The sequence below is a fragment of the Brachyhypopomus gauderio genome, chromosome 17, assembly GCF_052324685.1.
Source record: "Brachyhypopomus gauderio isolate BG-103 chromosome 17, BGAUD_0.2, whole genome shotgun sequence".
NCBI lineage: Eukaryota > Metazoa > Chordata > Actinopteri > Gymnotiformes > Hypopomidae > Brachyhypopomus > Brachyhypopomus gauderio.
Window position 1 is genome coordinate 1,516,607 of NC_135227.1, and position 72,089 is coordinate 1,588,695.

The 72,089-nt window shown below is 41.0% G+C and overlaps 4 protein-coding genes, 1 long non-coding RNA gene and 2 pseudogenes across 5 annotated transcripts; 5 read left to right on the forward strand and 2 right to left on the reverse strand.

Annotated features, from left to right (window-relative positions):
* Positions 1–34,213: 34,213 nt before the first annotated feature.
* Positions 34,214–35,299, reverse strand: LOC143481206 (uncharacterized). The gene is made up of 3 exons (XR_013121978.1): positions 34,932–35,299; positions 34,798–34,838; positions 34,214–34,581 (listed from the first exon to the last, which is right to left on the reverse strand). It is a non-coding gene; the product is annotated as an uncharacterized LOC143481206 (long non-coding RNA).
* A 1,605-nt stretch (positions 35,300–36,904) lies between these two features.
* LOC143480719 (dynein regulatory complex protein 8-like) lies at positions 36,905–41,282 on the reverse strand (annotated as a pseudogene).
* Positions 41,283–42,791: 1,509 nt separating this feature from the next.
* Positions 42,792–43,567, forward strand: LOC143480925 (histone H4). Its single transcript, XM_076978795.1, has one exon. The coding sequence runs from the start codon at positions 42,792–42,794 to the stop codon at positions 43,101–43,103; it is 312 nt and encodes a 103-aa protein (XP_076834910.1). The 3' UTR covers positions 43,104–43,567.
* A 595-nt stretch (positions 43,568–44,162) lies between these two features.
* LOC143480854 (histone H2B 1/2) lies at positions 44,163–44,584 on the forward strand. Its single transcript, XM_076978712.1, has one exon. The coding sequence runs from the start codon at positions 44,193–44,195 to the stop codon at positions 44,565–44,567; it is 375 nt and encodes a 124-aa protein (XP_076834827.1). The 5' UTR covers positions 44,163–44,192; the 3' UTR covers positions 44,568–44,584.
* Positions 44,585–48,274: 3,690 nt separating this feature from the next.
* On the forward strand, positions 48,275–49,247 carry LOC143480593 (histone H1 pseudogene; annotated as a pseudogene).
* Positions 49,248–49,922: 675 nt separating this feature from the next.
* Positions 49,923–50,445, forward strand: LOC143480607 (histone H2A-like). The gene has a single exon (XM_076978377.1). It carries the CDS (start codon positions 49,933–49,935, stop codon positions 50,317–50,319), a length of 387 nt encoding a protein of 128 aa, XP_076834492.1. The 5' UTR covers positions 49,923–49,932; the 3' UTR covers positions 50,320–50,445.
* A 253-nt stretch (positions 50,446–50,698) lies between these two features.
* Positions 50,699–52,467, forward strand: LOC143480730 (histone H3). Its single transcript, XM_076978554.1, has one exon. The coding sequence runs from the start codon at positions 50,975–50,977 to the stop codon at positions 51,383–51,385; it is 411 nt and encodes a 136-aa protein (XP_076834669.1). The 5' UTR covers positions 50,699–50,974; the 3' UTR covers positions 51,386–52,467.
* The last annotated feature ends 19,622 nt before the right edge of the window (positions 52,468–72,089 follow it).

Below are 72,089 nucleotides of genomic sequence, written 5' to 3' on the forward strand. Positions count from 1 at the left end.
CGCGAACGATTCGTTGAAATGAACGAATCATTTGAGAGAACGTACTGAATCGATTCACTTCCTCAGCTGATTCGTTCCTTTTTCAGTTCAGTAGTTGAGCTCAGCAGCGACCGTGCAGGCCGGCAGGGGGAACTGCTGTGTGGCCTGTGAATCACTGATTCACCCGTGAATCTAGAGGCGGAGACATTCATTGTGAGGGAACTGCGCATGCTCAGTGATTCGTTCACTGTACTGAGGGATCTCGTTCACTCTCTGATTCGTTCACTGTACTGAGAGCTCTCGTTCACACTCTGATTCGTTCACTGAACTGAGGGCTCTCGTTCACTCTCTGATTCGTTCACTGTACTGAGAGCTCTCGTTCACACTCTGATTCGTTCACTGAACTGAGGGCTCTCGTTCACTCTCTGATTCGTTCACTGAACTGAGGGCTCTCGTTCACTCTCTGATTCGTTCACTCAACTGAGGGCTCTTGTTCACTCTCTGATTCGTTCATGAACTGAGGACTCTCGTTCATTCTCTGATTCGTTCACTGTACTGTGGGCTCTCGTTCATTCTCTGATTCGTTCACTGAACATACTGTCACCCAGAGAACTGTTGCTAAGGACGTGATTTACGTTTACACTGCCACTCACTCACATTTTCTTTTTGATTGCATATTTAAGTTGATATTTTCTTCTGAATGTACAGTTTTTATCTTAATTTTATATTTATTTTGCACTCAGTTGTAGGTTAGTACATACTTATTTTTTGTATTAAGTTACAGTGATCCCACGCCACTTCACGCTTCAGTTTTTGCGAATTCACTCTTTCACGGGTTTTTATAAGATATTAATGGGGAAAAATAATTCGTGGGTCTTCACTTTTTCACCGGTTGTCTGCGGAATTCGATCTGCTGAAAAAAAATATATTTTATGATTTTTTACATGACAAAATCCCAAAATGTATAAAAATATATTATAAGTATTAATTCTAACAATTAACAAGGAATCTTATAAATAATAAAATAGTACGAATTACAGGAAATAGTGCATATTTACTCTCGGAAACGAGAACCAGCATCACTTGCCTGAGACTCTACTCGCCTACATGAGATTGTATAGAATAGAATAGAATAGAATAGAATAGAATAGAATAGAATAGAATAGGTACTTTATTAATCCCGAAGGAAAATAAGTATGCAACACAACTGCTCGCTGGACAAGCACACATGCACAGAACAGTGTGGGAATGGTTATTAAGTGAATGGGAAAAGTTTATGTAAAGGTGTGGGGAGGGTTTATAAAGCCTTAATATAGTGTATAAAAACTTAAATAAATATACCATTTCTACTTCGTGGATTGCAGGTAGTTCTGGAATCTCCAGAATGTGATAAAGTACCGGGAGTACCTGGAGTGCAGTGTCCTGTGCTTTTCTGAGACCTGGCTGTGTACTGACTGTCCGTACTCTAACGTGTCGGTGCCCGGCTTTCGGATCGTGAGGGCCGACATGAAAAATGGTGCCATCCGCAACATCTTACTATTAAGGAGAGTCATTGTTGTTCAAACGCTGAACTTTTAGCAGTCAGTTCACGTCCGTACTACCTGCCGAGGGAATTCACCGCCACCATCTTTGTTATTGTTTACATTCCACCAATTGCGGATGCGGAGGTAGCGTGTGACGTTATACTCTCATGTATCGCAAGACTTCAGACTCTGTATCCAAATGCTCTTCAATCATGACTTCAATCACGTCACACTCTCCACCACCTTACCAAAGTTTTACCAGTTTGTAAAGTGTGCAACAAGGGAGAATAAAGTCCTGGATCTTCTGTATGCAAATGTGAAAAATGCATACAGCTCATCTGCACTTCCCCCACTTGGTAGGTCCGATCACAATTTGGTCCTGCTGACCCCCACATACCGACCAGTGGTCTTAAGACGGCCTGTGACAGTAAAGACCATCAGGAGGTGGACTCCAGAGGCAGAGGGGGCTCTGCAATTCTGCTTTGAGACCACAGACTGGGGAGTTTTGTATGAGTCAGCTGGAGAGGACATTAACAATGTGACGAACCACATCACTGACTACATCAACTTCTGTACTGACACCATTGTTCCAGTCAGGCGGGTGCATTGTTTTCCCAACAACAAAGCATGGATCACCAGTGACATGAAAGAACTTTTAAATAAAAAGAAGCAGGCTTTCAAGCTGAGAGACAAAGATCTTCTTAGGAGTGTGCAAAAGCAGCTGAAGGTGAGACTGAGGGTGAACAAGGAGACATACAAAAGGAAGCTGGAAGGCCAACTACAGCAGAACAATGCCAAGGAAGTCTGGTCAGGAATGAAGATGATCATGGGCTTCAGTTCACAACAACAAGCTGCTGGGGGTAGTCTGGACACAGCCAATGAGCTAAATGCTTTCTTCAATAGATTTAGCACACCCACACCCATCACCAGCAGCACCCTGTTCACACCCTTGTCACCTCAACAGCTTTCTCATTCCTTTTCGCACCCCACCACTTCACAGCCGTTGTCTGAAGCCAGGCAAAGCTGCAGGCCCTCATGGAATTGTCCCAAGAGTCCTGAAGGTCTGTGCCTCTCAGCTGTGTGAGATCCTCCAGCAGGTGTTGGGGAAATCATCATGTCTGGTTCCTGTTCCAAAAAAAGTCTCAGACTTCCACTCTCAATGACTACAGACCAGTGGCTCTCACATCTCATGTCATGAAGGTCCTTGAAAGACTTGTTCTGACATATCTCTGACCTCAGGTCAGCCCTTTCCTGGACCAGAGGTGGGTAGGAACGCGTTACATTTACTCCGTTACATTTACTCAAGTAGCTTTTTGGACAAAAATGTACTTGTAGGAGTAGTTTTAATATGAAAGACTTCTACTTTTACTTGAGTAAATATGTGGTGAGAAAAACGCGACTTTTACTCCATTACAATCGGATTTGCACCGCGCGCTACCGTTACTTTCGTTTTGTAAATAATTCGTCTTTTCAGCGAGAAAAGACTGACCAACGTCTCGTCACCCGAGTATGAGTGACCAATCAAATGAAGCCGGTCAATCACGTGATCACATATGCAAACTTTCTCCACCGTAGCAAGAAAGTGACAGAAAAACCTACCGAACATCCCTGACCTCACATACAGCCAATGTTTACATTACAAATGTGTAAAAGGACAGTTATATAATGCGCTGCAGGGTTGCCAAGTTTTCAAGATCACTTTTAGTGAGATTTAAACTGGGGTAGGGGGTGGGGGTTTGGGTAGTGAACGTAAATTGTTGACGGGGGGGGGGGGTATAAAATGGACACAAATTAGTATTATATTGCGATCGATCGATCGCCAGTGGTTGGCACCAGAGCGAACTAGTAACTCATTGAATCATAGATGTGGATCAGAGGTAAATAAACTAGATTTTTTCCGGCGTGAGAAATCACATGTGTGGCGTGTAAGCGTGTGAAGACAGTCAAATGCGTGTCTCACGCTCAATGCGTGAGAGTTTGCAACCTTGGCGCTGCCAATTGTGTCTGCAAACGTGTGGACATTTCAGCCTACAAGAACTCAACATCAAATATGAGGAAACACGGTGCGATAAGTTTGCTGTATGTATAATTTTGTGTAATGCTATATCTCTGAGGCATAACGTTTGTATGATGTAATTATTAAATGTATAACGCAGTGCAATACTAAAAACCAGTTCTCACACTGATTGTACACACTAGCAATATAGGTTTATAGATTAAGTCTGCTACAAATTGATTGAGTTGGTGTCAAGTTGTAGCTACACGTATTGGCTGACAGTCTTAGTCAGTTAGTGCCTTTGTGGAACACATTAAAGTTACACAGGCCTAATAATTAGGAACAAACAAAAATACACATTATTTATAATAAATAATTTATATATATATATATATATATATATATATATATATATATATATATATATATATATATATATATATATATATAATATTTATTTATAATAAATTATTTTTATCATTAAAAGTCATTGTTTCCCGTAATTCAATTTCCCATTATGTAATTTACTGACACGAGACAGTACTCATGCATTTACTCACTACTTGAGTAGCTTTTACTCAAAGTACTTTTTTACTTTTACTCAAGTAAATTTTTGGGATGCATACTTTTACTTTTACTTGAGTAACATTTGGTTCAAGTAACTGTACTTTTACTTGAGTAAAATTGTTGAATACTCTACCCACCTCTGTCCTGGACCCTCCGAAGTTTGCTTACCAGCAGAAGATTTGAGTGGATGATGCTGTGATCTACTTACTGCAGAAGGCTCACTATCATCTTGACCAGACCAACACATCTGTGAGAGCCACCTTTTTGACTTTTTCGTCTCAAGTGCTTTTAACACTATTCAACCCATCATACTGAAGGAAAAACTGATTAAGATGATGGTGGATAAGCCCATGATCCACTGGTTCCGGGACTACCTGTCTGCTAGACCCCAGTATGTGAGAACCGGAACCTGCCAGTCTTATCGTCTGGTCAGCAACATCGGTGCCCACAGGGAACTGTGCTCTCCCCCTTCCTTTTCACCCTGTACACCACTGACTTCCAGTACAGGTCTGACCTCTGTCACCTTCAGAAATTTTCTGACGACGTAGTGGTGGTTGGGTGCATCAAGGATGAACAGGAAGGAGAATACAGATACCTCATGGACAGATTTGTTGGGTGGTGTAAAAGGAACCACTTGATCATCGATGTGACCAAAACCAAGGAGATGGTGGTGGACTTCAGAAGGAAGAGATCCACAATCTGCCCTGTCACCATCATGGGTCAGGATGTTGAGCTGGTGGACTCCTACAAATACCTGGGTATGCTGCTGGACAACAAACTGGACTGGAAGGCCAACACTGATGCTGTCTACAAGAAGGGGATGAGCAGACTATACTTTCTGAGACGACTGAGGTCCTTTAATGTGTGCAGCAAGTTGTTGGAGATCTTCTACCAGTCTGTTGTTGCTGGTACTATCTTCTTCGCAGCAGTCTGCTGGGGAAGCATCATCAGGGGAGGAAACACCAGGAAGCTCATCAAACTGATCAGGAAAGTCAGCTCAGTTTTGGGATGCCCACTGGTTGGTTTTGAGGAAGTGGTGGAAAAAAGGTCACTCAACAAACTCACTTCTATACTAGATAACACATCAAACCCTCTCCATGAGCTACCGGTCAGACAGAGGAGCACCTTTAGCAACAGACTCATCCAGCTCCGCTGCAACAAAGATTGGTACAGGAGATCATTCATACCAACTGCGATCACGCTGTACAACAGCTCTCCACTGTGCCAGTCGTTACTGCACGACAATGGCTTATCAGGTCCTTGTAACATACTGATCAGACAGACAAGGTTTCAAGTGCGGGTAATAGCCGCTTATTGAAACAACGATCACAGAGCAATCAAACAGGTGGGTTACTCCGTTCAGGGTGTGTTGTGCAGGAGTATTGTAATCATAGTCAGGACAGTCCAGGGTCACGCCGGTGAGACAGAAGCCAGGAGGTATAGAGGGACTAGGCAGGGAACGACGTCTAGGAGGAGAGCAGAGGTCGGTACACAGAAAGGCAGTAACACAGAAAGAACGCTTGGTATGTGGCATGGCAACAACACTTCGCAACCCGGAAGAGAGCGGAGGAAACTTAAATAGTTGTGAAGGGGGAGGGGCAATGAGTAGCAGGTGAACTGCATCTGCATGGAGATCATGTGCTATTCCTGACAGTCCTGCTCAATTGCACTCAGTCTACACCAGCTGGTCTTTATAACATTCTCCATGCACTTTGTCCTTCATCAATTTTAACTGTTAATATTACTGCTGTTACTGAGCTTAGTCACTGCGCTTAGTTAAAACACTAGTACTTACTGCACTATTACGGCATAATACTCATGCCACTACCTTGCACATCAATCTCATGTCATTAGATGTAGATCTCATGTAATCTATTACTTTCATACTGTTATATTTAATATTTTTTATTCTACTTAATCCTAGCTATATCATAGGTATATTCATTACTACTGATACTTTTATATTATTCTTGCTCTCTTTGTATCTGTGCTGCTGTAATAACTGACTTTCCCTCTGGGATTAATAAAGTTCAATCTAATCTAATCTATCTGTGACGCTGGGTGGGAGGCAAAGGATGAGACAGGAATCCAGGTCTCAGACACAACGACACGTTTAATAATACGAATAAGCGCCGTTAGCGCACGTATAACATACACACGATCACACGGAGATCGACGAGCACAGGACACTGCGCGAACGCACATTAGGTAGACAAACCACATAAGACCCACGTGATTACGAGACGAGCCACAGGTGAGACGAATCAGCACAAGACACAACTGCACCCACAGAGAATCACTAACGCAGACTAGGAGACGTAGATGACGTAAACACACGCCCAAAAGGGAGGGGCTGGGGTCCTCAACGTGACCAAGGGCACTACCCGTCCCAGGGTGCCAACAGGACTGAGTGCCCCGAACCCACATCGATGGGCGGATCCGACGCGTTCAGTCCTGCGCCTGGGAGATGACCGCCCTCGGTGGAGAGTCCGCCACGAACCGCCTAGAACACCCTCCCTGGGAAGACCGTGGAAAACACATTAGACCAGTGGTTCCCAAACCTTTTCTGCCGTGCCCCCCTTTAGTAGATGAGAATATTTTTGCGCCCCCCCTTATTGACTAGGGATTCATCGATTCACGTTTTTCACTTCCGATACCAATTCAGATATCTGAGGCTTAGTATCGGCCGATACTGATCCGATACCAATGTGATAAGAGTAAAACAGTGCTGAATTGACTTAAAACATTTTTTTTTAAACACAGACATACTGAATTACAAGTTTATTGAAAACTCTGCACCAGTATAGCACACTTAAACACACATATAAATATGTAAAAACAACACAATTTGCATTTGTTCAGTCAGTGCAATTATGAATATAACATTGAATGTAAAATTAATAATACCAAAGAACCTGAAACTTACAAAAACAATAGGTTCACAACTTTGGTCAAACATGAAAAAAATAAACTGCAAGAAACCTTTGAAATGGTTCAAGAATTTTAAATATATTTTAAAATAAATAAGGAGATGAAATAAGAGTGTAACGTTCCCATTTGGTACACGAGGTGAGCCATTGACTGATGGTTTATCCCTTTTTATTGTAGTACAATGTGGATTAACAAACCACCGTAAGAGCTGTATAAAACAAAAGAAAACTACAATAAATGTCAAAGTTTCACCAAAGCATGTTTCCTCTAGCGCAAATCATTTGGAGTAGTTAAACGTGTCCGTTATCAGTGCTATTCCTTAGCTAATAGCTAGCTCGTTGCTATGACAATTAAAACTCACTATTACTCCTTTGTACAAAGTAATTAATTTAACAAGCAAATCTAACACGAACTTAACCAATTTCTTACCTTGTGCCTCTACAAATGGGAGCGCAAACCTGAATATATTTTACACAATTGCTAATAACGCTTACTCTGTCACTCCGCAGTTCGCTCCGATCACCTGTCTCGACAAGGAGCCTCGCGCTCCGTCGCAAACACTCGTCACCAAACCCAAATTAAAAGTCTCATCACACAAGGGATAACTTCACACAACAAAATAACATTAACAAAATTAAACATTTGTCTTTTAACGTGTGGGACCAAAATAAATCTCCTCTAGGGGGTTAGTTACACTCCCACCAAATTATTAATGTTTGCAAATGTGTAACAAACACAAATAATTTTAAATGTCTCTCAACACTTGTAAACATACAATATGTGACAACACATGCAGTGGACCATAAATTGTTGCATTACACTGCATTACATTTAAACAGCTTCTAGCAATAAAACTAACTTTTGAACTGGACGTTCTACAAGACATTGTTTCTTGAAGCATTTCCCTTTACTGTTTAGTCCTTTCTCACTAAGAGATAATTTTACTCTTCTCACCAACCCATCTTTGTCAGTAACAGTCTCTGAGATTCTTCCGAGTCTCCACTGACTTCTTGGTAGTGTTTCATCTGTATCCATTACTACATCTCCAATTTGGAAATTCCTTTTGATGTTGTGCCAGCACTGTCGTGTAGCAATATTGTGGAGATACTCCTTTTTCCATCTACTCCAGAACTGTTCAGTCAGATATTGCACTTGACGCCATCTCTTTCGTCCATATAGGTCTTCTCTTTCGAATTTGCTTGGTGGAGGTAAAGCGGCAGATGACTTCATGGTGATCAAGTGATTGGGAGTGAGTGGTTCCAGACTATTAGGATCATTTAGGTTATCAACTGTGAGGGGACGGCTATTAACAATGGCCATGGCTTCGTAAAGGAAGGTTCGCAGTGATGCATCGTTGAGTCTGCCTGGAGAGAGTAGCAGAGTGGCATTTAGAACACTTCTAACAGTTCTTACTTGCCGTTCCCACACACCACCTGCGTGGCTGGAGTGAGGTGCATTCATTATGAACTCGCACTGCTTTTCTGCAAGAAATGTATTGAGTTTCTCCATATTGAGCTCTTGTGAAGCAGTATGCAGTTCATTCTTTGCCCCTACAAAGTTTGTGCCTTGATCACACCTAATTTGTAGAACTGTGCCTCTTAATGAAATAAAGCACCTCAAAGCATTAATGAATGAATCAGTTGACATGTCCTCTACCATTTCGATATGAATAGCCCGAGAAGAGAGACAAGTAAATAGCAGACCATATCTCTTATGCTCTTTTCTACCCTGCTTGGTAAAAAACGGGCCAAAGCAATCCATCCCACAGTATGAGAACGGTGGTGTGGGTTCTGTCCGTTCCTTTGGCAGATCGCTCATTCTCTGACCTTCTACTGGCCTTCTGAGCCTTCGGCATGTCACGCAGTGTCGAATGTAGGTTGCAACTGATCTGCTTAATCCAGTGATCCAATAGCCATTAGATCTAATTTCATTGACAGTAAAGCCTTTACCCTGATGTTTTACCCTTTCATGGTAATATGCAATGATCAGGTTGGTGATGTGATGTCCCTTGGGGATGACTACAGGGTGTTTGATTGGACTAGGCAAGGTGGAGAGCCGGAGTCTTCCTCCCACCTTGAGCACACCTTCTGCATCTAGAAACACATCAAGGAGATACAACTTGTGACTAGGTAGTTGACATCCCCTTTTCAGTAATTTTATCTCTTCTTGGTATGCGTGACTTTGCAATTCTCTGATGATAAATTTCTCAGCACACTGTCTTTCACTCACTGTTGAGAGGCCATTCGACTTATCCTTTTTAGCCCGTCTGAGAAGACGTGCTACTGCCTGGAGGGCCCGAGACCATGATGAAAACTTGGATAGTCTGTTTACAATACTTAGGTGTTCTGTACTGCATGTCTGAAATGTTTGGGCCTTTTTCACTTCTGGGTCTCCAAGTGTGAGTTCTAGGGTCTCCTGTGCTCGGGTTACTATTTCCTTTTCCCAAATAAAGCTGGGGCCAGTGAACCAGTTAGACAAAAGCAGATCATCTACTGTTCTTCCCCTTGAGGCATTGTCTGCTGGGTTCTCATCTGTTGAGACAGAACCATTGCTTGGGACTAGAATTGTGGCGAATTTTCTGTACTCTATTTGCTACAAACGTATGAAAGCGTCGAGCATCATTATTTATGTACCCTAAGACTACTTTGGAGTCTGTCCAAAAGAACTCCTCATCAATCGAGTAGTCTAACTCTTCCATGAGCATTTTGCTTACCATGACTGATACAACAGCTGCTGTAAGTTCCAGCCTGGGTATTGTAATAACCTTCATGGGGGAAACACGAGCCTTTCCCATGATGAGACTACAGTGAACTTCACCTTTCGCATTTTTAAGTCTCAGATAAGAGCACTGGCCATATCCATTTGTGCTGGCATCTGAAAAGTGATGCAGTTCCGTTTTAACCACCTTTCCGAATTCCGCTGGTGAATAGCATCGGGAGATGCATATCCTTTCCAGTTTAGCAAGATCTCCCTGCCATTTCTCCCACCTTGGTTTCAGCTTCTCTGGAAGTGGGTCATCCCAACCGGTGCCCTGGTGACACATCTCCTGTAAAATCAATTTTCCATTGAGGATGTATGGTGCTACAAACCCTAATGGATCGTAGATGGAAGAGACAGATGACAGAATTCCATGACGTGTTGCTGACCTGTCTGTTGGGGTGACTTTGAATGTGAAGGAATCACTTTCAATGTTCCAGTGGATTCCTAGTGCCCTCTCTAGAGTTGTACTGCTGAATGCAAGATCTGTTGCTTTGATGTCTGTAGCACGTTCTGATGACAGAATGCTTTGTAGAACAGCACGGTCATTTGATACAAATTTATGAAGGCGAAGACCACCTTTCACACACAGTTCACGTGCGTCCTTCGCCAGTTGTATGGCTCTTTCTACAGACTCAACGCTGGTGACCCCATCATCCACGTAGAAGTCCTTTGAGATGAACTGTGAACCTAAAGGATAGGCATGTCTGTAATCTTTGGCAAGCTGTTTCAGTCCGTAGTTTGCACAACCTGGTGAGGACACTGCCCCAAAAAGATGTACCTTCATTCTAAATTCCTGAGGGGGTGCATTTAAGTCTCCATTTTTCCACCATAAAAAGCGCAGAAAGTTGCGATCATTCTCCTGGACATGAAACTGATGGAACATCTTCTCTATGTCACACATTAAAGCGATCTGATGTTGTCTGAAACGAATAAGGACACCTGTCAGATTACTTGTCATGTCTGGTCCTGATAGGAGATGTTGGTTAAGGCTGCTTCCCTTGTACCTTGCAGAACAGTCAAACACCACTCGCAACCTTTTGGGCTTTTTGGGATGATAAATGCCATGATGAGGTACGTACCAATTTTCACCATAAGTCCCTTTTTCACATACCTCTTCTACATCACCCCTTTCAATGATGTCTTCCATGTAAGTAGTGTAGTCATTTTTGTAATTCTCATTAGCCATGAGTTTTCTTTTCAGGCGATTGAGCCTAATTGTAGCAAGATGTTTATTATCAGGTAAGCATGGCCTTTTTTTAAAGGGTAGAGGCATTTCATAATGTCCGTGTTCATTTCTCCTGATGTTTTCTTTCAGTTTATCTAGAAACAAAAGATCTTCTTGAGACACAGTTTTATATTGTCCCTGCGTGTCTCTGAAATCAGATTCAAGGGCTTTGATTACATCTACTGGAGTCACTGCAGGGAGCTCCTTTACCGTCACTCTATGACAATGACCAGTAGATACCTGAATATCAGCAAGAGATGCTGAACAGCCTACAATACTCCATCCTACATCTGTAAGGATAGCATAGGGCTCATTGTATTTGCCTGATATGACCTGCCTGGGTACTAGAGTTCTGGGACAATTGTAGCCAATTAAGAGACCTACTTCACAACTGAGGAGGGGAGGTATTTTGTCTACAATTGCCTTTAGATGACTCCATCGTTTGGCTGTTTCATGCGTTGGTATGTGGTCCCGATCAGCAGGTATACCATCCTTTGTATAAGTGGGAGGGAGGTTGATGAGCACTGTAGAATTGTAACCTCTTATGCAGAGGCCAGATGCTCTTTCACTTGTAAGGACCATATTTTCTCCCATCATAGTAGTGAGTTTCAGTTTGACTGGGTAAGTCTCCACCTGTAGTTCATTAATCACATCTTGCTCAATGAATGTTGTGTCACTCTGAGTATCTAACAAGGCGTACACAAGTTTCTCTGTGGATGGATTCTTGTCATACGACACCCATACTGGCACAATCATGGAAGTGCTACCTGGCTGAACTTCACTAGTCACGTTGAATGACAAGGCAGTTGTCACTTCAGTTTCTTGGTTTTCTGCAGGATTCTCTATTAATAAAGGTCTTTGCAGGTTTGCTTCCTTACGATATTTGTCATCATGGAGACAGGTAGGATGTCTCCTTTTGCACAACTCACATGTGTGACGGTAGCGACATTCTTTTACACCATGGCCAGGTCTAAGGCATCCATAACACAATTTGTTGTCCTTCACATAAGCTCTTTTATCTTCAAGAGACCCTTTAAGAAAGTCCCTGCACCTATAGAGTTGGTGATTGTCTTGGCATAACATGCAAGGGGTCCTTGACTTTCCTTTGGTTGTCCTATGATGACCCTCCATTGTAGCCTGTGTATTAAAGACACTGACCCTGTCTCCTTTTGTTGATTTTGTGTTCCTTTTGTCATGTGACTCAGATGAATGAAGAGCGAATGAGGAGGTAACTGGATTACATGCGATTGCTGCTTCCAATGACATGAATTTGGTGAACTCTTGAAAGCTGGGGAAATCTTTACCCTCTGTGAGAGATAGAGTGACCTGACGGTTCCATCGAGAAGCAAGCCATTCCGGTAGTTTCAACATCAACTTTTGGTTCTCTTCACAGTCATTTAACCTTATACTGCAGATTCGCACGCCCGGTGGCCATTTTTAACATTTTTGACATAGTTCACATTAAAACTAGATATCTCAAGTTGTACATATAGGAAAATTATCATTCATGGCTCAAACTGAAGTAGGCAGTTGGGGGAACATATTAATACACTTCAGTATCATATTCACATAATTTGGTTTATTTTAGAGCCTCTATTGCAGATGCTAATATGCCAGGAATGTCACAAATGCTGACTTGAACTTGAACATGACTGGAATGTATATTCACATAGTTATTCAAATGTGGTATCAGAAATTACAATAAATTTCGCTAGGGTCTTTTCTAACAACACAGAAAAAATGGAGCAAATCCATGCAAGCATTGAAAAGTTATTCAGCTTTATCCAAGGTATGTCAAGTGCACCACACCCATGTCTAAATATGCCACACCCGACACACACCATTAGCCAACTAAGCTAACATGCCAACAAATTCCTTACACGAAACCGAGGAGCTACGACAAACAACAATGCTGCACATATTACAGCAAGACCAGAAAATTCCAATGACTAAATTTCATGTCCAAATATGAACGTTATGATATCATATTTATGTCCAATATAGTCCGACAGCATAAGCTAGGTTACCGTAGCCAACTCCGGTAGCATCCGACACGATACAGAGTGCTGCAGCACTCAAACGCTCTAAAACTGTTTATAATCTAACGCTTAGTTAATGTTTAGTATTAGAATATATATTTTGTACAATATCGCTTATGAAAAATTATCCATTGTTACTCACAGTACGTAGAATCGCGTCGTAGCCGGTGTACCGTCTCACTTCCGGGTTGGCGAAAATTCCGAAAATTGCTCATATATTCCACACAAAGTAATCCGTTTATGTTCAAAAGTATCCACAATCCGCATAAAAACGAACAAAATAATCCATGGCTGCTTCAGTTTCGCCGAACAGTGTGTTCTGGGGAGCTTAGCTTAGGTTAGCAAAGGGTTAGCTTATGTTGCTATGCTAGCGGCCGAAATTGGAAATGAAGCGCCAGTTTCCGAGGGCTCAATTTAAAAATATACTTGACCAATCATGTCATATGAGGGCTGGTTAGCTTCGGAAGGATGTACACTATTGGTTAGAACAGCTTTCAATCACTTCTGAGGCTCCAGCTTGTCTCTGTGGGCTTATTGGTTCACCCTCCCCCCCTCCCCTTCGCACCTCGCCATGGGAGAGGTTGTAAAACCTGTCATTCAAAGTCACTACCCCACTTTAGACCAATAAAAACCACTCAAATCAAAGCAGAACCGCTGCAGCTTTGTAATGAGGGGTCAAATCAGCGTTAAGAATGCTTCTGTGACGCTTAGGGGGCAGATTTGTCGGAGTGTCTCATTCAGGAAGCGGATTTTGGAAAATTTTGCAGTGAGGTGAGCAAGCTTTTTAAGGTACTTAACCACAACGGATCTACGCTGTTAAGGTCTTAAATTAAAGCCTTATTAGTAAACGATTTTTAGGTGACAAAACATTAAGACATTTCACAACATAAATATGTTTTGTAAACGGATATGTCGGGAGACCCCCTCGCGGGGTGCACTTTTGTGGTCAACTTCAAAGCCGGATATCTCGCGATCGGCTGCACGTAGACGGCTGAAACTCGGTAGGCATGTAGATGGGATAGGAAATTTTGATTTAAGCGCTTTTGTTCGGAGATTCATTAATGTTTAATATGTTTTATATCGCCGTAAAGGAGCTGGGCCCGCCGGCGGGCCCACTAGGGGGCGCTTCTGTTAACCCTTTGATGCGCAACATATGCACACCCCCTCTAATGCACAACATGGGTCAAAAATGACCCACATTCATATTCAGTGTCATATAATGCTGGTAGGGTTTTTCTGTGTTCCTGTCTTTTGAATCTATTCTTTTTATGATTGAATATTCCAAATATTCATTATTAAATATCTTGTTTTTGATCACTGCTGATAATTATTTTCATTTGAACTTTAATACTTATTGAGCAAAAATAGTTTCTATAATAGTACATTGAATTTACACACATGGGTCAAAAATGACCCACATTCATATCCAGTGTCATATAATGCTGGTAGGGTTTTTCTGTGTTCCTGTCTTTTGAATCTATTTCTTTTATGATTGAATATTTCAAGTATTCATTAAATATCTTGTTTTTGATCACTGCTGATCATTATTTTCATTTGTACTTTAATACTTCTTGAACAAAAATAGTTTTTAAAAATGTACACACATGGGTCAAAATGACCCCTTCATCCAAATGTGATATAAAATAAAGTAACATAATCCAATAATAACTAGTTTTAAGTTGTTACTTTAGTAGTGAGTGGGGTCAAACATTTATTTGGTTTTTACCACATATTTTTCATTTTATCACACACACACAATGTCAGGTTTTCAAAGTGACCACCCAAATGCAGACATCAAAGGAAGAGGAAATGTAAACGAAGCATCTTCAAAATAACCAATAAAGGGTATAGGCAAGATCCAAAAACAGAACATGGAAGAACAAGACAAATAGGGAAACCAGGACAGGACAACAATACCTTAAGATGACTCTGACTATGATGACTATAAGATAAATACCGCAACACTTAGTGTGGAAGACTAATGATGCAACAAAGGCTGAACAGAAAACTGGACTTGAATACAAACACAGACAAGGGGACGAGGGACAGGTGAAAAGACGCTCGGGTGAGGACAGTGAGCAGAAAACAGGTGGGTGACCGGCAGATCGGTGCAGCCTCTGCAGTGTCGCGAACGCTGTAACGGACCGTTGTGGTGAAGGGTTTTTACTGGTCTACATTCCAAGTCTCACCTATGGTCATACTGTAAGCTTTGGCTAGTATGAGATCATGAATACAATGAGACAAAGAATGAGACTGTGAATACAAGTGGTTGAAATGAGTTTCCTCTGCTGGATGTTCGGGTCTCCCTTAGAGATAAGGTGAGGAGTACGGTAGTCTCGCTGCTGAGTAGTCTCGCTGCTGAGTAGTCTCGCTGCTGAGTAGTCTCGCTGCTCTGTCTTGTAGAGAGGAGCCAGTTGAGGTGGTTCAGGCATCTGGTTCACCTGCCCCCTGGGCTGGCTGGCCTTTCTGTCTTTGCACCTTTTCCTCTTTCTGTCTTCGGGAAGAGGGCAGCGAGCGCACCTCTTCCTCTGTCGTTGGCCCTCCTTGGGGATGTCTTTCTGAGGATGGGTGGTGGCTGTGGTTTGTTTTTGTAACCCACATCTTCCCACTGCCTCAAACACATGCTGTTGGAGTTTGGGTGAGACCTCCATGTACCTCTTCATATGTGGCATGACAAGATTTTTGCTCAGTTCCTTGATGAATAGGAGCCATGCAGCGTTCACCCCACCCATATCACCAGGGTGTTGTGCAGGTGAAGTTGGTGTAGACATTGAGGATGGAAACACCCACCATGTTGTACTAGAGAACCACAGGCCTCTTCAAGGTTCAACAGTTAGCTAGTAAATAATAATTACTTGTGACCTTCTTACAAGTAATGTACTCACTCTCAAGGTAACCTAAACCTAATAAAATATTACAGTATGTACAATTGTCTTTCCCAAAGATCATCAAAATATTTTCTAAAGTAATGTTAGAACAATTGAAAAAACAATACTTGTGTGATGGGAGCTGTGGTGAGTTATGAAATGGTAAATGCACGTGGGTCGTCTGTGACCCATGTGTGTAAACTTAAGGTTGAACTAACTCCGAAAAGCGTTACAAGCATAGAATTAGACTGAATAGATCTGTTTTTATGTATCGGTCACATTGTCACCGATACCCAATCTAGAATTTTTTCAGAATCGGTGCATCCCCCATATTGACACATGTGCACATGTTTTACTTCCAAGCTCCGCGCCCCCCCTGCAATAGCTCCGCGCCCCCCACTTTGGGAACCACTGCATTAGACAAACATAACGGGACGCTCACGAATACACACACAGGTACATTAACACACAGAGGCATAAACGGGAAAAGGGGGTTTGGGAGACACACGGGAAGACATACGAACACAGGAACAGACACACACGACACAGGCGCCAAGCTACACGCCAGGAGAAGGGCAAAGGGAGAGAGACCAGGAGCTGCTGGTGCTGCGGTGGGCGGTCCTCCTCCTGCCCTCGCTGCAAACCCTCCACCGGGTGCGGTGCGGCTGGCGGAGGCGCCGGGTGCAGCGCGGCTGGTGGACGCGTCAGGTGCAGCGTAGCTGAAGGACACTTCAGGCGGGCCGCATGGGAGTCCCCTGTCGGTCTCCCTCTGCTCCTCCTCCTCTCCCAGGCTCCATTTCATAGACTCTGCCGGGCTCTCACCCTGGGAGTAGTCCATGGCACTGGCCTCAGACGGTCTGGAGGACACGCCCTTCTCAGGAGTCCTCCTTCCCTTCACGGTCCCCGCGGAGAGCTCCGAGGGGGGAGGACTCTCCTCTTCCTCCTCCGTGTAGGACACCTCTTCGTCCTCCATGTAGGACTCCTCATCTTCCTCCTCTTCCTCACCGTAGTCTACGGTGGGAGCGGAGCCCACGGACGGAGGGTAGTCCTCTTCCTTTGAATCCAAGGAGACCCTCCTCCATGGTATCTGCACATTTTAAAATCTCAAATTCAATGACTTTTAAGACCTTTTTAATACCTCTCACAAGGAAAAATATTACCGGATTTGCCAACATTTCAAGATTGCTTGGAGTGAAATTTGAACATGGAGGTGGTGGCGAGTTTAAATAGTTTGGGGGGGGGGGGGGGGGTGGCGACCGTAAGTTGTTGAGGGGGGAGGGGATGTGCACGACCTCGCAAAGCGACAGCACTCGGGGACCTTGCGCAGGGGCAGAGCCACCGCGATTGCGTCATTGTCGGCACGCGGAACCTCGCACCGGTCGCGTTGCGTCATGTATAAACCAAGCTTGACGCAGCTCAGGGATTACGGCACATACAGCGGCGTGCGCAGTGCCCTAGTGCCTGTACATTTAAATTGTAATGGTCCAATGAAGGTAATTTAAAAACCAGGACACTTCCTCACTTAAAAAAAAACCCGGGACAGGACGTGAAATACGTCCCGGGAAATACAGACGTTTGGTCACACTACACAGTAGACAAATCATTTTTGGCACTTACAGTTAAACTGCAGTTAGCAGCTAGCCACAATATTTTTCATCCTCCAGCCACTTCATTGAATCGACATTTACCCATGTCTGCATCGGAGCCTTGTATTGTTGTTCCCGCCGCAGCCCTCAAATAAGAGAAGCAGATTGCTAGGCAGCTAAAGCATCGTCTGCTGTTTCCACCTGTTAGGTGACGTACTACTGCCATCTACCATGCGGAGTATACGGCCATTGCGGAAATGATAATTATTGTGTATACATCGGTAAAATAAAACAGAAAAACTGAGCAACACATTACTTACTTATTACTTGCCTCGCCTCCTAAAATTCCAGACATTTTAAGACATTTTAGGACCTTGAATATGTAAAACTAAATTTAAGACATTTAAAGACTTTTTAAGGACCCGCGGGTACCCTGCCTCCTCCCTGAATTCGCTCTCTGGGGTTGTGTCCGTGGCACAGATCACGCAAGCACCCACTCTCAGAGGTGAGAGCTCGCGGGAACGAGAGGGGTGTCACTCTCTCCACATCCTCACCACCCCCTCGCGGAGTATCTTCGCCACCTCTGGGACATTGCACTCCCGTGCTGAAGCCAGCTGGAAAGCACACACCGGGTCTCTCTCCATCTCCTCGAGCGATACTGCGGCTTCGCGGTGCGGGGGGGAGGTAGAGGCACGGTGGACCACAGACGCAGACTAGGAGACGTAGAACAACAATGACTGTTTTTTGCCAAGTTGGGGAAAACTGTGAAAGGATTTGTTCATTGTATAGTAGCAGACAATCTTGGGGCCCACAGTATTGCAGGTTTTGTGGAAAATTTTTCAGGTAAATATGTTTGCAGATTTTGTACAGCAGAAAATGCAGATATACAAACCAAAGAAGTCAGGTCAGGAGTGTTTTGCCTAAGAAGCAGTGTTCTTCATACTTCTCATCTCAAAGCTATTGAAGAAAATTCATTTCCTACTCATTTTGGTGTAAAAAGGAAATGTGTGCTGTCAGAAAATCTGTCCTATTTTAGTGTGACACAGAGTTTCCCCCCAGATATAGTTCATGATCTCTTTGAAGGAATTATCTCTGTTGAAATTGCTCTGTGTCTTACAAAGCTAATTTCTAAAAAATATTTTACATTATCTGAACTGAATGAAGCAATAGCCACATTTCCAAGTGGACTGATAAGACAAACCGTCCCCATTCTGTGCCCCTCACCTTCACAACAAAGAAAACAATCGGAGGAAATGCACATGAAAATTGGAGCCTCTTGAGATTTCTTCCTTTCTTGATCGGAACCAGAGTTCCTTTAAATGAACCAGCATGGGAGGTCCTCTGTGAATTAAAGGACTTGTTGTTGCACCTTTTCACACTGAGGAGTCTATTTCCTATCTTGACTTCAAGATATTAGAACACAGGACAGTACTTCAAGAAGTTTTTCCTGTTGGAAAAATTCTGCCTAAACATCATTACCTGGAGCACTATCCACAGTTGATACGCTAGTTTGACCCCCTTGTTGCACTATGGACTATGAGATTTGAAGCAAGTTTCTTCAAAAGAGTAATCCGTCATACAAACTGTTATAAAAATGTACTGTATTCGTTAGCTCAGAGGCATCAATTTCAGGCTGCCCATTATCTGTATCCAGGGCTCTCAAGTCTCATGCATTGAGCGTGTGACACACACATTTTACCGTCTTCACACGCTCACACGGCACACCTCCGATTTCACACGGCGAGAAAAAAAATCTAGTTTATTTACCTCCGATCCATATCTATGTCGCCCTCCACTGGCGATCGATCGCGATATACAACGTATACAACCCCCCCCGCTCAACAGCTGACGTTCGCCACATACCCCCCCGCCCCCGCTCAACAATTAACGTTTTAATTGCTTCTAAACTATTTCAATTCTTATAAAACGGGCAGATATTTTATAGTATGTGATATAACTTTGCAACAGACTATCAACTTAGATTTCAGATTTGAATTACGTTGCATTTAAAACAGATTTCTTTAAATGGTTCATTGTACATTTTGTACACCCATTCCTGGTTCTGCAGATCTACCCCCTACAGAGTTTAGCTCTAACCTTGATCTTACACATTTGATCCAGGTAATGAGGGGCTTCAGAGGCAACTGAATATCAGGTGTGTTGGATCCGATCTCTTCAAGGTGGTAGATACCCAGGGCCAGGTTTGAGTAACCCTGCTATAAGTTGTAATATTAAATGGGAAGTTCCATATTTCACATTTGAGTGAAATGTATTGATGTTTGAACACTAATTGATTTTTCAACCTCAATTACCTGATTTAATTTTTTTTTTAAGGCAGTAAAACAAAAAGCATTTGTTGTGACTACTGGATTTGCTATATTAAGAACACCTTTAGGATTTGTTTTAGGTCTGGATGCACAATATTGTCTTAAGAAAAACTGTGCTTTTTACTCTAACTTTATAAATGAACTACTTAATTCTTGTTTTGATAAAGTCTTTTAGACAGGTACAGTTTGCTCAAATGTGAAAAAAGGTTAACTTAACCTTCTGAAACAGGTTTTGCCCTTTATTGCAGGTCTTGCTTTATGATATTAGGGGAAAAAACCTTTCATTGCAATGTATTTTTTCAGTGATAATTAGGGGTGTATTCAACTAAGGATTTTCATAGTCGAATCTGATTCGTCAGCTTTTCCCTTTAGTCGACTAATAGTCGAATCGGGTTTATTTTTATTTATTTTTTATTTAGAGCACCTTAAATGGGATCCCATTCTCGTTCAGGACTTTTTTCCTCTTAAAAGTAAAAACCTAAAACACTCAGATAAATGAATAAACATGGTAGGTTGGCTTTATTCAGCTTTTATTTATTTACTTATTTATTTTTTAATGAAACGTTGTCACGTTGAGGACCCCGGCCCCTCCCTTTTGGGCGTGTGTTAACGTTGTCCACGTGCTTTGTCTGTGTCAGTGAATCTCCGTGGTTATGGTTATGTCGTGTGATAATCTGTCTCACCTGTGAATCGTCTCGTAATCACGTGGGGCTAATGTGGTTTGTCTATTTAATGTGCGTTCGCGCAGTGTCCTGTGCTCGTCGTTGTCTAGAGTCTACAGGTTTCTGTGTGAATGTTTCAGTGTTACTCGTGCGCTATTGCGCAATCTCTGTTAAAAATTTAAGTGACCAACAGAAAGCGAGGATTCTCATCCTTCGCCCTGCCCACGCGTCACAAACATTAGAGAACATTAACCGTCAGTGCGCATTGCGCATATCGAAGTGTCAGACAGGCACTGTGCAAAATGTCAAAAATATTTTAAATAAAATATGCCTGCCTGAAAATATAAAAAAATTGCCACACAACAGCAAAAAAATATAAGGAAAGGTTCAAGTAACGGGGTTTAAAAGCAAACAACAACAAATAATGTATAGGCCTACTTGCCGAGACGCGACGAGACGACACGACTGAAACGGCAAACGTTTTTTTTCGCCTTACGCGTTTTAAATTGTATGCCATGTTGGTTGTTGTCGTGTGAAATGAAAGACATTGATGACATAACTTGCACTTTACTTTGTTTGATTCATCTTTATGTTTTTCAAAATACTTTTGAAGTTTTTTAGTAGCCATTATAATCTCGGCAGATGCTGCGCGTATGCTGCGCGTATTCTGTAGCGTGTTCAGCTCCGCTCGTTTGGATTGTGCAACAGCAGGGTGTGATTTATTAATGTGTAGTAAGGAAGATGCCTATTGTTAATGCGCAAACATCATTTTTAAATATTTACTAACAGAAATTATTTTTAATTTATTTGACAAAAGGCTATATATAACGAAAACAAAAACATTTCATGTAACAACTAATGCTTAGTTGTATCCTTGGGCACCCCCATGCAGTTAGAATGGTACATTCGGCTATGACGTTCATAGTCGACTAGGGGGTATAGTCGAATCAGCGACTATTGCAGGTCACCCCTAGTGATAATTATTGCAATATAAAAAAAATACAAGACTTTTCACCAGAAAGCATTTAGTCAATATTGTATGATAATAATGCACTCGGTGTATCCAAAATTAGACCTAAATAAATTAGATGGGGCAGATATAATCTGCCTCTGTTACATATGTCATGAAAATGGAAGTGTTATAAACTTGGGTAATGATAATATAATGCTTCAGTTTTAGTTGCACAAATGTTGGGAATTTCCTAAAGTTATTTAGTGTTTTTTTTTACCTGAGAAGGAGAGGGTTGTGAATAAATTATGATTATTTCTATATAATTTGCTGTTGTCCATTTTGTACACCTAATTGTGTTTTTATTGTATTCTTAATTTTTTACTAGGTCATTTAGGAGCAAATGACATGGCAGTCAAAAGGCCAGCCAAGTTGTGAGTTATTCTCACATCCCAATGACACCAGGAAGCTAATTCTGCCTGATGGAATACCAAATACAATGGGGGAGCTTATGGATGAAGTCAGCAAACTGTGTGCGCTTAGTGGGAATTTCAGACTGCAGTACCAAGACAGAGATTTTGGAGATGCACTAGTAAACCTGACTTCTACCACTTAACTTGAGGATTTTGCAACTATCAAGGTCATCCCAATAACTGATAACTGTAGCCAAGAATTTAATATCACTGTCTGTGATGATTTAATGCCACAATCATCAGATGACACAGAGATCCTATCCTCACTCTCCAGCTCTGCTTCTACACGAACTCGGATGTGGCCAAGAGAGTTTCAAATACCAGTGTTTTCCTATGACACTGAACTTCAGTTAGAAAAGGGAAATGCGGTATATAGGTCAGACATGACCAGGTTGACACTGAGTTCAAAAACCAAGTCAAATATTCTGGAAAAGCTAGCTGAAGAAATATTCAAGTACAAAGCCTACCCAACAGATGCTGACTTCAGTGATGTTGCTGAAGCACTGATCAAGAAACATCCATGCCTCTCTGAACCAGGTTCATACAACCGCTGCTATGGGTGGAAGCAGCGGCTGAAGACAAAAATGGGCAACTACCGAACTCAGCTAAAAGGCATCGGGTGTTCTGAATTAATTGCCAATTCACTTAAGTCAAAAGCTCCAGAGGATGCATTGCCAGCAAAAAAAGTAAAGAGACCTAGGAAAGGAGAGGCCAACCACATTCCTGACATTCCAGCTGGAGAGACCATAGACACGTTGGAAAATGAGAGACTGTCACTTTTAAGTGAACTAAAGAAGCGAAACAATCACTCTGTGATAAGGGAAAAAATGGCCAAGACTTTCTCACTGCAAAGAAAGGATATTGTGGAAAAGGAACCAAAAATAGAAGAGTTAAAGGAGAGATGGCCTGCGTTGTTCACCATGGATGAAGTAAGTTTTCTAAGCAATGTGAATAAATCAATTGTGCCCTATTGTAACGTCAGGAAGAGACGGAGAGGGATCCTTATGCAAAAGCACAGTGCTCTTTATTTGGCAGATAGATACAACCAGAGAATGCGAGATGTTAATGCATAAACGGAGTTGATCTAATGCCGTTTGTTGAGAGTGGTCTATCCGGTCCGGGGTCGTAACGGGAAGGCAGAGTCCGTACGGTACCTGAGGGCTAGGCAGAAGACGGGGTCGAGGGAACAGGCAGAGGTCGGTACACAGGAGAAACAGCAGGGTATGATAACGCTCGGTATGCAACATGGTTGGCAATACTTCGCGACGAGGTGTTGTGATGACGGTGTATATGAAAGCCTGGAATGTGGGCGTGGTGATGAGGAACAGCTGAGTCCTTAATGGCTATCAGGTGACATTCCTGACACCTATGAAAAGGAAGAGCGTGAGCCAGCCACATTCAAAATGTATGTGATTGCATCTAAGCTCTCATACCATAGTTATAAGGTAACGTAGTTGATTTGCATGTTTGTTTTTAACTTTTTAAGATAAATAATGAATTTCTGAGAATTACAACTGTTCCACTGCAACCGCGGTTCCTGGCTTCTTTGGACAAGCACCACAGCAAGCTGATTGAGATAATCAGAAACAAGGGAGGAGTTGTCAGAGAGAAGACACAGAAAATACTGAAGGTTCTTGATCAGGTAGGTGCTTGTTTAGTACAACAAAGCTTGAATTATATCACACATTTTAAATAGAAGCAGTAGAGCTCATTTATTGTGTGACAAGTTTTGAAACTGGTTTGCTCAAAGCTAACTAGTAGTGGTCAACCAATTTATTTATTTATTTTTTTAAATGGTCAATGCAAGTTTTTTGGAAACGTCAGCCAAGGTTAGTACGAGTATGGGTAAAACATTATATTTATATAAATTCCATTATTCTATGCACATCTAATATACATTATCTTAGCCAGTAAGCTTGTTTGAAATTGAATTAGTACTAATTAATCAAATAGAAAAATACATTGTGCTGCAGGTCTCTGAACTTGACTGGTATTTAAAGGGAAAGCTGAGTTCAGTCTGTCAAATCACTTCATTCATGTATTACTCTAAGTGTAACACATTTCATATATTTAATGCTACCCACTAAGAGTTAGATTAGATTTGTTGTCATTTAGAGAAACTATGATGGTAACTGAGGAAATATAGGCAAACATTCATAACAGGGTATGTTTAGCATTACATGTTTTTGGGTTCTTACCTAGAGCCTTGAGGTGAGTCTGAAGAGAGAGTGTCTGCTGAAGTGCCTTACTGTGTACCTTGGGGAAGATGTGGAGTATCTGGTAAGTAGTGTTATTTGAATCACTTAAGGTTTAGAAAAGCTTCCATCGCTTACTGTCAGCAGGTCATTTATTTCCAGTCAAACCAAAAAAGTCCAATTGTAAGGCGTTTTCAGTGCCACACCTCTGAACAAAAACAGCTATACATTAGTTTTCATAAATATTAAACTGTGCTGATTAAGAACCAGTGGGGGACACGGAACTCCACAGTACATACAGGCAACAGCAAGCATACGCTAATATGCAAAATGTTTAGGACCTGAGGCCATGTATATGAGCATAGATTATTTTCACAATCCACTGGCTAACAATGATTAGGGGAGAGGGGCCCATCCCAGCTTCAGAGAGAGAGACCAATCCAACTTTCTAATAAATGTTTTCTCTTTCATCAGGTTGCTCAGAAGGAGGAAGCTGTAACAGAGCTAAAGAGGTGTGCAATGGCAGTGTTGGTCATCAGGGAGGATGAGGATTCTCTCCAGCCAGCACATGATATTGGGATTGCAATTGAAGGTGTTGCAGTCCTTAATGAGTTGCCGTCAGTTGCACATGCATGTGCCATGCTGTTTGGTCTCACATATGCTGTAAACTTGAGCTATCCAGGTGAGCTTAAATACACTTTTGATGCATTGCAGAAAATCTTCATGGAGATAGAACCAAAGAAAATGACACGCAAAGTGTGCAGTCTTAGTGCCAAGCTTTAAATATTGGATTTATCAAAGAAAGACATTTGGATATAGTTTTGTTTGTTGCATGCATTTAGATACATTTTAAGATAATGGAACAGGTCATTGTTTACATAATTCATTGTAGTGAGAAGTATTGTGGCACTGAAAATGTGAATATGCTAAATTCACAATCAGCAAAAGTGCTAACCTTTGTTAATAGATTGCACTCCTTCTGGTTCAGTTTTATCTTTTGCTTTCACTTTGTAATGTAACATTCATACGTTCTGGTCAGTTCACCAATGGATAGCCAAGTTAACAGCTCTTCACTGTTTTAGAACTTCTTAATGGCTGTTAGAATAAATCTCAAGTTTGCAAGGAGAAATGTACAGAACTGTTTCACATGTTGCACTGGTCGGTGTGTATGCTTAAGAAATATTGCAAAAGCTTAAAAGAAGAAACATTGAAAAGGCCGTAATTAATTTTATTTCATGTATTTTGTTTCTGTGTTTGATATTTAGTAGATTGTATTGGTGGCGAGCTTTACTAGCTTTAAAATTCATTTTTAAATCAATGATATTTTACTTTTGATATTTTATTATTATTTATTTTGTGTTTTTATATATTTTGGTACAGAAAAGTTGGTAAACGTGAAGACATTTGAATAAATATTATGGTCTTTTGAGGAAAAAATTCTTGTCTTTTATTTGTTGTGAGCAGGGGCGATTTTAGGATCTGGGGGGTGTTCCAAGAAGCGGGTTAAGCGAGAAAATCCCTGACCTGAAAATAACTGACCGGAGACAGTTAGCAACTTAGTTAGTCAGCAACTTATGCTCTGAAGCTAACCTGGGGTGGATTTCCCGAAACGTTCGTAGCGCCAAGTACTTCGTAACCTCGTATGAAACGTACGAGGTTAAGAAGTACTTAGCGCTACGAACGTTTCGGGAAACCCACCCCTGCTCGCTGGCAGGTTAACTTGGACCTGACCCAGAGTTACAAAAACGTCATCATGACGTGTCCTTTCCTCGAAGATCATGTGGATATTGAAACTCAGTTTATTCGCTGAGGTCTTCGTCGGGAACGCCTTATAAAACCCCGAATAGACAGGCCTACTATCGTTTTCGGATTATTTTTTTAATGAACGTTATCGTTTTCAGCACAATCCATTACTTACATCAATAACTTTATTATTATAATAACATTTCAAATATTACACATCGCGGATCAGCCCTAAATTCTCTCCAGATTATTATATATCGGTCTTCGTTTTTTGCTAGTGGAAGTTTTATTTATAGTGTAGGAGATGCGGAATCTGTCAGCAAAGCTACTGTATGTCGGTCTGTCCGAAAACTATGTCCGGCATTAAAATGACTAGTGCCCGGTTTTGTGGTGTTTCCTGGGCTTAAGCCAGTTATGGACATCAAAGAGGAATTCCACAGCATCATTGGTTTGTCTTTAATTCACACGGACAATAAAGAAATTAAGCAAAGGAGAGGCAATATATAGCGAACTTAATTCCATTTACATTTTAATGATTTCCTAGAGTGATTGGCTGTATTGATGGAACCTACATATGCTACCTATTCCAGCACCATTAGAACATGAAAATTCATCCATAGCATTAATGTACAGGTACTAACCTTTATAATCCTTAATGAATAGGCTACTTATCTTTATTGGTAACAAAAATAACGTAGCTATTGTAACTGACCGTTCTTCCCATCAAGATCATATGTGATGCTTCCCACCTCGTCACAAATGTTGAAGCCAGATGGCCAGGATCCGTGTATGATTCCACACTGTACAACAAATCTGAACAGAGTAGGCCTGCGGTAGTTTTGCTAGTTGTTCACATGCAGTGTAATACTTAAATCATTGCAAACCCTAGTGTGATTATAGGACATGACTGCCTCCTTCATGGAGACAGAGGGTATCCCTGCCTATCCTATAGGCCTACCTTATGACTCCCTATTCAGATCCTGCACCTGGACCACAGTCCCGCTACAATCAGGCCCACAGCAAAACCAGGGCAAGAATTTAAATGACCCTAGGAATCCTCGAGGCCAGGTTCCAGTGCCTGAAGGGGCTCAGAGTAACCCCTGATAGGGCGTGCCACATAATAATGGCATATGTGGTATTACACAACATTGCAACCATCCAGGAAGAGCGACAGCCTACCATCTCTGACATGCCCACAGACGAGGAACCTTACATGCATGTGGGTGACAACAGAGATGGTGGAGTTGTCAGAGACTCCATCTGCAATCACTGCTTTCCACATTAAATCATGCACCACCACCCACCCCACCATCCACCCTGTAACCTTTTAATATACATTACAGTCAAATTCACTGTTGTTTCATTATTTCATTTTTCCTGTAAATAAATATATTTTATAATATATTTTAAGAATAAGATATAGTTATGTACAGCCATACCACTTTGTACAATATTCTTATACTTCATTTTTATCTGATGCCATGTGTGTTTCACACCACTCAGATTAGACCTGGAATTAGTAAGTGTTCAATAAAAAAATATTTAAAAACTCAATACAGTATTATAAAGGTGGAGAAAATAATAATATAATCGCACCCTTCTGCTAAATATAAAAATATCATTTTCACTCACGCATTAACTCTGTTGGCAATTTTTTTGACATGCTGACTGCCTTTCTCTAGCAGCTACCGCAGTATTACATTTACGTTTAATAATATCTAAATATTCTGCATACGCAGTCATTAATACTCCTAAGCTACAGTGGTGTGAAATACGATGTTCGGCTGATTTTCGCGTTTAAGTCCATGATAAATCCTATTTATCTGCGTTCCATTAAGAATGCCTTTCATAGTTACGCGTGAACGCGCTTATGTCTGGGTCAAGCTACTCAGAGTTGAGCGACCCTGATTACTTTAACTCCGATCCGCCGTTTTGGAACCGAAAACTCTGAGTATGTCAGATCGGGGTAAGACAACTCCGAGTTCAGGGTTAAGTTTAGAATTTGTTAACCCCGCTTCTTGGAATACCCCCCTGGTCTTTAGGGGTGCCCAGCCCCCAGTGCTCAAACAGGCACAATAACAAAGTATTGCGCAGGTGCAGAGCAAGTTTTTTGCATAATATAATATTTTAAAAATGTGTTGAGCCAGGGGGTGCTGAGCAACCTCACGGTGGTGCTCTAGCACCACTAAAAAATACCCTAGCCTCGCCCCTGGTTGTGAGTAAACCAAATCAAACATTGTTTTAGATTTATCCCAAATGAAAAATCTATCCACATCAAATGTAGCTTTTGTTTATGAATATGTTGCCCTGCAACTTGATTAAGCAAGAAATTGTAGTTTGTACTGACCCCGGAAATTACCTTGAGAAAATTTATAAAATTGCATGTAACAAAATTAGAGTAATTTAATTAGTTTACTTAAAAGTAAAAACTATACTTGAATGTAATAGTAAATATAATTGTTCCTAAATTTAAAAAAATAACTTGAAACAAAGTTAATAAATGAGTATGTGGTCTTTATAATAAGTAATCCTTTTACTTTGACTGGAAGTATTTTTGAGTTTGAGTAAATAAATATTTTAGTTGATATTAAATTAAAATATAGGATTTCAACTCAATCATAAATATAATAATATTTAAGTTGGTCCAAAGTATCATTTTTTTCAGTGTACATACATTATATAATTTTATATATATATATATATATACACAAACAAATGCACAGTATATCTGTGACGGGCGGGGGTGAGCAACAAAAAGGAAGCGATCACGCCAAGTCTCAGGGAAAAAGGATGGTTTAATAGAAAGTGTGCAAACCTAAAACCCGTGCTATATCTCCAAATTAAGGATATAATGACCAGCGGTCAACTGGTACAAAGACAAGACATATATAGGCAAACAAACGACCCTCAGGTGAGACGGATCATGGGCTCCGCCCACCTGAGGGACGCACATGACGTCACCAGACAACAACAACAACAGCCGCTGTGGACGGAGGCGGCCGGTAGGGGCCTGCTTCACCGTGACAATATCAAAGAAAACAATGTACAATCACATTAGGATTATCTCTATGAATTATGAAGACATAAGCTTCATAAAAACATAAGAAACACGAGATAATCAGCTATATTTGCATTAGCACACACACTGTATGTTAATTAATCTGTTTGCCACTGATTAGTAAATACACAGTAAGCAACATTGAATGAAAAACGAAAAGGCACAATAAGAACGTTTGGCTTCAGTTGAGATTCACCAAGTACACAATTAAAATCAACTTAATGGTGTCGTCTTTAATTATGGCTAATGTTTCCCATACAACATATACCATACCAGGTTTTCAGTCAACTTTCACCTCAGCATTGGTGTGTGTGTATATATATATTCACACACACACAGTGACGCTGGAAACGAGGCATACACAGACACTTGCAGATTTCAAAGAAGTTAACTCTTTAGTGGCAGGGGAGTAATACCAAAGAGATCGAGGGCAGTCCGGGTCCGTACACTAGAAACAATCCAACCGAACAGAAGTGCCAGCGGGCAAATCGGAGAATAGCTAAACCAGGTCAAACCAGAGAATCAGAATAATAACTCTTAGTATGCTTTCAGGAATGTTGGCAATATTTCACAAGGGTCGTATAGGGAGGTCTTATATAGGAAATAGTTAACGGGCGACAGGTGTCTGATAAACCGGGAAGGCCTGCTTCCTGTGTAGTATGGTGACCTGATGGCTCCTTTTCACTGCTTTACAGGCAGATTACCCAGCTTTATGGATCGATCACATGAGGTAGAACACACACAACCAGTAATCCTAGTCTTTCAGTAATCCCAGAGTCTTTCTATGATTACAAACTCCAACAGGACTCAGACTGGAACCCTCACATGTTCACACACTCACTGTTCTGTACATTACCATCTCAGTATTATATGGCAAAACAACAATCCGATCATTTCACACAGACCCACAAAATTACTCACACATTATATATGCTTACACATCACTGCACTGCATAGGACTTTTTGTTATGAATTCTGTATTATACTGAACTGTTCCTTGATCAATCAGAGACATTGTTTTGACATTTCTTCTTATTTTTTATCATTTCTACACCTCCTGGCATCCTGACTTCTAAATTTTGTGGTGGGTTCTTAGTTCTTGATCTTGAACTTCTAGTTTGAGGTGGTTCACTGGGCATCACAACACTCCATCCATAATGAACCACATTGCAACAGTAAACTCCATAAACCTCATGCTCCAGCTTCCATTAAAGAAAAACTCAAGATGCAGCTAGCCTGAACAAAAACACCTTAGCCAAGCCCAACCACTGACACAAAAAGACAAACCCAACCACTGACATTAAACACAGCCAAACCCAACCACTGACACACTAACACAAACCCAACCACTGACACAAAAACACAAACAAACCCAACCACTGACAGAAAAAGCCCTCAGCTAAGCCAAACCACTGACACAAAAAGCCCTCAACTCAACACTGACCAGGGGCATAAACTGCTCACTCAAGCCCAAGCGCTGCTTCACTCTGAGGAAAGAAAGCTGCGCGTGCCACCTCATGCTTCAACTTCCCTCATAGGCATCAGGGGGGTATTCCAGAAAGCGGGGTTAACAAACTTTAAACTTAACCCTGAACTCTGAGTTGTCTTACCCCGATCTGACATACTCAGAGTTTTCGGTTCCAAAACGGCGGATCGGAGTTAAAGTAATCAGGGTCGCTCAACTCTGAGTAGGTTGACCCAGACAGAAGCGCGTTCACGCGTAAATATAAAAGGCATTCTTAATGGAACGCAGATAAATAGGATTTATCATGGACTTAAACGCGAAAATCAGCCGAGCATCGTATTTCACACCACTGTAGCTTAGGAGTATTAATGACTGCGTATGCAGAATATTTAGATATTATTAAACGTAAATGTAATACTGCGGTAGCTGCTAGAGAAAGGCAGTCAGCATGTCAAAGAATTGCCAACAGAGTTAATGCGTGAGTGAAAATGATATTTTTATATTTAGCAGAAGGGTGCGATTATATTATTATTTTCTCCACCTTTATAATACTGTATTGAGTTTTTAAATATTTTTTAATTGAACACTTACTGATTCCAGGTCTAATCTGAGTGGTGTGAAACACACATGGCATCAGATAAAAATGAAGTATAAGAATATAGTACAAAGTGGTATGGCTGTATATAACTATATCTTATTCTTAAAATATATTCTAAAATATATTTATTTACAAGAAAAATGAAATAATGAAACATAACAGTGAATTTGACTGTAATGTATATTAAAAGGTTACAGGGTGGATGGTGGGGTGGGGTGGGTGGTGGTGCATGATTTAATGTGGAAAGCAGTGATTGCAGATGGAGTCTCTGACAACTCCACCATCTCTGTTGTCACCCACATGCATGTAAGGTTCCTCATCTGTGGGCATGTCAAAGATGGTAGGCTGTCGCTCTTCCTGGATGGTTGCAATGTTGTGTAATACCACATATGCCATTATTATGTGGCACACCCTATCAGGGGTTACTCTGAGCCCCTTCAGGCACTGGAACCTGGCCTCGAGGATTCCTAGGGTCATTTAAATTCTTGCCCTGGTTTTGCTGTGGGCCTGATTGTAGCGGGACTGTGGTCCAGGTGCAGGATCTGAATAGGGAGTCATAAGGTAGGCCTATAGGACAGGCAGGGATACCCTCTGTCTCCATGAAGGAGGCCGTCATAGTGTCCTATATCACAACTAGGGTTTGCAATGATTTAACTATTACACTGCATTACACTGATTTAACTATTACATTGCACTACCTCAGGCCTACTCTATTCAGATTTGTTGTACAGTGTGGAATCATACACGGATCCTGGCCATCTGGCTTCAACATTTGTGATGAGGTGGGAAGCATCACATATGATCTTGATGGGGAGAACGGTCAGTTCAATTCAATTCAACTTTATTATCATTATGCTGAAACAGGGTTGTACAGCACAATGAAACACATTTAGGCTAGGCCTCAGTGCAATTACATACTACAAAATATCATAGCAGCAATTACATACAACATAGTGCAGGACAACATAGTGCAAGACGGTCATGGTGCAAGCCAGGCAATAGACATTAAAATAAGCAAGGTAAAAAAATGTAAAAATATAAGTACAGTATGTACAGTGTGTGTGAGGTAGGTAAATGGGACAGGGATAAAGTGCATGGTGCATGGTGCCAAAGGGCTGGTGGACTGGTCTCTGGACTGGTGGCAAATCTGAGATATAGTCAGGGGGAGGTAAGTCTATATATGTCCAGTTTGAGGGAAAGTGGCTGGTGGCAATAGCTACGTTAGTTTTGTTGCCATTAAAGATAAGTACATTATTCATTATATATTATAAAGGTTAGTACCTGTACATTAATGCTATGGATGGATTTTCTGTTTATGTAATCGCCTTCATGTTCTAATGGTGCTGGAATAGGTAGCATATGTAGGTTCCATCAATGCAGCCAACCACTTTAGGAAATCCTTAAAATGTAAATGGAATTAAGTTTGTTATATACTGCTTCTTCTTTGCTTAATTTCTTTATTGTCCGTGTGAATTAAAGACAAACCAACGATGCTGTGGAATTCCTCTTTGATGTCCATAACTGGCTTATGCCCAGGAAACACCACAAAACTGGGCACTAGTCATTTTAATGCCAGACATAGTTTTCGGACAGACCGACATACAGTAGCTTTGCTGACAGATCCCGCATCTTCTACACTATAAAAAAAACTTCCACTAGCAAAAAACGAAGAGCGATGTATAACAATCTGGAGAGAATTTAGGGCTGATCCGCGATGTGTAATATTTGAAATGTGACGCTTAATAATTTTATTGATGTAAGTATTGGATTGTGCTGAAAAACGATAACGTTCATTAAAAAATAATCCGAAAATGATAGTAGGCCTATGTCTATTCGGGGTTTTATAAGGCGTTCCCGACGAAGAACTCAGCGAATAAACTGAGTTTCAATATCCACATGATCTTCGAAGAAAGGACACGTCATGATGACGTGTTTGTAACTCTGGGTCAGGTCCAAGTTAACCTGCCAGCGAGCAGGTTAGCTTCAGAGCATAAGTTGCTATAGTAACTGACTCCGGTTCTCTCTAAGCTCGGTTTCTGGAACGGAAAACCTCGAGTTTCCGTGAACTCTGAGTTAACTTACCCGGGTTTTCTTGCTTAACCCGCTTCTTGGAACACCCCCCAGGTTATGTAGTAATGGATACACTGTATGCATATCACACTACAAGACGTGATAAATGTTAATGTGTGTTGTTTGGGTGTGTGTGTGTGTGTGTGTGTGCGCGCGCGTGCGTGTGTATGTGTGTGTGTGCTTTTTTGTAAAAATGGTGCAATTAGGGACTTAATTGATGCCAAATGTTCATGTCAATCATATATGACCTCTCTCTTCAACAGAGTTGTATAATCCAGGTTCAGAAAGTAAAAGTCCTCACCAGGATTTTGCTCAAGCTTGCTAGATTTCTAATTAGTGCAATCCAGGTAAAATGAGTAGAATCAACACAATCCAGGAAGCCTGAGCAAAATCCTGGTGAGGACTTTTACTTTCTGAACCTGGATTATACAACTCTGCTCTTCAATGGAAAAGTAGCTCATTAAGTCAGTGTTGTCACACTGATCTAAAGATTTAGATTTAGATTGTTTTTGTAAAATATATGCACTAATATATGTTCATTTATCTAAATTAGAGTGAGAGAAGAGTAAACAACTCTATAGACACCCCCCCCCCCCCCCCCCCCACACACACACACACACACACACACACACACACACACACTGTCCATCGGTGCCTGGTGCATTATCTTTAATCAAAGAAAAAAAACATTCACAAGAATCATGGCGGCGCAGTGGTTAAAGCAGTGCGGAATGCATCGCATACAAACTTAATGTTTTCCTGAGCATTTTATACTGAATACTTTGAAAGCACTCACTGGTTGTTACAACACCCCAGCTGCACCGATATGAGCAAATCTAACAAGTTCAGGGTGAGCGTGAAGAGAACCGGAGCGCGCCCGCACCCAGAACCGGAGCGCGCAGAAGCGCATAAGCAGCATTACATGTAGGGATACGGGACTCTTATAACTTACTGCACACCACCACTGTCCTAGCCCACGGCCTCTTCTCTTCAGTCTGCTTTACAATATCGGTAATCAGTTGTTTCTGCCCAATAACTTGAGCCCACTGGCTATTGTGATCATGGCAGGTTCTGGACATCGCAGTGGTACCGAGGCACAACGCAAACGCCGCAGAAACACCACACCCTGTTCGCACCGGTCCACGCTTCATTTATCATCATCACATCTCATCAAGAAAAACACAATGACAGGGTCCCGGGATCAGCAGTTTCAGGGCTTGCCTCTTCAGCTCCACCAGCCGGGCACTGCAGTTCTCGCACCATACCCCTCTGTCGGAACCGGGGGAGCTCCCACTACCCGAGGCTGGGGAACCGGTGCCGAATCCCGGGGATCCACCTAAGGACCCTGGCGAACACGTGCCAATCCCCGGTGAGATGGGGACAGGCGAGTCCGAGAAGGAGCCAGGAGACGAGGTTCCGGATACAGGTGAAGGTGTTCCAGACGACCCAGGCACGGAACCGGCACCCTCGGGAGCCGGACGGCTGCCGGTCCGGGACTCCTCGTATGCTTTCCGGTACCAAGTTTCAGGGGAGAAAGAGGCTGACTTGGTAGGAGAAGAATCCGCTATCTGCTATGAAAAGAATAAAAGTGCTTGGTAAACACATTTAAGGATGATTTCAAACCATCTAACCACCTAGTGATGATCTCAAACCATCTAACCCCAGTGATGATCTCAAGCCATCTAACCCTAGTGATGATCTCAAGCCATCTAACCCCAGTGATCTGGAGAACAGAAGAAACACGGTCACTACTGCACAAAATAAAGGCAGAAAGGCAAACTTACCCCGTATTTTCGGCTCCTGGTCCCAGACCTCTCTTTATTCCCTGTGAGAGAAGTCATGGTGAAGAACTGGACCAACGTAGTGGGTGAATGTATATCACACCCAGTCTGAACAGAGCTGAAGTCAGTTCACATACAACTTGTGTCTCTCTCCAAGTCCAGACTCAGTAACGACGTCCATGCAGTGGATCATCCATTAGGGTCCAACCTAACAGGAATATTACATGTAATGTTTCATAGATCCGAGCGTTTAGGACTCCTGAAATGACGATCACGGCGCTTTCATTCCCAGTGTTCGCCGAACCATCATCTCAGATACAGCACGTCTCCATACGCATTCATGTCGGGAGACACAGAGACAGGGTGTCTCGGGGTGTCTCAGGATGTGTCAGTGGGAGTTCCAGTGCGGTATTGTGGACCCAGTTGGACCAGTGCCTCTCCAACACGGTCTGGTCTCCTGTTACTCCAGTGAAACGTCGCTGGTCATTAAACCCAGATGCGCACATCTGTCTCTGGGCGGTTCTGACCGCCCCTCGGAGTTCTCAGCCAATAGCGTGTCAATATCCCAGTGAGTGACGCGTGGGCGTGTCCTTAAAGCGACGAGTTTTATGTAGATAATTGCAGTAATCGACATTTAAAAAGCTATGAAAATACCAGCAAAACACGTAATCAGTAGATATGTTAAAACAGCAATCGACGAATAAACCGCACGATATAAAATATATAAGAAATTGCCAGAAGCCCCAAACATTATTCAAACTGGCAGCTTGTAAAATAATCACCTATTGTACTAACCTGAAACAACTCAGAGCATAACATAGATGGCGATGCTTGATCGCAGCTTTTCATCAACAAATGAAAAGATTGGCATGTATAAATGCGTAGCTGTAGCTTGTTAGTAGAAAGCAGCAGTTTGAAGTTTGTCTTAATTGATTTCTCTTGCACGCGTAGTCAGCGCCACCTACTGACATACAACTAGAAATGTCAGAAAGCTATACTCGTTAATCTTACTTTATGTAAGATTTGATCTTTGATCATAATGTCCTTGACCTATTAGTAGTAAATAAAAAAAATGAAAAGGCTGGAAAATAGATGATAATATTTCATATTCAACACATCAGTGCAAGGAGTGTAAAATAGTCACATAACACAGTTAGCAAATTATACAAAAAGCCCATGAGACAAATTCATTAGATTAAAATCACCAGTTATGAGGAGTCCTCCTCTCTACACTAAACAGAGGCACTGCACGGGGAGGGCAAATGTGAAGAAGGGCCTAACAGTGGACAGGCCATGTGTCTCCTTCTGCTGAACTCACACACACACACACACATACACACACACACACACACACACACACACACACGCACACATACACATGCACACACATACACATGCACACACACGCACTCATGGACGGAGGCACGCACACACACACACACACACACACACACACACACACACACACACGCACACATACACATGCACACACACGCACTCATGCACGGAGGCACGCACACACACACGCACATGCGCACACACACACACACACACACACACACACACCATAGGCAGTCATGGTCTGGTGGTAGAGAACTGGTTTTGTGCCCGGAGGGTCGTGGGTTTGATTTCCAGACCTGAGGCCATGACTAAGGTGCCCTTGAGCAAGGCACCTAACCCCAACTGCTCCCCGGGCGCCGGGCTAGGGCTGCCCACCGCTCTGGCCATGTGTGCACCACAGCCCCCTAGTAATCACTAGTGTGTGTGTGTGTGCACCACAGCCCCCTAGTAATCACTAGTGTGTGTGTGTGTGTGTGTGTGTGTTCTAACTGCACAGATGGGTTAAAAGCAGAGAACAATTTTCAATTGAAAAATCACAATTGACAAATATGGCACATTTACATTTTACCAAGTCACACCATCCTCCATATACATACCAGTATATCAATGGGATACTGATGATTAAAGGAGGAGGAATTATACACTGATGTAACATATTTTTCATGCTAACAAATAACGAGAAAATCTTCCTGTTTTGTACCATGAGGCATTTATTTACAGTTCAAAGGGAATAAATGACAAGTTCTTTGTTATTGTATATAGAGGTTTATTATATTTATTTTTAACATTGTGTATGAGGCGTTGAAAGTGCAGCATATGAAACAGTACAGAAGAACTGTGAGGAGCATCTTTCCATCATCACTGTGTGTCATTGATGGTCATCATGCTCACAAAGTCCTTGTAGAAAATGACATTTTTGTCGGGATCAAGAGCTGCAGAGAACATTTCCTCTGTTTACTCTTGGGTAAAGGGCTCCCCTGATTAGTGTGAATAAAACTGTGCTTACCAGTGTTTTACAGGCAAATTCAAAATATCTAAACCACATTAAAACACTGAGAAAATGTGCAGTTAACCATTTTGAAGTGCGACACAGAGGCAGAGAGGCTCATCACACATGTTGCAGGTGATGAGGGTCAGTAGAATGATAAACGTGTTGGGAACAGGGATGAAACGAAACTGAACACACACTGGCGATCCTGAGTCATGTACATTATATTCTATTCATGCAAGAACGTATGTTTTTATATTGTAAACTTATGCTTTTGAATAAGTGAAATATGATTTTACCCTCTTGCATCAAATATTTGGATAGTTCTTCTGGTTCCAAAAATCCCTTTTTCTGCTGATCTAGAACCTAAGGAGGGTGTTCAGGGTAGATTAGTAATTACACAGAAAACATATAAGCTGAAGTATTCATAGCAATGACTGTAGATGAGGTCCAGTGTGAAGAAGGCTGCCATTAACGTAGACATTAATGCACTCGCAGTGCATGAACACTAGAACTAGAGTTTCTAGATCTAGTACATGAATGTGAATTACCTCAAAGGCCTGCAGGAGCATATCATCAGGAATGGGGCGAAACCTGAACAGAGGAGACAGAACAGAACCGGTTATGCAAATCTATTCTCCCACATCAAGGGCATTGCTAGGATTTTTTCAATTCGGGGTTCAGGGGATTCAGCCAATCCACAAATTTTTTCTTCATTAAAAAGGTCAGGATTGAGCAGAATGTTAGTCAAGAATTACTTTTTCACCAGCAGCAATCAAGCACTGTCCTGGCTTTAAAATATATGTAGTGTGGGTTCTGAAATGAAAGTGGTGCTAAAGTATGCAGTTTTAATAACCATGCAACATGTTTGGGGCTGGCACTGAAACACTCTCCTGAAACTCACCCCAGAAAACACCTCATTCCACATTACAACACCATATATATATATATAGTTAACACTTAAAATACACCATATCTAAGTATTTTCTGTGAAGATAATTGAAATCATCTTTCTTAGAGATTTGCAACACAACATGACACACACAACACACACACACTCACCACATCTCACTGGGTGGATACTAAATGATATAATGAATATGCCTTGTGTACAAAGGTAAGGCTCACATGAACAGGAGCTAACAAGTCAACTAATTACAGTTATGTAATAAGGAATATCACTCCATTCTCTTAAATGGAGTTATACATGTTACAATAAACAATAATCAATAAATGATCAGATTCAGATCTACTAAAACATTATTCACCTATGCTTTCAAATGGCTGGGTGATAAAAATCAGCAAACCTTTCTTGCAAAACCTACTTTACTTGTTCAGGTAATTAAAACCTACTTTGTTGTTTATTGTCAATGAATCACTGAAACAAGTAAAGTCTTGCTCAGACAGATCTCAGACAAATTATGCTCCAGTAAGAGAAACTCAGTAGTCACTGAGAGTGCATGCAGCAATATCGGTCCACTTTAATTTACTGTGATGAGCTTCACATAATGGATTTAATGCTAATGGTGCTAAAACGAGAATCAAGCATCTACTGGGAAGAGTTCAAATGTGAAGTTTCATCCAATACCAAGAACATATCATTTCATCAGTACACTCTGGGATCATATAAAATCACAGTGAATTAGGCCTTGTCTTACTTGTGCTCCATCAAGACCTTGGTCATAGTCGGAAGGAATTTCTCAAAGCGGATATATCCTGTTGACTCCTCCTCCTCAACCTGTTAAAGCAACTACACATCACCTTCAGTATACACCAGATCTCACTACACAGCCAATAAAACACTGTGGTGGCCTATAACTTATAATGAAATATTGTCATGCAGTTCAGCTTCAGTTGGAAAACAACCAAGGGATCGAATAATGGTACCAATTTCTCTAGGAAAACAAGAAAAGGACACATTTAGAGAAATAAAGCAATAAAATGTAATGAACGAGAACTGTGTATGTACAGTGCAGTAAATGGGGAGTTTGTACATTTAGGTGGAGTTTGTCATGAATTAAACCTTACCTGACATCAACCGTGTGATTGAATTCATGATCAAACACATCAAATGCGTTGCTGATCCTCTTGTGGACCTCAGATACAATACCTTCTGTAAAGGACAGTAGAAAATTATCTTGTTAATCCAAACAGCTTGACATGCCTGTTGTAACGAAGTGGCCTAAGGTTCGTTTAGGTGTCGTCAGGTCGAATGTGATGCTAAAACTTTTTTTTTATTTTTTAGAAAATCTCATATTCATACTATATTGAAAAATAAGTGTTTTTGTCATTTTATGATAGCTCCCTACAATTAACTTTCAGCCATGAAGATTTCAAATATAACCTTTCATGTATAACCTTTGTTAAACTCCGTCAGGTAACTGGTTTGGTGGTCAATCTTGCACTGGGATCTTTCAGGTTGTTCTTAAGTCAGATAACAATTTACTTAACATGTGAACCATTAGAATATCTGCACGTCACATTTAGAGGGAAATGAAGTTCATTAGCAAAGTAAAATATAAAATAGTGTAGCCAACATATTTTATTGTTTATGTCAACTTTATGCTCTAAAATGAAAATGCCAGTTAGCCAGCCAGCTAACGTAGTTTAGAGTCCTGCACGGGTCCGATTTTTGAGACCCGTACCCACCCATATCCGCAGAGTACAGCACCTACCCGCCCGCGAACCCGTGGCTATTTCAAAGTTAAATCCGTACCCGCCCGGACCCGTTAATATTCTACCCGTTACCCACCCGTGCCCGTGAAAAATCACACAAATCGAAAGTATTCCTATAGAGCACTTTATTTTTCAATGCGCCTCTGAAAAAACGTCAGTACAACACAAAATAAAACATAAGGTTGCTGTGCAGGAACAGTATGGCTATTCCTATCTAAAATTAGCAACTGCAAAACGAGAGGGTACAAATGCCAGTATAACAACCAAATAAAATCGCATAGGTTCACAAATCTATCCTAGGTTACTGTGCAGGAACAGTATATCGTCCACAGTCCCAGGTTTGAGCTGCGTTCTGCGCTCTTGGATCACAAATCCTAAACGCCAAGTTCTCTCTCGTCATTTTTCCTTGTTCTAGCACGGCCACCCATTTGCTTTGTAACCACCTAGCGAGCTACAATAAATGCCCGGTACTGTGTTACAACCAGCCTCTGCTCATGTTTCCGCTGGAAAAGAACCGAAGTTTGGGTATTACCCCAGAACAGCTGAAGAGTAAAGTTCAGCCCGCTCTGGCCAACGGAGCTACGGTATAAGTAAGCTCCCCTGAGCTTCGCCACCACCATCGGGAGGCGCTAATCAGGCAAAATGTAACACTATGTTCATTACGTAGCAAATAAAAGCCTACTAAAAATGACCACTTATTTAACTTACCCGCCCGCATACCCACCCGTAAAATTTCGGTATGTGTAAAACCCACCCGTTTCAGCATCTATTTGCCCGTACCCGTGGGTACCCGCGGGTACCCGACCCGGTGCAGGACTCTAACGTAGTTACAACCCTGTAACATTAGCTAACAGCACTATAGTAGCTTAACAACTTGTGTTAGTTAGCTAGCGTATGCTAGTCAGTTAACGCACGTTACTGCACGGCGCAGAATATCTGGTCACGTGACCAACAAAGACACATTAAGAACGTTCACGTCGTTTGATACCTGCAGAGTCTTTATCTCCCGCCATGTTTGACGCTACAGCTGGTTGCTAAGAGACAGAAACGTTCACTTCCGTTCCGCGAAGCTCGCGCGTGTCCGTCATCAGTGATGGAAGTGGCTGATTTACAGAATATAATAGATGAAGAGAGTGACGGACGGCGGAGGTCATCTCCGTTTATTCAGCGCTGCACTGATCACAAGAACGCGCCTAGGATCATAGGTTTCAGCCAACAGAGTAGGTATTTGATTCCATTTTGTAACCGATGGTGTTTCTACCATGGCAAAAAACAAGTCTACACAGCTAAAATAAATCTGATCAACAAAATGAAAGTTATAAGAGGATGTTTTTCATGACAGAGCACCTACCTAATATACCACAAGAGAGACTGTGTCCTACAGTAACTGACCAAACGGTCCAGTGATGACTCCGCCTTGCTGACAGTGTTCTCACTGCTTCAGCTTCCCTATTGAGTTAATAATAGCTCAGCTAGGTATGAAAATGTTTCAATTTTACCTGAGTATGGGCTTCAATTACAGTGATCCTAAACCTCAGAAAAACAGATCTATTGAAGCTCAGTTAAACCTGAGATACAGCGACATCTAGTGGCAGATAATGATTTTTAAATGATAATTTAATTTTTTTTTAGATTTACATTTAACTTCAGGTTAACTTCAGACTTTACTACAGATTCCAACAACACAGCATTTAAATACACTGTATACACAATATGGAGCTGTATTTCATTCAGATTTATGCTTATGGGTAATTTCTCAACTACAGTTCAGCTAATGACAGCTCAGTTGCCCCGTGCTATCAGCTCGGGTTGGATGCCTGTGTTTTTACCCTTCAGACAGAGACCTTCACTATAAGGTATCCTGGGACTGCTGCTGTAAGTGCTTTGAGATGAAGGAGTGAGAATGCAGTTATGAATGTCCTTCGGTCCTTTATTGTTACACAGACTAAGGTGTGTGTGTATGTGTGTGTGTGTGTGTGTGTGTGTGTGTGTGTGTGTGTTACTATTGGTTAACCCTTATGAATTACCTCTCCTATTAATGATTGCCCTAATTATTGGCCAAGCTTATTAATGACCACCCTTATTTTCACGTTTATTAGTGTCTGTCCTTTTTAATGACCACCCTTATTAATGGCTGTTAATGGTGTTTTGATCACATTGTAGGAGTGCAGATTTATTCACTTATTTATTCGCATTGTTTGCTTATGTCACAATGAGATGTTATGACAACTCAAAGCTTATGTGTCATAGGAAGCAGTAAAATTACATGCAGTGCAGACACACAAGGTAGGAAATACATGTTGTATATAACCAACCTTTGATGTGACCAAACCTCTAAATACGTTTCTTTTGTTTTTATAAAGCCATGCATTGACTCTGTATGAGGCCCTACTGACTTAAATAATACTGTTTTGTAGGAAAAGCCTTCAGTCATAAGCATATTGCCGTTTCGGTTTTGTTTTGTGTTCAAGACAAATTTCTTTCATGAAAAATGTATTTTTGTAGAGGTCTGACTAGTTTTGTAGAGGTCTAAAATAAGTTGGAGAGGTCTTGCTAGTGTAGAAGTCATACGTATGTTGTAGAGGTCTGACAAGTTTTGTAGTCATCATACATATGTGGGTGAGCGAATACTTTTGGCAATATAGTGTACTTCTATGCCAAGTCTTATTCTTGTTATAAGCAGTAGTAGTAACAGTAAGAGTTGTAGGCCGGCTGTTGCTGTCTTTCTTTGCTTTCTCTTTTCCCTTCTCTTTGCTGCTTGTTGTGCTTGCCTAAACTATCTCAAATTGTAAAATTGTACTTTTGTGACTTAGCGTGGAGTCCTTGTTCCAGTTCATCTAAATGTGGTGCTGGAGGCTTTGGAGGAACGTGGCATTTAGCTCCGCCTCCTCCAGTGCTCCAGTGTCTTCAAGCAGGTCCTGTAGAGAAGTATAACAGAGGCGCGCTGGGTGTTGCAGCTTTATTGTTTCAGTAGTGAAAGAAACGATTAGCGATGTCTGGAAGAGGGAAGGGTGGTAAAGGTCTTGGGAAAGGAGGCGCTAAGCGTCATCGCAAGGTTCTCCGTGACAACATCCAGGGCATTACTAAACCCGCCATTCGTCGTCTGGCTCGTCGTGGCGGTGTCAAGCGTATATCCGGTCTGATTTACGAGGAGACCCGTGGTGTGCTCAAAGTGTTCCTGGAGAACGTTATCAGGGACGCGGTTACCTACACCGAACACGCCAAGAGAAAGACCGTCACCGCTATGGATGTGGTTTATGCTCTGAAACGCCAGGGACGCACTCTGTACGGATTCGGAGGTTAAACGCTCAACTCGACACGAAACCAACGGCTCTTTTAAGAGCCACCCATATACTCATTTAAAGAGCTGTTTCATGCGTTTACTGGTAACCACAAGCGTCAATTACTTAAACGCGCACAGAGAACGTTTTGTCCGATTTTGCTTTTTGAAGGTACTTTTATTAAAATTATGGAAGGGTCCATACACAATCATTGCAAAATCCATAATGTCAAACATTACAATATTAAAACAGCATACGCTTTATACCATTTCATTTTATAGGCTACATGAATTCTGTTACTTGTTTACTGTTACATGAACCCCCAGATAATTTCTACACCATTTATCACACACAATGTCCGACGTTGCCGTGTACTACAACAGTTTTAAAATGCACGTTGTAGTCTCTGAATCCTAAAACATTTAAATAAATGGACATATTAAATAAATGGAGACGCTTTATGACGAAATAATGCAATGAATCTGCATTATTGAAACTAATGGTAAATAATTTTGACATTATGACATTATTTACCATTCCTTGTCTGTTCTAATTATTTTAAGTCGTCTTATTTACTTTATTACATTACTCTCTATTTTAATAAATTGTCATTTTATTATATTATTTTATGTTTGATTCCTTTTTTTCTTTAGGTTTTTTTTAAATGTTTTTTATTTATTTTGTAAAGCACTTTGAGTTTCATGTATCTATGAAAGATACTATACAAATAAAGATTTTTTTTGTAATGATAATCAAAGTTATGACCTAGCTAGTTTAGAACCACATCCAAAGAATTTTAGTCTAATAAAATGATAAGCTAGAAATTCCTTGCGCAAGCAGAACTAAACAGATTTTGATGCTCTATCATAGTTTTCGTTTGAAAGTTGAAGGCAGAAATGGCTGGGCGGGATTAAGAGGTAAACGCTACGGCACAGTGGGGTGGCGGAGCCACGATAGGAGGTCCTGTCATAGGAGGGCTTGTTTTTGACCAATGATGCTTAGTCATGAGCGTGGAGGGAGGGCGTGACCTAATTAGACTACCAAACTCTTAATGTAGGAGGTGCTGGAGAGTTGTTGTTCATTCAACGGTGTTTCACTCATCACCGAGCATCATGCCTGAGCCAGCAAAGTCCGCCCCGAAGAAGGGATCTAAGAAAGCCGTGACCAAGACGGCCAGTAAAGGAGGCAAGAAGCGCAGAAAGACCAGGAAGGAGAGCTACGCTATCTACGTGTACAAAGTCCTGAAGCAGGTCCACCCCGACACCGGTATCTCTTCCAAGGCGATGGGAATCATGAATTCTTTCGTCAATGACATTTTCGAGCGCATCGCTGGTGAGGCTTCTCGTCTCGCCCACTACAACAAGCGCTCTACCATCACCTCCAGGGAGATCCAGACCGCCGTGCGCCTGCTGCTTCCCGGTGAACTGGCCAAACACGCCGTGTCTGAAGGCACAAAGGCCGTCACCAAGTACACCAGCTCCAAGTAAATGGCCGAATAGTGCGACTTAACCAACCCAAAGGCTCTTTTAAGAGCCACCCACACTTTCACCCAAAGAGTTTTTCCCTTAGGAATGTGTTTGCACAATAATTAGATTAAAGCTATTTCTGTCCTGTTAATTTTCCCACGTGCTGTGCTTTGTTGGGCAGCCTAGAATGTATTTTATGTTGTGTTCTATAATGTATATGATCTGTACAACTTTGTATCCACTGCTGTACGTTTTCTTAGCATCTCAGCTTGTGTGTGTGCGCGTGTTACATTTACATTTATGGCATTTAGCAGACGCTCTTATCCAGAGCGACTTACAAAAGTGCTACGTAGTTGCTTGGAATCTCCAAGAATAGATAGTCCTGAACACAAGGTACTCTAAGCTGGACAAACCACTAGACGAAAGTCAAATGATACCTAACAATTATATCTGAACATACTAGTGCTGTCAATTCCAGGTGCCGCGATTAAAAGTCCTCACCAGGATTTTGCTCTGGCTTCCTGGATTGTATTGATTCCACTAATTTTACCTGGATTGCTAATTAGAAAATCTAGCAAGCTTGAGCAAAATCCTGGTCAGGACTTTTAATCGTGGCACCTGGAATTGACAGCACTAGAACATACACATCACCTGAGGAAAAAGACAGTAAACAATACCTGTAACAAACACCTGAGGAAAGAGACGATAAAGCACAATAGACGAAGCATAATTATGCAAAGTGCACTTGAAAGAGGTGGGTCTTCAGTCGGCGTCTGAAGACAGCAAGTGACCGATGTTCGGACACACAAGGGAAGTTCATTCCACCACCTTGGAGCCAGGACAGAGAAAAGTCTGGATGCTTGTCTCCCATGTGTCCTGGATGATGGAGGGTCAAGACACCTGCATGTTGACGTGTGAGAAAGGAGAATATAATATACTGTATGGGGAGACCGGGTGTTGTAACATGGGGAGAGTTGTAACACCATCAATTCCACCGATCATGGATCAGATATGAGTCATATGATCATTCCGGTATTTACCCAATTACTCCCTGATCACACATGGTGAATATCAAGGATGGAAACAGACACATGCAGATTCCATAGAGAAAAAAATGAGGTGAAATAATAAATTTCTGAATCAAGACTTTATTTTTAGTTTAGTACTTGTGGTTTATCTGCAGTAGTATAAGAATTATATTACATTGAACTATTACATTAATTGTAGTAGGTAAATTGTGATGCATTTTGCCTTGTTAAGTTCAAATCCCCTTGCTAAAACAGCTAGCTAAACAATGGCTGACAGGGGTGGGGTGGGTTGTAACACAGCTTTTAAAAGTGTTACAACCATCACCTTACATACAACTAAGAAAACATTATTGAATTTAATTATTTTACAGAATGCCTAGGCAGTGTAAAAGAAAGACTGACATGAAAGACAAATGTTTTTTCTTAAAGCATCTGATGAGGTCACAAAGAAGGGCAAGTCAGTCAGATCAGTTGTGAAGGCACATGGTATCTGCCATATAACACACACACACATTGACATTGTTTATTATTTGACATACATGTTCTTTACACAGGTACATACATATTTTTGAATAAGTTTGTTCTAGTACACTAATTTACACACACTCAAACAAAACAGAAAGTGGATATAAGTTATGGTCAGTCACAGAGAGAGAGAGACATTGTTCTGGGTTGTTCTTTCATTATTTTATTTACATTTTGAAGCATATTGCATGGTGTGGCCTCTGTTGTTGCATCTTTTGTCTATTGTGATATTTGAACTGAGTTTTGAATTGGTGCCATTTGTAGTAAACAAATGTGTGTACTTTGTATAAAAGTTTGAGAAGTCTAGCTCAAGAATTCAGTGAGATAAAGGTTCAGAAGCAAAAAGTGTTACAACCAAACCCAGTCTTCCCCAATTATATATAATTATAATAATTAATATTATTTGCCCACATATGTCCACATTCTGGGAGTGGTAATACAGAATTGTAAACAGGTTTGCAATAATATTACCCAATATAATTGGCAAGGAACAGACGTGTGCAATTAGGGGTCATCATATGAGGGATAAATTGTGTACATTAAAGCATCTGTTGTGTGAAGGAGAAGAGAAAAACTACTTTATTGTGGGCTTGGACCAGACGAAAGGTTTTGGTCTTGTGCAAAAGGAACATATATGAAAGGTTATGGAGTAATTTAGAGTACCAGAAGCACTGGTTAATGATAAAAATGTTATGCCAAATCAAAGGTAGAGGTTAATGTTAATGGTGTTTTGACTGAAGCCTTTGAAATGCATGTGGAATTATTTGTAATTTACATCTAGTAAATTTTAGGAAATATATGTATTTATAATAATACATACTATAAATATGAATAGCACTTTTCAAACACAACAGCAATTGTAAGAACACTACAAAATACAAAAGGAAACATACAGACAAATTGAAGAAAACAATTTTCTGTCTGTCATTTAGGCTTCTGATAAATTTAAGGATTTTGCACCATCATAAAAAAACCAGTGGGGAGAAAACAGTTCAGAGAGTCCTTGGAGTAGAAACACGCCTACTTGTCTGACATACATAGACGTATGGCACTGGAAATGCTACTGGGATTTTAAAGAACTGGTAGGCTGGAAAGAGAATAAACTGACTGGAGTTTAGAGTTTATTTCGGATTTTAGAGAAACATGTACATATACATATAAACATATATATAAACACATATGTATACATACATTTACATAAAAAAGAAAGAAAACGAAAGTAAAATAATATTTAATAAATAATAATGGTTATAATGGTGAAAATAATGATAACCGAAAAATGTATAGTTTGAAGCATTAACTTATATTGACTACCCTTTTTAATCAAATATATATTTTTCCAATTGTTATTAATAATAAACTTTGCTCATCTACAGAACAATCATACATTACTATTAAAAATCAATATCAAGTTATACATATATAAAATTATTTATCTTTATTATAAGTATCTATTACCTTATTTTTAAGCATGTTTTTCAAATTTGACAAGTGAACTGCAGATTTTTATGTCCTTGTCACAACTGTTCCACAAGTTTACACCTTTGACAGATAAACATTTACTTTTCCATTAGTTCTTACTCTTATTTTTTTAAACATACCTGTTCATAAGTTTAATTTTTCCTGATTCTTGAGACCACCACTATTTATCTCATAGTATTTGTACATATGGCCACGGCCTCCTGCACCCCATGCTTGTGTTTTAGTCACACCTACACAAGGGATTTTTTAACTAATAAACACACCATTGCCACGTTCAAAACACCTCCATGCCTTTACTCAGACTCTCCTTCATAGCACACACTATGAGCTGTTAGACCTACTCCTTCATTTCTGTCAATTTCACCCCACACATCACACAAAACACAGCATGTCTTCTTAGGTGCGACAGTCGCAGGTTGCGTTTTTGTGGCAGTTGTGCAAAACGACCCGGAACTGCATGGGCTTCCCTGGCACGCAAATAAACGAGAGAGCCTTCTCTTGCCATTCGCGTTTTTTGATGCACTGCAAATAGTGTTTGGATGCATATTTAGGTCGAGATTTGTCGTGAGAAAACACAAGTACCATCTACTCACGGAAGCACAGGCACGCAGTGTCGGGCGAGTTGAGTCTACACCGTCCTCATGTGTATTTTAAGACCACAGTCCGTCGCGAGGAGGGAGGTTCACAGTCACAGATCAGTTCGTTCAGTGTTTGTTTCTCTTAGAAAATTCAAGGATGGCAGAAGTGGCTCCAGCCTCAACCGCTGCCGCGCCGGCTAAAGCGCCCAAGAAGAAAGCTGCCACTAGACCCAAGAAAGCGGGACCCAGCGTCGGTGAGCTTATCGTTAAAGCTGTTTCTGCTTCCAAAGAACGGAGCGGCGTGTCTCTCGCCGCGCTGAAGAAAGCTTTGGCTGCTGGCGGTTACGACGTGGAGAAGAACAACTCTCGCGTCAAGCTCGCCATCAAGAGCCTGGTGACGAAAGGGACTTTGGTGCAGACCAAAGGCACCGGAGCGTCTGGCTCGTTTAAGATCAACAAGCAAGCGGAAACTAAGAAGAAGCCCGCCAAGAAAGCCGCGCCTAAGGCGAAAAAGTCCCCCGTTAAGAAGCCTGCCGCGGCTAAAAAGCCCAAGAAGGTCGCGGCAAAGAAGCCCGCCGCCGCTGCAAAGAAGTCGCCCAAGAAGGCGAAGAAGCCCGCTGCCGCCAAAGCTACCAAGAGTCCCAAGAAAGCGAAGAAGCCGGCCGCTCCGAAGAAAGCAGCCAAGAGCCCCAAGAAGGCAAAGGTTGCGAAGCCCAAGACCGCCAAGCCAAAAGCAGCAAAGGCGAAAAAAGCAGCCCCCAAGAAGAAGTAAACGTGCATGTTTTCATGTCTTGGTCTCCCCAAAAGGCTCTTTTAAGAGCCACCCACCTTTTTTTCTAAAGAGCGCTTTTCTTTAAACTAAATATTTTGTGTCGTTGGTGGATTTTAAGGTGCAGTTTCATCCATTGCTCTACATTAAGTGCGTGGACATTGGGAAGAAAAATGACAACCTAAAACATTCATCCCGTCCTAAATACAGAAATACTGTGTAGAATAAGATTCTATTTTATATACGTATGTTTTATTTGCCCAAGTGTACTTTATTAAAATGGAGAATGAAAAGTCAATACACAAGCATTTCAAGCAATCCATACTCATAACATTACAATATCAATATGACGGTAAAACAACATATATATAACTTTATATATCTATTAGGGTCCAACGAAAATCAGTTTTTCTTACTGTATCCATAGTAAACATGTTGCATTTCATTATTCACAGAAATATTGTATATAATAAGATTTTATTGTATGCTATGAATACATTAGTCTGCCTATCTCTCCTCTCCTTGTCATACATGTACGTAGCTTGAATAACTTGAGTACATTTCTACATTAAATTAAAGTGCATACATATAGAAAAACATTACGAGAGGGAGTTTTGTAGAGTAAACGCGCGTAAAACATTTTGCATCTCATTCAACATATGGACATGTACACAGTAATATTCTATTGTATGCTATATTTTTTAATTTGCCAATCTCTCCTGTCCTTGTCATACATATGCGTGTACCCTGAATAGCTTAGAAGATTTCTAAAACTTTATTCAATATTGAAATGCATATACGAAGGACAACAAGAAAAGACGTGCCACATGGAGTGTTGCAGGGGAAAGAGATGGAGGCTGGCTTTGGATGTCGACCGCTTCGGGTTGGTTATTCGTCATGCCTTCTTTAAGCCAATAGGAGAGCAGCTTATTTAGCTATATCTCCAGCGCTCTTAGAGCAGGCGTGATTATTTCGTCTTTGCTTACAGCGCTGTGGTTGACATTATGAGTGGCAGAGGCAAGACCGGTGGTAAGGCTAGGGCCAAGGCCAAGACTCGTTCGTCTCGCGCCGGACTGCAGTTTCCTGTGGGCCGTGTACACAGGCTTTTGCGCAAGGGTAACTACGCCGAGCGCGTCGGTGCCGGTGCTCCCGTCTACTTGGCTGCCGTGTTGGAGTATCTAACTGCTGAGATTCTCGAGTTGGCAGGCAACGCCGCCCGCGACAACAAGAAGACTCGTATCATTCCTCGTCACCTGCAGCTCGCCGTGCGTAACGACGAGGAGTTGAACAAGCTGTTGGGAGGAGTGACCATCGCTCAGGGTGGCGTGCTGCCCAACATTCAGGCTGTTTTGCTGCCCAAAAAGACCGAGAAGACCGTTAAATCCAAGTAAATTTCCCTTCTGTTTTCAGAATCCAACGGCTCTTTTAAGAGCCACCCACATCGACTTATGAAGTGCAACTTTTCATTCATGCAGATTTTAGTATGTGCTCTTGTCATTATTGGATGCTGCTGTTTCACGTCTAAGCATTCGCACACTTCGTTTAAATGCGCACAATCACTCTAATGTTGCATATGCACATATGAATTTATACGTGTGCATAAAGACAGACATGATGTTGCTCCTATGAACAGAATATAGGACAGTAAGCATAAGCTGCTGGCAACTAATGATGAAAGCCAGCATGTTGGTACCATGATCCTACATTTCTCACCTGCTAGAGACATAAAATAACAGTGTTATACCTGCAGAGTCTGTTTTTAAGCAGATTGTATGCGAATTAAGGAGACTGATTATGGTACATTATGGGCAGAAAAATCCAAACAAAGTCTTGCCGTGAACCCGCCTGAAAAGTAGGCGTTTTTTTATGTGTGCGCTCTACGGGCCAATTGTCGAAGAGTGACGCACACTTGATTGTCCAATGGATGGTCTTCGTGTTGAAGACGCCCAATGAGCGCTGGTCGTCGTTAGGGCTTAAAAAGGACGTCCCCATACTAGGTTCTTATTCTCGTTCCTCCTTGTTGGTGAACAGTCGACTTCTGTCACTATGGCACGAACCAAGCAGACCGCCCGTAAATCCACCGGTGGCAAAGCCCCGAGGAAGCAGCTCGCCACTAAGGCTGCTCGCAAGAGCGCGCCGGCCACTGGCGGCGTGAAGAAGCCTCATCGTTACAGGCCCGGTACTGTCGCTCTGAGGGAGATTCGTCGTTATCAGAAATCTACTGAGCTGCTGATCCGTAAGTTGCCTTTCCAGCGCCTGGTGAGAGAAATCGCTCAGGACTTCAAGACCGATCTCCGCTTCCAGAGCTCTGCTGTCATGGCCTTGCAGGAGGCTAGTGAGGCATACCTGGTTGGTCTGTTCGAGGACACCAACTTGTGCGCCATCCACGCAAAAAGAGTCACCATCATGCCCAAAGACATCCAGCTGGCCCGTCGCATTCGCGGAGAGCGTGCTTAAACTGAGCGCTCGGAGTAAAAGCCCCCAAAAACACAAAGGCTCTTTTAAGAGCCACCTAATTGTTTCACTGCAAAACGAGCAAGTTCAATCAGCAGAGGAATGATTCTCTGAAGCTAAATAAGATTTAAACCAGGAAATTTGCTGTTTTCACATCTATCTAGTATGAATGAATTATTTTGATCAGCATTGCTATGTTAAGGCCTAAACCCTGACTGAAAGATTTCCTTTAACTGGTTCTGAATCAGGTATTCATGAGCTTAGTTGTTAAGCTAAAACTTTCTCAGATCTTTGAAATAAATGGCCTGTCAAGTTCAGTTTTGATAAGTGGTAGGATTACTGCTCATTTGAATGACTTGGATACATAGCAAATGTTCAGGGAAGAGTTTTTTATTTATTTAGTAAAGGATCAATTGCTATAGGGAGAATTGTTTTTGAGAAAGTGTGTAGGCAACAAATCTGGTAAGCAGGATGAGAGATGAGCCCTTCAATTTAAAATGATGTGTCCTTGGTGTCATTTCCAACATACAGTAGATTCACCATAGACACCAGTGATCGAATCCTGATACGCAACAAAATTCGCATGAAGCAACTGTACAGGGAAGCCTTGGTTCAATACGATCTATATAATGCACAACACATAATTATTATTTTTTGCAAAACGAGTTTTGTTTTTACAGTGAACAGCATTTGCTTTTGTGGACAATAAATATTGTCTTTATAGAGGTTTTGTGAATTGGGTTTTGATAAAGAAGGAAGACAACAAAAAACGAAGAACACAATTAATAACATTCCTAACCATTCATAAATGACCCATTGAATCAGAGATGTCAGGAGCAATAGTTGGTTTTACAGAACCACTGTAGAAAGATTAAGAATGAAATGAAAATTGAAGAATGAAAATTATTTTGTAATATTATCACTGTTAGTATGTTTTGTTTGTGTCCATGTCAGCAAATGTGTACATGAAATCTGAGAAACCAAGATATGACAGAAAACAAATTATGAAAAGTTATCCACAAGATAGCAGACAGCTGAACTCTTACAATAACAGTAAATCCATTAGAATAATACTGGGAGGCCTTCTCATTTGTTTACCCATCACCTTCTGTATTGTGTTCTGTACTTTGAATTGATGTTGTGTTTGAAAACTGCTAACATTATTGCCTTATTATTCTTCATTCTATGTAAAAAAAAAAATCTAAAGAACATTTTGAAGTTCTATTTAAAAAATAAGGAGTAAAGGATTTTATATGCTGTGATTCTATAAGTTATGGAGGGCTGTACAAAGAATTTACAACTAATGAAATGTAACAAATAGAAATCATGTCAATGTGGGCAATGGACATTACAACATAATAGTGTGCAAGATGATTTGATGTGCTTGTAGGCTAGAGCAGAGCCTATAGTCAAATATATATTATATATGTCACATAGCCTAAGCATATTAACACAAGGCTAATGGGGGTGTGTTCAGCATGTACCCACCTTTAAAGTACCCAGGAAGGAGAAGATGGAAATATTTATTGTACATGGACCATAAGATTTAAATACCTTTCAGTGAAAAGTGTGGGTGGCTCTTAAAAGAGCCTTTGGGTTGGTTAAGTTGCACTATTCGGCCATTTACTTGTTTTATTCAGGAGTGTTTGTGTAAATTAGTGTACTAGAACAAACTTATTTAACAATATGTATGCTTAATGAACACTCTAATACAATGTACCTGTGTAAAGAATAATAATAAGCAATGTCAATGTGTGTGTGTGTGTATGTGTATGTGTGTGTGTTTGTGTGTGTGTGTGTGTTTGTGTGTGTGTGTTTTTGTCTGTGTGTTTTTGTGTGTGTGTATGTGTGTGTGTGTATAAGTGTATGAGAGTGTTGTGTGTGTTTGGTATCATAGTTTGAACATGGAAATTTTCATTTTTATGAAAAACGATCCTAATTGAACCATTACCTGTTACAAGTAAGGAACACCATTGCACTAAATATTGATAGAATAATTAGTAATGTAGTTAGTAATTAAATATTCACACTGTTTGTTAGGATTTTTTTGGTTTCAGACATCTTTTGAACAATTAAACATGCACCAGGGTTAAAGTGACCCTAAACAGTACGGCTGTTTTACAAGGATGCACATAATAGGAGGGTTAAGCTAGAGTTCTCAAACTTTTATACAAAGTACACACATGTGTTTACTACAAATGGCACCAAATGGCAACTCAATTCAAATAGCACTGGCCTCGTGAGTTGAATACATTGTGTTCCTTTGTTACAATCTACCCCACTACCAGGGTAGGTTACAACACATGCTGGGGTAAATTGTAACAATTAGACAAAACAAGCAACAACAGAGGCCACACCATGCAATATGCTTCAAAAAGAGGTTTTTGAAATAAAATAATGAAAGAACAATCCAGAACAATGTCTCTCTCTCTCTCTGTGACTGACCATAACTCATATCCACTTGGTTTTATTCAAGTGTGTGTGTAAATTAGTGTAATAGAACAAACTTATTTAACAATATAGGTTCATTATGCTTAATGAACACTCTAATACATTGTACCTGTGTAAAGAACATGGAGGTCAAATAATAAGCAATGTCAATGTGTGTGTGTGTGTGTGTGTGTGTGTGTGTGTGTGTGTGTGTGTGTGTGTGTGTGTGTGTGTGTTATATCACAGATACTATGTGCCTTCACAACTGATCTGACTGACTTGCCCTTCTTTGTGACCTCATAAGATGTTTTTTTTTTTTTACATTTGCAGGCTCACCACTGTTAGTCTTTCTTTTTCACTGCCTAGGCATTCTGTAAAATTATTAAAATCAAGAATGTTTTTTTAGTAAGGTGAAAGAACACTTTAAAAAGCTGTGTTACAACACACCCCACCCCTGTCTGCCATTGTTTAGCTAACTGTATTAGCAAGGTGATTTGAAATTAACAGGGCAAAAATGCATCAAAATTTACCTGAGAAACTAGTTTAATGTAATAGAAGTCACATCGTTTTTTTCTGCAATAGTATAAGTACTAAACAAAAAAATAAAGTCTTGATTCAGAAATTTACTTTCTTACCTCGAAATCAGTTTTTTCTAAATGGAATCTGCATGTGCCCGTTTCCATCCTTGATAGTCACCATATGGGATCAGGGAGGAATTGGGTAAATACCGGAATGATCATATGACTCATATCTGATCCATGATCGGTGGAATTCATGGTGTTACAACTCTCCACCTGTAGTATATTAAATATACTCTCACACTATTTCTCACACGTCAACATACAGGTGTATTTGAACACACACGCACATATACTCAAGCTGAGATAGTGAAAAAGAAAACGTAGTCATGGCCTGGTGATAGGGAACTGGTCTTGTGACTGGAGGGTCGTGGGTTCGATTCCCATACCTGAGGCCATGACTGAGGTGCCCTTGAGCAAGGCACCTAACCCCAACTGCTCCCCGGGCGCCGGGCTAGGGCTGCCCACCGCTCTGGGCACGTGTGATCCACAGCCCCCTAATAATCACTAGTGTGTGTGTTCTAACTGCACAGATGGGTTAAAAGCGGAGGACAAATTTCGATTGGGGTGTAAAAATCACAATTGACAAAATATGGCACATTTCACATTTTTTTCATTTCACCACTCTTGAAAAGCCAATATTCAATTTTGATCTAAACGCCACATCCGCCGTGTAATACTGCCCTGCTTTCTCTCTTTCTTTCCAAAATGCAACAAACGCCAATCCTGATTTCCCGCAGAACGCCACATCTCCACTCATCCAATCACAGCGCACCACCACATATGGAAACATCATAGACGCGACCTGTTGAGCCGCCCGGCATTTCTTGTAGCCTACTTTTTTGCCTACTTTGTTAAAATATATCTCGTTTTTCACTCTCAAAGTCCGCTAAAATGAACGGTTTTGATGGTATAGAGGAGCCTGTTCGTATAGCAGCTATACTATTTATGTTAATAGTTATACTATTTTACTATTTATGTCTGTAACGGGTGCGAGGGAGTCGAGGATGCAAAGACGAGGTGCATTCAAAGGCTACGTGTATTGAGCTTGACGATGGACACACTCACGGCGTCTTGAAACAGGTGTCAATCACACTGAACAGTAAACGCTCACGGCGCATCATAACACCAGTAGAATACACTAAACAGTACACGCTCACGGCGTGCTGACACGGTTTAACACACACACAACGAATGTCACGTTAAAGACGAGCACCAAACGATACAAACACACACTATATACACGTAGCCTAACAAGCACCGCGTGAAACACATTAGTCTAACGAGACAAGTGAACACACACACACACACACACACACACACACACACACACAGACGTACATACAAAGACACGGAGAACATTAACACACGCTCGAAGGGAGGGGTTCGGGGCTGTAGCGTGACAATGTCTTGTTCGTTAATGAAATGTTTTGAAATTTGTGTTTTTAGGCCCAAGGGTCAAACTATTATATTAAGATGTACAATTTACAGTTATTTATTATTGTATTTTGCACATTTTCAGTAAAAAAAATGTTCTATTGATGCCAAAGGATATACAAGACATTTTGAAAAAAACATGGCATGGATTTATTGCGTTTTTGCGAAAAAACGAATTGTTTTTTTTAAATAAATCTTTAAATATTAAAATCTTGATTTGATTTGTTTGTGTTTTTTAACCTTAGTATGGTATTTGATAGTTTGAAACAGAAAACAGTGGTTTTTAGCCTACCACTTTCTTGCTAAAGAAAACACATTTTTACTCAAATTGATCAAAATGGATTTATAGCGTTTTGGAACCAAATTCTTCATACATATATATATATATATATATATATATATATATATATATATATATATATATATATATATATATATATATATATATATAATGTAGTTATGTCCTGTTTGTGATGTCACATAAGGCCTGACTCACACTGTAGTTTTTTCCCGTTTGTGATGTCACATAAGGCCTGACTCACACTGTAGTTCTGTCCCATTTGTGATGTCACGTAAGGCCTGACACACTGTAGTTCTGTCCTGTTTGTAATGTCACATATTGCCTGACTCATACTGTAGTTCTGTCCCATTTGTGATGTCACGTAAGGCCTGACTCACACTGTAGTTCTGTCCTGTTTGTGATGTCACATAAGGCCTGACTCACACTGTAGTTCTGTCCTGTTTGTGATGTCACATAAGGCCTGACTCACACTGTAGTTCTGTCCTGTTTGTGATGTCACATAAAGCCTGACACACTGTAGTTCTGTCCCGTTTGTGATGTCACATAAGGCCTGACACACTGTAGTTCTGTCCTGTTTGTCATGTCACATAATGCCTGACTCACACTGTAGTTCTGTCCCGTTTGTGATGTCACGTAAGGCCTGACACACTGTAGTTCTGTCCTGTTTGTGATGTCACATAAGGCCTGACTCACACTGTAGTTCTGTCCTGTTTGTGATGTCACATAAGGCCTGACTCACACTGTAGTTCTGTCCCGTTTGTGATGTCACATAAGGCCTGACACACTGTAGTTCTGTCCCGTTTGTGATGTCACATAAGGCCTGACACACTGTAGTTCTGTCCTGTTTGTGATGTCACATAAGGCCTGACTCACACTGTATTTCTGTCCTGTTTGTATCGAAGGCCGTTTTAACATAAAATGGGCTTCACCCCACTTACATTCGAGATATCTGTAACTACATTACAGATATCTGTATATTTAATTTAAGATATCTCTAATTATATTTTAACTAGGCAAAATGTCAATTTGAGATATCTCCAATTACATTCTGACTAAATTACGTCATATTCACCGTTGATTTGTATGGAGGCTCAAGTTCAAGATATCTGCAATTAATTACTGACTAGTCAATTAAATTATGACTAGTCAAAAAGTCAATTACAGATATCTCGTTTTTTGTTCTGACTCATTATTCTAATTAAAGATATCTTAAACATACTCATTATTTAAGATATCTTAAACATATTTTTAGATATCTTAAACTAAGATTTGACTAGTGCAAATTAAATATCAGATATCTTGAAAGTAAGTAATGACTAGGCATAACAAAGTTAGAGATATCCAGAACTGTATTTTTGACTAGTCAAAAGTCATTTAAAAATGTCTACAAATAAATTGCAGATATCTTGAATATTTTTTATCTAGATGTTTTTTTTTTATTCCTGTTATCTTGAATAATTATTCTGACTAGTCGGAATGTGTTTGTAGATATCTTCAATAATCATTTTGTCTAGTCAATACGTCCCAGATTTACGTAGCATTTTGGCGCCAAACTTGGCACTCTTTGTATTTGCTAATATAGGGTGACCAGATTTGGGTTTCTGAAAAGGAGGACACCTTTTTTGCCGGGGTCATCGGTGTATCTGTGTTTGATATGACACAAATGACATGGTGTCTGTGTAAAAATTGCATTTATTGAACACCACAAAACAACATAGTACCTGCCGTACACATCAAGCACTCTGCCTCATATGGTTCACGACCCTGGCGGAAGCACAGGAATTTTTTTCTTTAACTCCTCCGTAAACGTTCACTTTAGTTTCGGCATTGCCGTAGAACCGGCGGACACACGTGCTTTCGCTTGTAAACACTCGGGGGTAGACTGACAGGCCCACACTTTCTTCTTCACACACACACAATATAAAGTAGATAGATTTGAGGAGAAATACGTGACTAATTTGCGATACAGAAAAACCTGGAATTAAGTGGAATGGAACGGAGTGGCAATTCTAATCACAATGCACTGTACATGTATTATGATTGAGTCAGTCGAACAAAACCCTGGACGATTTTGAAATTCCCCCCGGACATTTATTTAGGTCTCAAAAGTAGGACATGTCCGGGAAAAAGAGGACATCTGGTCACTCTAGCTAATCAGTGGTCTGTATGCGATGTCAGGACAGTCGAACTCGCATTCTCGCGTTTTTAACACTATTTTTAGTGCCGCATAATCCATACTGTTGAGCTCTTTCAAGATTGTGGCATTTTCTGTCAATTTTTTCAAGAACAGCTAACGCCATTTTACCCACCCAAAATTCCGCAGGCAGCAGTTTCGACGACTCGGCAACATCGCAAAAGGGGCGTAATGCACGTACTTCTTTAATTCAGATATCTAAAAATGTCATTTTGACTAGTCATAATTACGTTAGAGATATCTTGAATAAGAATTACGGATGTGTGACTCATAAAATGACGAATCCAGTGACGTCATCTTAAAAGCACTTGAGACGAAAAAGTCAAAAAGGCGGCTCTCACAGATGTGTTGGCCTGGTCAAGATGATAGTGAGCCTGATCACAGGATGATCCACTCCAGCCTTCTGCTGGTAAGCAAACTTCAGGGGGTCCAGGAAAGGGCTGACTTGAGGTCTGAGATGTGTCAGAACAAGTCTTTCAAGGACCTTCATGACATGAGATGTGAGAGCCACTGGTCTGTAGTCATTGGGAGTGGAAGTCTGAGACTTTTTTTGCAACAGGAACCAGACATGATGATTTCCCCAACACCTGCTGGAGGATCTCACACAGCTGAGAGGCACAGACCTTCAGGACTCTTGGGACAATTCCATGAGGGCCTGCAGCTTTTCCTGGCTTCAGCTTCTCCAACTGCCTCTTCACCTGGTAGGCGGTCACCTCCAAAGGTGGTCATTGACTACAAACGGGCACTCGCTAAAGCACGCTCAGCAAACCTAGCCTCACTGATAGAGAAAAATAAAAACAATCCTAGATTTCTTTTTAATACTATTTCCAAACTTACAAAAAATCAAGCAGGCGCAGAACCTCAGATTCCAGTAAACCTCACTAGTAATGTATTTATAGATTTTTTTGATAATAAAATAGAGAATATTAGACAAAATATAAAACCTTTTATTAGTAATACAACTGGTATGTCATCTGGTTTGGTTGACATCGATTTAAATCGCATACTGGGAGAAAAACTTGATGCTTTTCATCCACTCCCACAATCAGAATTAGAAAAAAAAAATTCTTCCTTAAATTGTGCTACCTGCACACTAGACTCGGTTCCATCAAAGTTATTAAAAGAGGTATTACCAGCGGTAACTGAACCTCTTCTAACTATAGTTAACTCATCCATTACAATAGGTCACATGCCCAAATCATGTAAATTAGCAGTTATTAAACCTCTGATTAAGAAACCAAATCTTGATCCTACTGTACTATCTAATTATAGACCCATTTCAAACACATCATTTATATCTAAGATCATAGAAAAAGCTGTTGCCCAGCAATTATGCCTATATCTGCATAGGCATCACATATTTGAAAAGTTCCAATCTGGTTTTAGGCCCCATCACAGTACTGAAACAGCATTAGTTAAAGTAACAAATGACCTCCTCCTTGCTTCAGATCAAGGTTATGTATCGCTGTTAGTGCTTCTTGATCTTAGTGCAGCTTTCGACACAATTGATCATAGGATCTTGCTAGAAAGGTTAGAACGCTGGGTTGGAGTCTCAGGCACAGCCCTTTCATGGTTTCAGTCTTACTTAACAAATCGCTATCAGTTTGTAGAGCTCAATAATATTTCATCCAAACGTACAATGGTTAAATATGGGGTCTCGCAAGGCTCCATCTTAGGACCACTATTATTTACATTATATATGCTACCATTGGGCACAGTTATAAACAAACATGGTGTCAATTTTCACTGCTTTGCGGATGACACTCAACTTTACATATCAGCCAAACCCGATGACAAACTCAGTTTAGGAAAAATTGAGGCCTGTGTAAGAGATATTAAATGCTGGATGTCTCTAAACTTCCTACAATTAAATGAGGACAAAACAGAAGTTCTCCTTGTGGGCCCTAAGGCCGCAAGACAGAAAATTCCAAATTTAATGCTTAATCTTGCAGACTATCCCATTACACCTGGCACAGTAGCCAAAAACCTAGGCATCATACTCGACTCTGACCTATCATTTGATAAATATATAGATAATACTACTAGGATAGCTTTTCTACATCTCCGCAACATTGCCAAATTAAGAAATGCATTATCACAGGATGATGCAGAAAAATTGGTGCACGCCTTTGTTAGCTCTAGACTAGACTACTGCAATTCACTACTGTCAGGATGTTCAAATAGGAATCTAAATAAACTTCAAATAGTTCAAAATGCCGCAGCTAGAGTTCTGACCAGAACTAGAAAATTTCAGCATATTAGACCAGTCCTATCAGCCCTGCATTGGCTCCCAGTTAAATTTCGTATTGATTTTAAAATTCTATTATTAGCATATAAAGCACTACACGGGCTTGCTCCTGAATACCTCCAGGAACTTATTTCCTACTATGAACCCCCACGTCAACTAAGATCACAGGGTGCTGGTCTGTTATTAGTTCCACAAATTAACAAGGTAACAGCAGGGGGAAGAGCCTTTTCTTATAAGGCCCCCCAGCTTTGGAATAATCTTCCTAAATGTGTCCGGGACTCTGACACAGTCACAATCTTTAAATCTAGGTTGAAAACCCACTTATTTAGTCTAGCGTTTGATAATTAATATCCCCCTTAGATAAAGGTACAGATCCAGGGGTTCATAGACGAAGGGTTTTATGGTAGACTGGGGTGCTGGTGCTGTCATCCTGTCACTGCTCGTGGTCACTCAAGTTTGTTGACAGTGCAGTGGACAGATGCCATTGTCTCAGAATGTCCCCAAGCCTATGTTACCTTCTGGTTCTGCCTTTTTTAGCTAGGCTGTAATAATTTAACTTAGTGCCGGAGTTGCTGCCACACTCCAGAAATGTTTATAATTTTACCTGTCCTGTACATGTCCTCATACACAGCTAATTTTCCCTGTTTCATTTCACCACATGGCTGCCCGCCTGCTTGAGGAATAATGAGATGAGGAGAGACAAGCGATCCATCCTGGGCCGGCCACCTCCTGCCTAACCGGATGCCTACAGCATGATGGACATTATTACATCTTTTATATTCTGTCTAAATGGACATTATTGCATCTTTTACATTCTGTCTACATTCTGTCTATATTGTTGTTGTTGTCATGGTGACCGTTGTCGGCCAGAGGAGGATGGGTTCCCCCCCTGAGTCTTGGTTCCTCTCAAGGTTTCTTCCTCATGCAAAAAATTAGGGAGTTTTTCCTTGCCACTGTCGCCTTTGGCTTGCTCACTGGGGGCTAGGACTCGGCACTTGTAAAGCTGCTTTGTGACAACAACTGTTGTAAAAAGCGCTATATAAATAAAATTTGATTTGATTTGATTTTAAGTGACATCTGCCTGCAGCTCGCAGACAGTCAGCCTAGCCTGTGTGTCTGCTGCCTGGCCTCGGCTCTGGTTTGTCAATCCCCATTAACTACTCCTACACTACCACTATTAAGCCTAGCAGATATGCTACTGGAAATGAAAGCAGCACCTTCCCAAGGATGCCGTCTCGCTTCAAAAGGCCAGGCCTGCCCTCAAATCATGTCCAATTATGTATATAACCCACTTTGTTTCCTGAGCACCATTTAGACATCAAACAGTGTAGCGCCCATAACCTGCTGTAGGTCTCGGCACCACGCCGAACTGGAATGGGACCAGAGCATATTACCGCATGTGACATCGTCCACGCTAACTCACACACCTCTTTAACGTTATCCTTAGTGATCTCAGACTGTCTCAATCCCACATCATTGGTGACGATGAGTATAACTATCTTGGAATATTTACGTCTAGCCAGCACCTTTAAATTAGCCCTGATGTCAGGTGCTCTAGCCCCCGGAATACATTTGACTATGGCCGCTGGTGTCTCTAAAGGATTTGCTACATTCACATGTCAGAGTTGTGAGTCTCCAATAACCAGCTCAGTCAGTGTATTACTGAGTGGGGCAAACCTGTTTGACACGGGAACCTGAGTCTAACGGTGCTCAGCCCTCCAGCTATGCTGCCGAGACGTCACCCATTCTCCCTGCTGCGAGGGCTCTAATATCGGAGCTGAGGGCTCGCTGGCTACGGCTGTGCAAACCGGGCCTGCTACACTAGGTGCTACTGAGTCTCTAGGACTTTCTAAAGCCCAGATGCGTGTAGTTCATGAAGGTGAATAGTGTGTATAGTGTGATGTGTATGAAGGTGCACAGTGTGCTGTATGTATGTGTGCTGTGGGTATGAGAAAGATATATGTATGTATGTGTCTCTGTGGTGTGTGTGTGTCTGTGTGGAATGGGTAAGAGACAGTATGTGTGTGGGTGTGTTGGGGGAGCTACCTGTTGTTACAGGATTAGAGTGCAATGTGTGTAGAGTCTTGTCTGGTTATGGTTCATGGGACTGTATGTGGTGTGTATGTTTATGGCATATATGATGCATATGTTGTGTGTAGGGCTGGGTATCGATTCAAATTCCAAGAATCGATCCGATTCCGATTCTGAAGATTAAGAATCGATTTATTCCGATTTAATCCGATTTAATCGATTCGATCCGATTCGATCCAATTCGGGGTTTAGTCAGTGTTGGGGGTAACGCGGTACAAAGTAACGCATTACAGTAATATGAGTACTTTTTCTGTAACGAAGTAATGTAACGCATTACAGCTAAATATTTTGTAATCACATTACAGTTACTATCTTAATAAAAAACTGTTACTTGCGTTGTTCCGATTTTTATATAGAAATATTATCTTAAATGGCCGAAATGTAAAAGATTTCCCGAAGCTGTTTTCTGCGTAATTTCTGCACTGGCGCCTTGCTGTAACTGACTACCGGGCATGTCACGTGACTGAACGTGAGGAGCGCAATAAGCGCAGCGCCCTTTGGCAACAATGGCAGAGGAGGAGAGTGGATGTTTTCACAGATGGAGATACTCTCATTATTTTGAATTTGTTTCACGCAAAGATAAAAACATTACAGTAAAGTGTGAGTTATGTCCAAACCGAAAGCACCTTTCAACTGCAGCAAACTCGACAAGCAATTTGTCGAAGCACTTAATCAGGGTGCACGGTAAAACAAAACTTGTCGCTAAAGACCCCTGTGTCGAAGAAGAGAGTGCCCCAATAGCAAACAAGCTAAACTGGATTTTCATCCACCAGCAGGAAGGAAGGTAACAAACGGTGAAATGAAAAGACTTGTTGGAAGATACATAGTCGAGGAAATGCTACCACTGTCTACTGTCGAGTCGCCGTCTTTTAGACACATACTGAACAAGATTCCCGTCACAGGCAAAAGTGTACCGCCATCAGACCGAAAAACATTTGCAAACTATTTGGACACATGTTATGATAACATGGAGTGTGAGCTCAAAAAAACATTTGAGGGCTTAGAGTATGTCTCTACCACCGCAGATATATGGACATGCCACAATAAAAGCTTCCTCGGGATGACGGCTCACTGGATAAACCCCACTAGTTTTTGTCGTGAAAAAGCTGCCCTGGCGTGTAAAAGAATTAAGGGGAGGCATACATATGATGTCATTGCCAGTGAAATTGAACAGGTTCATTCAGCATACAAGCTGTCACATAAAGTCACTGCTACTGTGACTGACAATGGATCTAATTTTATCAAAGCCTTTAGAATGCATGAATTTGCTCCAGATGCAGTTTCAGATTCTGATGAGGAGCCCAGAGATGAAGAGGTGAGCTTTACAGATGTTGGCCAGGCTCTCTCCTCTGATTCAGAAGGGCAGTTTACTCTCCCTCCTCACATGAAATGTGCTTCACATACACTTAACTTGATCTCAAGTAATGATGTGGAGAAATGGCTAACAACCAACAGTGAGTCCAGAGTAGTCTACAGAAGTGTCACTGCGAAGTCCTCAGCTCTTTGGACAAAAACAAGCCGCTCATCTATAGCCTCTGAGCTAGTTGAAGACGTGACTAAAAGAAAGCTCATTGTACCCACTGCAACAAGATGGAACTCATTCTATGATGCCCTGTACCGCATTACTGAGATCCCAATCACAGAGCTGAACACCATTTTCTCTCGACTGGGGCTAAAATGTATCACAGAAAAGGAATATCAGTTCTTGAAGGAATACTGCACAGTACTGAAGCCACTCACTGCTGCACTGGATATATTGCAAGGAGAAGATAACTGCTACTATGGCACACTTTTACCAACACTGGAGATTCTAATGTCTAAAACACTAGCATTGCAGAATGAGCTTTCCAGGATGACAGTGGGACTACCTGATGCAATTGTACAGGTAAGGATATGGTGTGAAGCAAATAAATCTTTATAATAAAGAGGCTTGTTAAGCATGTTTTTGTATTTTGTTTTGACAGGCTATCAAAGTGCGTTTTTCCACTGTATTGGACAGTAAGGATGCCCTTTTGGCAGCTGTCTCTTTGCCCAAGTTCAAGCTGCGCTGGCTTAAAGATGATGAGAGGCGAGTCAGGGTTAGGTTACTGCTGACCACAGAGTGTTGTGAGGAGTCCTCTCATGAGCCCATGATGAGGCCTGCAGAGAAAACACCTTCCATCTCAAGTCAGGATGACTTTTTTTCATTTGAAGAGGAAGATACATCTTACAATGCAGAGAGTGAAGTAATGGAGTACTTGAAATCAGCTGGATCAGAGATGGATATTCTGAACCACTTCCCCAGAATAAAGAAAATCTCATTGAAATACAACACTGCGACACCATCAAGCGCACCCGTAGAAAGGCTTTTCAGTCTAGGCAGTCTTGTCCTCACTCCAAGGAGAAACAAGCTTTCTTCTAGGCGATTTGAGAGACTTTTGTTACTGAGATTTAACCACTATTTCAATGATGAGTGAAAAAAAAAATCTGTGGCATTTGTTTTCTGAGCATTCAGAATGTTTCAGCCAGTTTCATGTGAGTTTAAAAGGAGCCCCTTGAAGAGAACTTATTTAATTTATGAAGATTTTATTTTTGTGAATTCAGTTCTTATACTGTTGTGAAATGCTTGGTTTTGTTTTGTTGTACCACTAAAGAAGGTTTTATTGGACATTTTTCTATTGCTAAAATACATGGACTTGTTCATGGAAAATAAGTAACATCAAGTAAAGTGAAATCCATTTTATACACGTTAAGTGTTGCTATTACTGGTACGATCTGTTCCTAAATAAACTATTGAAAGATTAGTTGATTTGTACTTTCCAGATATGTTTGTAGATGTTTGTAAATTTGAGTGTATTTGTATGGATTTCAGGATGTAACTTAAAAGTAATGAGGTATTAGATTACATATTCCAGCAAGTAATGAGTAAAGTAATCCCATTTCAATTTTTAATAAGTAATAAGTAATGAGTAATGGATTACTTTTTTAGAGTAATTACCCCAACACTGGGTTTAGTGTTATTAAAAATGTATTTATTTGAGCTGTTTCCTGACTATGTACAGAAGCAACATGTTAAAACTAGTATTATATCAATATTAATCAGCAAATAGTTACTGGTAGTTGGTAGTTACTGATGGCTGGAAGACTGGTGAAAAGGGTAATCATAAATCTACCTTCAAGAAAGGTAATCCAGGACAATAAACAGAGGACATCTTTGAGGTGTCTATATCTGCAACAGTGGACTCCTACTGGGACACTAACCAGTGCATTATTATTATGATTGAAATAATTAAGAAGTCACCCAAAAGCTGTTGCTACCAAATGCATTTTTATTTTAAAAGTGCTCACACTTAATAAACTGAAAGTATAAAATGTAAACGTGTATTTTTCTTTAAAGTAAGAATATAATAACAGAACTGTCACGTTACGGTCCCCGACCCCTCCCTGTTGGGCGTGTGTTAACGTTGTCTGCATCTACTCGTCTGCGTATCTCCGCGGGTGCGTCTTGTGATAATCCTCACCTGTGGCTCGTCTCGTCATCACGTGGGGTTTGTGTGGTTTGTCCATTTAATGTGTGTTCGCGCAGCGTCCTGTGCTCGTCGTTGTTTGAGTCACACATGTTCTATGTAAACGTGTTTTATGTGCGCTGTCTGCGCTTCGGTAAATGTAATAAACGTAACGATTTGGAAAGTGCAAAGGATTCTGTCTCGTCCATCGCCTTGCGCCCAACGTTACAAGAGCATTTTTAACTTTTTTAAACTGTAAAAACACTGGGTAAACTGTCAGTGACATGGACTAAATGTAAATAGTCACTGACACTGGATAAACTGTCCTTCTGTTTTTAGATTGCCGATTTGACTATCGTCGTTACCGGCACTGTCCGTCGCCATGTTGTTTTACAGTTAGTTAGACCGAGCACGCCTGCGTGAATTCAGTGATGAGGCGGGGGTAAAAGTTCACTAAAAAATCGATCTTTGGACGTACGAATCGATAATCAGATCATCATATGCGAATCGATTCTGAATCGGAAAATCGATTTTTTCAACACAGGCCTAGTTGTGTGTATGAAGGTGTATTGTGTATGACCACCTCCTTTGCTATGTATCTGTCTGTGTACGTGGCGTGGGTATGAGAGAGATGTAGGTATGTGTGTGTCTGTGTGGAGTGTGTATGAGAGAGATGTATGTATGTATTGTCTGATTTATGACAAGTTAAAACACTGAGGCAAATTGAGAAAAAGCCTAACTTTGATTTTGATAAGTTTACATGAGAGCCCATGGGGCAATTTGTGGTGCATAGGGCCAAACAAATGGTCATAACTTAAAAAGTAATTATTCAAATGATTTAGATATTTAGGACCGCCGGAAAGGACAAGTTTATCTCCTATGTAAAATTTAAATGGAGCTTCTAGGTAAATGTTTAAGGATTTTACAGCAGTTTATCCAGGAGATTTTTGATCATTTTTCACGACAGCACACTAACTGGCAAATATAATTTTTAATTCTGAAAATTTTGCCATTAATTTCTATGGGGCTTTTAGAATGTTTAAATTCATAAACAATTACAAATCCTGTCAACTCAAAAAAAAAAAACATAGCACAAGCCCTATAATAAGAAGAAGTATGAGGCATAACAAAATAAGACTTTTCAAGCTCTATAATAAGAAGAAGCAGTGGGATAACAATAGTGGGCTTTTCAAGCCCTCTAACAATAATAATATTTATTATTATAAAAAAAAAAATTCCTGAGCTGTGTTCAGGTTGCCCTGAGGAACAGGTTTCAGACTTCTCATTTTAAAGAAAGAGTGCATATTTCTCCATTTTACAGCAGGACTCCTCTAACGTAGATGTTTGAAACTCTAGTTCCCAGTGCTGAGGATCTACACTATATTGCCAAAAGTATTCGCTCACCTTCCTTGACTCACATATGAGCTTAAGTGACATCTCATTCCTAATCCATAGGGTTCAATTTGACGTTGGTCCACTCTTTGCATCTAGAACAGCTTCAACTCTTCTGGGAAGGCTGTGCACAAGGTTTAGGAGTGTGTTCATGGAGATTTTGATCATTCTTCCAGAAGCGCACTTGTGAGGTCACATACTGATGTTGGAGGAGAAGGCCTGGTCCATCAGATTTTCAGAAACGTGATAGAGAAACGTGATTTGTCACTCCAGAGAACAAGCCTCAACTGCTCTAGAGTACAGAGGTGGAGTGCTTTACACCACTGCATCTGATGCTTTGCATTGCACTTGGTGATGTATAGCTTGGATGCAGCTGCTCGGCCATGGAACCCCATTCCATGAAGCTCTCTGCACACTGTTCTTGAGTTAATCTGAAGGCCACATGAATTTTGGATGTCCTCTTTACACAATGTGCTTCAGCATCCGCTGACCCTGCGCCATCAGTTTACCTGGCCTACTACTTAGTGGCTGAGTTGCTGTCGTTCCCAAACACTTCAATTTTCTTATAATACAGCTGACAGTTGACTGTGGAATATTTTGGAGCAAGGACATTTCAGGACTGGATTTGTTGCACAGGTGGCATCCTATCACCGTTTCATGCTGGATTCATTGAGCAACCCATTATTTCACAAATACTTTGTAAAAACAGTCTGCATGCAAAGGTGCTTAATTTTATACCCCTGTGGCCAAGGAAGTGATTGAAATACCTCATCCTGATCATTTGGATGGGTGAGCGAATACTTTTGGCAATATAGTGTACTTCTATGCCAAGTCTTCTTATTCTTGTTATTAGCAGTAGTAGTAACAGTAAGATTTCTAGGCCCGCATTTGTTGCTCTTAAACTGTTGCTGTCTGTCTTTGCTTTCTCTTTTCCCTTTTATTTGCTGCTTGTTGTGCTTGCCTAAACTATCTCAAATTGTAAAATTGTACTTTTTGTGACTTAGCGTGGAGTCCTTGTTCCAGTTGGTCTAAATGTGGTGCTGGAGGCTTTGGAGGAACGTGGCATTTAGCTCCGCCTCCTCCAGTGCTCCAGTGTCTTCAAGCAGGTCCTGTAGAGAAGTATAACAGAGGCACTGGTTGTTGCAGCTTTAGTTTCACTTTTCTGTGAGTAGTTAAAGAAGCGTTTGGCGATGTCTGGAAGAGGGAAGGGTGGTAATCGTGTTGTCTTGTTTGGTCTTGAAGCCATTTTGTATTGCTAACTACGCTTTATATATAAGCTGTCGTACACCTTAAAGACTTTAAGCTTGGTGTGACAATACAGCCGCAATGGCGGCTTCACCTCACGCAGTGGGGAAACACTGGGCCAAAATTAAATACACTGGTCCAGGTGAAACGCCCAGCCGCACTGAAATCGGATCGAACTTGCTGTCTAGTCAGTGGCTCTCGGTGAAAGACATTTACTCCTTCATTGCTCTCCCTAATAACAAAATGTTTGAAGTTATGTTTTTCACTGAAAGAGGTTTGAGCATGTTTGCTCAAATTTTTAATAGTGGCGATTTTTGGAAGGACTGGGAGTTACAAACTTCAGCTCCACAAGACATCAAAACCATTTACATCAAATTCTGGACCGGGAGAGTCGCTGATGCCGATGTGGAGCAATATCTCAGAAGATATTGTGTTATCCTGCAACCAGTTTTCAAACCTGTAGATCAGTTTGGAATGTGGTACGGAGTTCGACGCTATAAAGTGAAACCTGACATGTCATCCAATGGAGCTCTGTGCCATATCCCTAATTCCATCTCCCTTGGACCCTATAATGGGAAGGTATCTTACCAAGGTCAGTCTCAAGGATGTTACATCTGTCATTCTGCAGACCACCAGGTGAAGGACTGTGAACTCCAGCGTTGCTGGAAATGTGGCAACTTTGGCCACCGGGGAAAAGACTGTACAAACGAAGAACTGTGCAACCTGTGTGGCTTAACCCTTTGATGCGCAACATATGCATACCCCCTCTAATGCACAACATGGGTCAAAAATGACCCGCATTCATATCCAGTGTTATATAATGCTGGTAGGGTTTTCCTGTGTTCCTGTCTTTTGAATCTATTCTTTTTATGATTGAATATTCCAAATATTCATTAAATATCTTGTTTTTGATCACTGCTGATAATTATTTTCATTTGAACTTTAATACTTATTGAGCAAAAATAGTTTCTATAATAGTACATTGAATTTACACACATGGGTCAAAATGACCCCTTCATCCAAATGTGATATAAAATAAAGTAACATAATCCAATAATAACTAGTATTAAGTTGTTACTTTAGTAGTGAGTGGGGTCAAACATTTATTTGGTTTTTGCCACATATTTTTCATTTTATCACACACACACAATGTCAGGTTTTCAAAGTGACCACCCAAATGCAGACATCAAAGGAAGAGGAAATTTAAACAAAGCATCTTCAAAATAACCAATAAAGGGTATAGGCAAGATCCAAAAACAGAAAATGGAAGAACAAGACAAATAGGGAAAGCAGGACAGGACAACAAGACCTTAAGATTATGACTCTGACTATGATGACTATAAGATAAATACCGCAACACTTAGTGTGGAAGACTAATGATGCAACAAAGGCTGAACAGAAAACTGGACTTGAATACAAACACAGACAAGGGGATGAGGGACAGGTGAAAAGACGCTCGGGTGAGGACAGTGAGCAGAAAACAGGTGGGTGACAGGCAGATCGGTGCAGCCTCTGCAGTGTAGTGAATGCTGTAACGGACCGTTGTGGTGAAGGGTTTTTACTGGTCTACATTCCAAGTCTCACCTATGGTCATACTGTAAGCTTTGGCTAGTATGAGATCATGAATACAATGAGACAAAGAATGAGACTGCGAATACAAGCGGCTGAAATGAGTTTCCTCTGCTGGGTGTCCGGGTCTCCCTTAGAGATAAGGTGAGGAGTACGGTCATCCGGGAGAGACTCGGAGTAGTCTCGCTGCTCCATCTTGTAGAGAGGAGTCAGTTGAGGTGGTTCAGGCATCTGGTTCACCTGCCCCCTGGACTGGTTGGCCTTTCTGTCTCTGCACCTTTTCCTCTTTCTGTCTTCGGGAAGAGGGCAGCGAGCGCACCTCTTCCTCTTTCGTTGGCCGTCCTTGGGGATGTCTTTCTGAGGATGGGTGGTGGCTGTGGTTTGTTTTTGTAACCCACATCTTCCCACTGCCTCAAACACATGCTGTTGGAGTTTGGGTGAGACCTCCATGTACCTCTTCATATGTGGCATGACAAGATTTTTGCTCAGTTCCTTGATGAATAGGAGCCATGCAGCGTTCACCCCACCCACATCACCAGGGTGTTGTGCAGGTGAAGTTGGTGTAGACATTGAGGATGGAAACACCCACCATGTTGTACTAGAGAACCACAGGCCTCTTCAAGGTTCAACAGTTAGCTAGTAAATAATAATTACTTGTGACCTTCTTACAAGTAATGTACTCACTCTCAAGGTAACCTAAACCTAATAAAATATTACAGTATGTACAATTGTCTTTCCCAAAGATCATCAAAATACTTTCTAAAGTAATGTTAGAACAATTGAAAAAACAATACTTGTTTGATGGGAGCTGTGGTGAGTTATGAAATGGTAAATGCACGTGGGTCGTCTGTGACCCATGTGTGTAAACTTAATGTATAAATACAAAAGATGTGTTTTTTCTGAAAGTAAAAAAGGAAAATAAGAATCAAGATTTGTATTAAACAAAAACAAGATATTTACTGCAAACTTGGGATAGAAAATGATTAATGATTTATTAATTTAAAAGATGTACCATAGAAACACTCAGCCAAACATGAAGTAACATAGAAAATGAATGCGGGTCATTTTAGACCCATGTTGTGCATTAGAGGGGTAGTGATACAAAAAGAGTTTTTATTCAAAAAGTAAGAAATGAAAAAATAAATTAAGGATAGGCCTATATGATGATCAAAAACAAGTTAATTGAGGAATACCTTGAAGGCTGAATGATTAAATTAATTTATTGCAAAGATATAGAAAATAAAAACTCAGCCGGGTCACTTTTGACCCATGTTGCGCATCAAAGGGTTAAATATCCACTCTGTCCCGGATAGAAGTGAACTTGGACAGTTAACAGGCGAGTGAAGCACGAAGTACACAGAGGAGAGATGAATCACTGACTCGTACTCGCGCTGGTGGTATTCCACTTATGGCGCATTTCCACTAGGGCCTGCTTGGCACGGTACGGTTCGATACGGGTCGCTTCGCAACGGAACGGTACGGTCGCGTTGTGTTTCCATTACAATGGTGAACCACCCCAATGTGGGTGGAGTCGCTGTTGGCGCGCGGGTTGTAGTGTCGTGACATCATTTGTATGCGACCACAACACCGGCATTTGTATGCGACCACAACACCGGCACAACACCCCTTAACAAATAGCATTATTGTATCTTATTTATCTTTATCTTCATTATTGTATGTGGTTGCTCTAATTATTGATAATAATTTGGTATTACTCAAACAGGCTGAACACACCCT

Excerpts from the sequence above, each read along its gene's own strand:
- LOC143480730 (XM_076978554.1), top strand. The coding sequence starts at position 50,975 with ATGGCACGAACCAAGCAGACCGCCCGTAAATCCACCGGTGGCAAAGCC.
- LOC143480607 (XM_076978377.1), top strand. The coding sequence starts at position 49,933 with ATGAGTGGCAGAGGCAAGACCGGTGGTAAGGCTAGGGCCAAGGCCAAG.
- LOC143480925 (XM_076978795.1), top strand. The coding sequence starts at position 42,792 with ATGTCTGGAAGAGGGAAGGGTGGTAAAGGTCTTGGGAAAGGAGGCGCT.
- LOC143480854 (XM_076978712.1), top strand. The coding sequence starts at position 44,193 with ATGCCTGAGCCAGCAAAGTCCGCCCCGAAGAAGGGATCTAAGAAAGCC.